This window comes from Vigna umbellata, chromosome 9 (genome assembly GCF_029865625.1).
Source record: "Vigna umbellata cultivar VRB3 chromosome 9, Vumbellata_1.0, whole genome shotgun sequence".
NCBI lineage: Eukaryota > Viridiplantae > Streptophyta > Magnoliopsida > Fabales > Fabaceae > Vigna > Vigna umbellata.
Window position 1 is genome coordinate 13,717,805 of NC_142173.1, and position 67,138 is coordinate 13,784,942.

General features: G+C 29.2%; 4 protein-coding genes, 1 non-coding gene and 2 pseudogenes across 7 annotated transcripts; 1 reads left to right on the plus strand and 6 right to left on the minus strand.

The window, feature by feature from the left end:
- Positions 1 to 11,002: 11,002 nt before the first annotated feature.
- LOC148192645 (BOI-related E3 ubiquitin-protein ligase 1-like) lies at positions 11,003 to 12,774 on the minus strand (annotated as a pseudogene). Its single transcript, XR_015782249.1, has 4 exons — positions 12,303 to 12,774; positions 12,108 to 12,189; positions 11,711 to 12,006; positions 11,003 to 11,630 (listed from the first exon to the last, which is right to left on the minus strand). The product of XR_015782249.1 is annotated as a BOI-related E3 ubiquitin-protein ligase 1-like (transcript).
- A 16,999-nt stretch (positions 12,775 to 29,773) lies between these two features.
- On the plus strand, positions 29,774 to 32,515 carry LOC124834797 (beta-amylase 3, chloroplastic-like; annotated as a pseudogene).
- A 1,561-nt stretch (positions 32,516 to 34,076) lies between these two features.
- LOC148192646 (putative serine/threonine-protein kinase PBL19) lies at positions 34,077 to 36,333 on the minus strand. The gene is made up of 4 exons (XM_088098896.1): positions 35,926 to 36,333; positions 35,170 to 35,430; positions 34,934 to 35,056; positions 34,077 to 34,712 (listed from the first exon to the last, which is right to left on the minus strand). Exons 1-4 carry the CDS (start codon positions 36,253 to 36,255, stop codon positions 34,290 to 34,292), a joined length of 1,137 nt encoding a protein of 378 aa, XP_087955022.1. The 5' UTR covers positions 36,256 to 36,333; the 3' UTR covers positions 34,077 to 34,289.
- Positions 36,334 to 41,420: 5,087 nt separating this feature from the next.
- Positions 41,421 to 41,493, minus strand: TRNAE-CUC (transfer RNA glutamic acid (anticodon CUC)). Its single transcript has one exon. It is a non-coding gene; the product is annotated as a tRNA-Glu (tRNA).
- Positions 41,494 to 43,706: 2,213 nt separating this feature from the next.
- LOC148192647 (casein kinase II subunit beta-1-like) lies at positions 43,707 to 46,959 on the minus strand. Its single transcript, XM_088098889.1, has 6 exons — positions 46,475 to 46,959; positions 45,928 to 46,146; positions 45,366 to 45,475; positions 45,113 to 45,278; positions 44,044 to 44,200; positions 43,707 to 43,939 (listed from the first exon to the last, which is right to left on the minus strand). Exons 1-5 carry the CDS (start codon positions 46,710 to 46,712, stop codon positions 44,070 to 44,072), a joined length of 864 nt encoding a protein of 287 aa, XP_087955015.1. The 5' UTR covers positions 46,713 to 46,959; the 3' UTR covers positions 43,707 to 43,939; positions 44,044 to 44,069.
- A 4,341-nt stretch (positions 46,960 to 51,300) lies between these two features.
- On the minus strand, positions 51,301 to 60,025 carry LOC124844733 (NAD-capped RNA hydrolase DXO1-like). 2 transcript variants are annotated; one of them, XM_088099794.1, is made up of 13 exons: positions 59,633 to 60,025; positions 58,782 to 59,029; positions 58,391 to 58,456; positions 58,200 to 58,278; positions 57,964 to 58,043; positions 57,845 to 57,868; positions 57,510 to 57,634; positions 52,444 to 52,660; positions 52,275 to 52,328; positions 52,124 to 52,170; positions 51,824 to 51,908; positions 51,489 to 51,552; positions 51,301 to 51,404 (listed from the first exon to the last, which is right to left on the minus strand). In XM_088099794.1, exons 1-13 carry the CDS (start codon positions 59,970 to 59,972, stop codon positions 51,301 to 51,303), a joined length of 1,533 nt encoding a protein of 510 aa, XP_087955920.1. In that variant the 5' UTR covers positions 59,973 to 60,025. The 2 variants fall into 2 exon arrangements, with proteins under 2 accessions (XP_087955920.1, XP_087955919.1); XM_088099793.1 differs by lacking the exons at positions 51,301 to 51,404; positions 51,489 to 51,552; positions 51,824 to 51,908; ... (1 more) ...; positions 52,275 to 52,328; positions 52,444 to 52,660 and adding exons at positions 55,574 to 55,905; positions 55,988 to 56,051; positions 56,347 to 56,431; ... (1 more) ...; positions 56,790 to 56,843; positions 56,959 to 57,175 and having other exon boundaries at positions 59,633 to 60,018.
- Positions 60,026 to 63,360: 3,335 nt separating this feature from the next.
- On the minus strand, positions 63,361 to 65,519 carry LOC148192648 (calcineurin B-like protein 1). Its single transcript, XM_088098435.1, has 8 exons — positions 65,447 to 65,519; positions 65,097 to 65,179; positions 64,577 to 64,636; positions 64,219 to 64,327; positions 64,070 to 64,122; positions 63,877 to 63,957; positions 63,636 to 63,748; positions 63,361 to 63,536 (listed from the first exon to the last, which is right to left on the minus strand). Exons 1-8 carry the CDS (start codon positions 65,517 to 65,519, stop codon positions 63,470 to 63,472), a joined length of 639 nt encoding a protein of 212 aa, XP_087954561.1. The 3' UTR covers positions 63,361 to 63,469.
- Positions 65,520 to 67,138: the final 1,619 nt, after the last annotated feature.

Consider the following 67,138-nt stretch of genomic DNA (forward strand, 5'->3'; position numbering starts at 1 on the left):
TGTTTACATCACGGATCAGGACAAAACATAAGGAGGATAAAAGATGAAGATTTAAATCGAGGATTCTTCTTCACGCTGCTAGAAGTAAAGGAAGACGGATAAAAAACTAGATGGGTTAATTTTAAGGTTATATGGTTTATAAATTGGGAAAAAAATTGTTATAGAAAGTAATGCTTAAATGTATTAGGAAATGCTTTAAAAATCTATTAATAACATTTTTCTCACAGGTTTTTTTAATGAAAAGTTTAAAAATGATTAATGTATGAAGAACGGTTTTAAATGTATGTATAGATTCTGCATTAATAAAACTTTCTTATATTAAAATATCTTGTTAGATTCTGCGATGATTAAAGAGCGGCACTGAATGAGTTAATGTAGAAGAATTATTTATTATAAAGTTAGTAGCACTAAAAGATCATTAACGGTTAAAGGCAAAACAATTAAAGCTAATGAGTATCCGCTTTCCGTCATGTCTTAGTACACTTTACATTGTATTTTATTGTGCTTTTTCACTGCATATATGGCTGACAGCTTCAACTATTACTATTCTATAGAATTGGATCCCAAAACCATTTTCAAATTGAGGAGAAAGCCATGGGCACAAAGTTGTTCCTAGGTCGCAAACATAATAATGAAATGTCGCAAAGCTAATGCATATAGAGAAAGAAAATCCAAAACTGGTCCTAGATATGAAAATATAAAAAAGTATTTGTGGTACTGAAAATATATAATATATATTTCTTAATGTATAATAACTTTAACTTTGTTGCATTAATTTGTGAGTTAAAATAAGTTGGAAATGAGTTAAATCTAACCTATCAAAAATAGTTCTTTCATTATTTAATTATCCATGTAGCGTGAGAGTTCTTCAAGACAACCCTGATCTTGTTCATCTCTGCACTCTTCAACTTCAATACATACATGTTCAGTGAATCCAATTTGCAAGATAATTTCTATAGAATTAAATTGTCATTGATGTCTTCAGTCCTCCTGACTGAGAATATGTAATTTCTTTGATGAAAGTAATAGTGTTAATATAAATAAAGTTTTTCTTATTGAATATAATGAAATATGAAAAAAACTTAAGATTCATTTTAAAGGGATGTTTGATAAAAGATTTATTTGAAAAACACATAACAACCTCAATTAAGTTGAGTATAAGTAAAAGATTTAACATAATTTTCAATTCAAAACTTTAAAATAATAAATTTATGATTTTTATTTTAATTTCATATTTAAATTCTGTTTATTCAATATGAGATATTTAGACTATTTAATATCTTTCTCGATCATTTATTAGTTGGGTTTGTGTTTAATGAATGTTCTGCTTTTAGGTCCTTCTTTGTTCCTTTTATATAATTTAACATCTTTCTCAAACATTTATTAGTTGGGTTTGTGTTTAATAAAGGTAAAACTTTTAGGTCATTCTTTTTTGTTCCTTTTGCATATGGTGTCGTAAAGGTGGTAGTGGAGTATGATAGCTAGCAACCTTGTTTTGATAGTGTTTGAGATTTTTTTTTTGTGGTTGTCTTGTGATATTGACGAAGCATGATTTGTTTATTTTGCCATTCTTCTTTTCTTGGTTTTCCTTGTACTTTTTCTTAACACTTTAAGAATGCTTGTCAAAAGTTTGAGTCGACGGTATGCTTTCATACATTGAAGAATGTCTTAGAGTGGTTGCGGTTATGTTCGGTATTGCCATGACGTATTGAGTTATAAGTAAAATTAACAGGTCTTTTATGAAGTTAGTCTTGTCTTGAAGGAATAGATTGAAGGAAGATTTTGTTAATATATGGTGACTAAATTGTTGGGTAGGTTGAATATACACATATCTATAGATCTCCATACTGGTAAGATATTGTCTGCTTTGAGTTAAGTGTTCACGAATTTATTTTTGTTACTACTTTAAAAAGTCTCTTATCAAGAGAGATATTTATATATATATATATAAACATATGTCTATTTCTTATTTTATCAGATGTGAAACTTTGTTTATATCTAACATAAATAAACAATCAAATTAATTTATTTTAGCTCTCTACTCTTTGTCCTTAATTACAAATAAGATTTATATAGTTATTTACTTGAGTAAAATGTTAGGTTGAATGATTATTTATGTGAATCATATACAAACTTTTTGTTGATAAATTTTCTCTTTTGTTTGTTCAGTGGAAGGAGTTATTTTCAATTTTTTATTTATAAATTCATAAGTTACTTACTCATCGGTGGACACATCCATTATTTCAAATTTTGTATGTAGAAGAATAATAATATATTAACATAAATTTTTGACAATATTTTATATAGCATATAACATATTTTTATTGAATTTAGAATATGTTAACAGAAAATATAAATAAATAATAAATTAAATATACTCTATCAAAGTGTTGTCAAAAAATTTAAGTCAAATATATTTTTTAAATAAAATGTGGTGAATATATATATATATATATATATATATATATATATAATATATATATATAGGGATGAAAAAAATAACTTTTTTTTCTTAAATATTAAAGTGTGGAATCAAGAATTTTACATTTATTAAAGATGGTATAATGATCAGCGTACAAGGAAAAAAAACCTATCATTGTCTTATTTTGGATCGAAGGTGAAGTGAAATATCTTATATACAAGTTAATTTATGACCAAAGATTTATCAGATTCAGATATCTGAAGTTATATACCCACTTTCTCCGAGACATTCACATGATTAATTCATCGTACGTAAAAAATTATTTTGGATGCAAAATATTGTGAGAGTTTTAATTTTTTTTCAATTTTTATTTTAAAATAACTTAATAAATACAAATTTTAAGAAAATGTTTGTTCTTTCTTTTTAAAGTTGTTTTTAAAAAAAAAAAAACTAAACTTTTCATACATTTAAATGTTCTTAAATGGTGTTCCACCAAACTTCAGTTTTCTTCATACACTTCATAAGTATTTTTTGATACACAAAAATAATATTTTTAAATTCTCGATACATTCTAAAAAATATTCAAAATGTATTCAGAAGCTTTTCATATAACAAATAAGAGAGTGAGGGAATTTATAAGATGCATAATCCAAAACAGTACTAAACTTATTCATGATTATGCATCCCACCATAAGATCAATTATCATGTTGATAATCCAAAATACTAGTTGAAGATATTCCGAAGTATATGTTTAGTAATTATATAAATTAAAGATCATTTACATAATTTCACACTAGACATTTGAAAAGAAAATATAATTTTTGACATGTTAAAAAAAAGGACAAAATTCCATATGACAAATAAAGTAACAAAAGATGTTCTACATCAAGCTTATATTGAATTATACATTTCATCTCCTGACTAAATGTCTCTGTGAGAAAAGACATTTTTAAATATACATTTCGAAATTATGCAAAAATAAGCATAATTTTTACAAATTTTAGTAAAGGATATTAGGGCAAAAAATCACAATAATGTATACTCTAGAAAATATGTTGACAATTTCATGTGTGTTAAAGAAAAGGCAAAATTTTAAAATAAAAGTATGAAGGTGTACGAGGAAAAGTGTAGAGTGCAGGAGAAAAAAAGCCTAAGCTCATAGTAAGTAATTACCAGACTTTTACATTGATTTCCATATGCACCTCCATACTTCAAAATATCATGTTTGTGTTGTCTCGTTTTTAGGTGAGAACCGTGTCACCTTCCATCTTCTTATCATTTGAAAAACTCTATGCTATGTGGTGGAACGGTGATGTACGTTACGTGAATGGCCATTTCTTCCCGTACCTCCATAATAATTTTTTGTATTCCTATAATTTGAAATATAACTTTTTATATTTCGGTTCTAAAATATAAAATAAAAATTCCACACATTCTAAAACATAAGATAAAAAATATAATCCAAAATATATTATACAATTTGAAATAGAAAATTATATTTTAAATTATATGTTTCAAAATATCAAATAAAAAACATATTTTAAAATATATTTCAAAATAAAAAATAAAAAATAGATTTTAAATTACATATTTCAAAATATTAAATTTACCTTTTTGAATTATATAATTTAAAATACACAAACACATGCAATTGTGGAGTTTTTAGTTGTTTAATTAATGTCTTTAATAGAATAATTAAAATTATTATTATATTTATATATTAAATTATTTTATTATAACTAATAATTAAATTTTGATTTGTAAGTATTAATGATTTAAGTTATAATATATATATATATATATATATATATATATATATATATTTAAAATAATGTAATATAAAGTAATAATTTAAATTTTAACCCTGTTCTTTTGAGTGGATTTGAGGGAGTAAATTTGAGGGGACTTGAAAGGATTTGAAGATAAACTTTTTTGTCGTTTATTTGAGTGAATTTGGAAATAAAATTTGTGAGAATTAGTATAGAATTGTATTGACGTGAAAAATTTAAAAATTTATTTCCAAATTCATTCTCATTTACCTCCAAATTTACTCAAATAAACGGCAAAAAAATTTATCTTCAAATCCTCTCAAATCCCCTCAAATCCAGTCAAAAGAACAGGGCCTTAAGTTTTCAATTAAAAAAAGATTAAGAAATGAGTGGGTTCCTTTCTACTTTTGGCCCACCAATTTAAGTGAGATAAAGCAAATTATTAGGTTAAAAATTTCAATCAAACTCTTTAATTTTGCGGGATTAAGAGACTAGTCCTTAGGTTTTAACCCCTTTGTCATCCATATTTCAAGGTGGTGAAAAAAATATTGTTAAATGCATTTTTTTTAGTGACTAACGCTTGCCAAAGTAATTTTCGAAACAATTTAAAACGTATTTCAAAATGTTTGATCTATGAATCTAAATTTTAGTTTTTAATCGAATATCAAAACATGTATCTTAAATTGTTCCAGAAAAACTTTATAATGTGATGATAACTTTAATTTAGAGTGTTCAAAATGTTAGGTTTGCGGTTTTATTTTGGTTTATTGTTCTATATGTTGCTGATATTCTTATTATTTAGGAAGAATAAGTTATAAGTTAATTACATGGATGATCTTTTGCAGTTATTTATTTTGATGTACCGACTTTAAATAGTGGTATATTTTTTATTTTTGAATAAAAGTGAATATTTAATTTTTTTTATATTTTAAAATTTTTAGAGATCTAGTTTTTAATAATTGGAGAGTTTCGCAATAAACTTGAAAACCTATCAAGAGAGAGGTGTGTTCTATGTATTATTGAGCACAATTTCACAATTAATCTAGTGCAAAAACATTTTTCATAGTAAATCAAAATGGTTGAGCAATTCATGCAACCATCTATTCCAAAGTTTGATGACTACTATGATTTTTGGTTAATGATAATGGAAAATTTCCTTTGGAGTAAGGAGTTGTGAAGTTTGGTAATATACCTACATTTGTGCTTAGCATCAGACTTAATAGTGAGGTGCAAAACAGACCTCTTTAAGAGGTCAAACTTAAAAACTTACAAGTTAAGAATTTTTTATTTCAATCTATTGATAGAGAAATTTTGGAGACTATGGTTGATAAAGGAACATTCAAGGCAATTTAGGTTTCTATGAAACAAAAAAGTACCAGGGTTTTACAAGGATAAAATAAGCACAAATCCAAACATTATGGAGAGAAGTTGAATTGCACGTCTTAAAAGATGGAGAAAAGGTAGATAGATTTCTTACACATATCGTGTAGTAAAATGAAAATAATGGGGAGATGATGGAGCAAAAATCAATTATGAGTAAAATCTTTTACTCTGATAGAGGTAAACTTGGGTTGAGATTTTATATCATAGGGTTGAGCCCCAAAATCTACAACATAAGATATCAAGTTTTAAAGGATTTATTCAATTTTATGACATAAAATACCAAATCAGTTATTAGTATAACCAAATTGAGGTTATGGTATCCATAGGGATTCAACAAGCATATTAAGGTTATTGTATGTGGAAAACATTGACAATAATATATATTATATTGAGTAAAGACTATTAGTGAATTTCATCCCACTATATCATTATTGTCTTGTTTATGTAGTTAAGCAAATCGTTCACTGTCCTATGTGTGCTCTTTAAATGTAACTTTAGGTATATTTCTGACATTTAGAACCTAAAATCATTGAATTTCAGTATGATTTCTTAGTGATTGCTTGAATGAATCACTTGAATTAAGATTAGGACTTTATAATCAGTTAGAACCTTAAATTCATTCCTAACCGCTAAAAGCATGAGGGAAATTCGTTGGATCATAACGTGGAATTAATTCCCACTCAATCTCAAGCCAGTGAAATAAGACGAGTGATTAGTTCATCTACCAATAAGTACAAACTAATTCACAAATAAATTGAATGAAATTATAAATAATTATTATTACTATCTTTTATTTTGCTGTATGAAGATTTTTTTTGTCCGTAGGTGATGAATAAAGTGGTTACTGGTGTGTAAGTTTGTATTATCAGTTTTGATTATGCAGTTCGTGATATTTCTAATACTATTTTGTAACTATGATGCCTGCGATACTTTTAAAAGTAAATTATTATGAGAAATGTTTATAAGCTTTTACACTTTAAACAAGTTTCATCATACTATAATGTTATTTTTAAGTACTTTTTGCAAATTTTATTTACTGATTAGATTACGTAAGACTCAAATGTTTCTAATTTTTTTTATTTTTTTAATACATTTTAAAACTTAAAAAAATTAATCTAATTTAATTATTACTATTAAAAACTATTTAAATATTATATTCTACTGATATTGTATTAATATTAATTTTTTACTTTTTAAATTTAGAATCTTATATAAAATTAAAATTTTAAGATCTTCCTTATTAATCAACTTATATTAGTGAATACTTTTAATAAAATCTATAAGACTTTTCTTAATAAGGTCGAAAATGATGTTGGGGTGACCATCTAGTACAGTAACATTGGGGACCAGAGATGATGACTCATGAGACAAAGCATAAAATGTCGGTGTGAGACCAAAAAATAAGTTGTTAAGTTGTTAGAAAATTACAGTCATAGAATTTAGTTTTAGTGTGAATGAGAGGATAATATAACGATATTTTGAAAATATTTTTTTAATAACATTTTAATATGATAAAAAAAATATTTTTATCTTGGATCCGACTATATCAAGTAGTATATATCTTAAGTTAGATCTATTAGATTATTAAGATTTAATTTAAATAACAAAGTAAATTTAATCTTTATTTAATTTAAAATTAAAAAAAAATAGTTAAAATAATTAATAGATCCAATCTATTTTATTAAACACATAAAGTTTAACTTTATTTTCAAACTTTAAATTATTAAAAATATTATTTAAGTAAATGTCACACTCTATATCTTAAAAAAAATATTATACCTAACAAAGTATAATATAAATCATTATTAATATCGGCTTTTAAAGACCAATTAAGACGTATTTTTAGTTTATAAAATAAATACCTAAACCCTAAAATAAAATAAAAAAAAGGATTAAGATAAGAAGTACATGGTAACCTAAATAGATTAGTCAACATTCAATTCAATCGAATTTCATAAACTCTCTCCTAGGAGTTTGGTCTGCAAATGTTTTTTTTTTCATATATGAAATTTTTACTTTTAGTCTTTTTCATTTCATTACCTGCTTCGCCCTTTATGAAATAAAAATGGAAAACATTTAATATTTCATATTTTTACTCAAAAGTAATTTATCTGTATTTTATGCAATGTAAATGAACACAAAACAGTGTTTTTTTTTACCTCTATAAGAAGTAAATATCTTTTTTTTTTATTTATATATTTAAGTTTGATTACTCCCAATGATATTTTTCTCATTAGAATGAACATGATATATGATGCATTTTTTCTTTCAACTTGTGATTTTGTATATAAAAGACTTTGTCACGAGTTAATGATAAACTTTTTATAGATTACTATAACATATACTGTTAAGTGAAATGATATTTTTAAATGTATAAAAACAAACATTTTCAATTAGAGGGTCATGAATCAACATCAATAATACTTTAATTTCTTTAATTAAGCATAGTCGTCCTCGTGAAGAGCTTACCTTATTGAAATAGTTTATTTTATGAATATCATATTTTTCTTGTTATCATCCATACCCCACTTTCTGAATCATACAAAACTGTGCCATTTATTTATTCACTCACAGGAAAAATCTGACAAGGCTTCAATAAGGTTCATTGGTTAAGATTAATTTGAATGCAATCATCAATATGGATGACACCAATTAAATTTTACAAAAGCAAATCATGATCTTCTTGAATGAAATGGTAAGAATATGACATTGCATCCATCCACGTATTCATGACACCGCAAACGTATTTGATATGTAAACCTTTCACTCACAACAAACAATTTTACATGTTACGTACTCTCGCCGAAACCACACCATCTTGATGTAATCTTTTTCCCTTCTTCCGTTTCAATGCAATTAAATTGCTTAGTTTCTTCTCCCGGGTTGCACACCACATGTTTGATAAAAAAATATCACTGGTGAATTGACACATTAAACATATCTAGGACAAGAAATTTTAACCTTTCTGTCAAAATTTGTCATCCTTTGAAGTTAGTATATTTAATTTTGTGTGAATGATACTGAAAAGATTTATAATAATATGATATCTGGGCAGCAATAATTGAGAAAAATGATAATTAATTTGAGGGAGGATCGTGGACAAAGTGGAGCGTGATCACATGTGGTGATAATCTGATAATGGTGTCTGTGTAGTATCCATACGAGTCAGTGCCATAACCACTCGGTATTATCATCATATAATAGCAAAACAAAATACTTGCTCCATGGATAGATACATAGACCTGAGAGCCAATCTGTTTTTGAACACGTATTGAATTTAGATTCTATTCTATTAAAAGCACCCATCCTCTTCTCTTCTCTGTTTGGCTAACAATTTCTTTTCAATTTGTTTTCCATATCTTTCCTAATTAATTACACAATACTTAATCAGCATCTTGAAGACTAAGATTTTTGAAATGAGAAGCTTTCAAACTTGTGTGTTTGTCCACCTTTATTTAAAATAATGATAACAGTAGTTTTTAATACACGACTTCACATCAAATGAGATGCCGAGGCTTGTCCAAATTCTCTTGTTTGGCCGAATAGTATTTTTTTTTTCTTTTACATTTAGCAATGATGCTAATTTGATTTTTAAGATTGTATTTTTTTTTTCAAATCTTGGAAGTTGAAACTGAGGATTGTTTTTGTCATTTTCCTATTGACTTTGAACTACATGAATGCTTGGATAATAGTAAATTTGAATAATCTATGCTAAAAAGAGGATCGAGGCATGAAAAAATGAAAGAGAAATTTCATGAAAATCACTTGAACTGCCACTGTTTGTAATAATGACTTACCAGTCTCCGTGCTAATGTGTGCACCACTTTAACCTACTTTAATTGAAAGGTTGGATTTAGGTAGAAGAAAAAAAAAAGAAGCAGGGATTAGTCATATTATATACTGCAAAAGACAATAAAGAGACTTAAAAGATATTTTAAATCAAGGGTTACCGAAATCAATTTGTGTGAGGAATCATGAACCATTATATTTACTGCATTTTTTAAGTGTTAAAAAAGATAACATATTTTTGAAAAGAGATTTGAGAAGAATTATGTTATGATGGGGTCAGTGTTTTCTGGACAAGTACTCCCAACTCACATGGGCCTTTTTATGTAGTGTTTTGGGCTTTTCTGCTGATGTTAATATCTCGATAAATGCCCAGTTTGTGCACTAAACGACAAGGGAATACTGGTGTTAGCTTTATGACCGTTAAATTAAACTGTTGGAAAGTAAGCTTGATTTTTTGAAATTACATACTTTTCTCTTCAAAGCAAACCATTTATTTTGTAAGAACCAAATCTTAAAATATCACGTCTCTTACTCTATCAGTTCTGCCATTTCCTTTTCATGTTCAACTTTTCCTCTCTTTTTTTTGGCTAATATGCAACGAAGAGATATTTCATACAATTATTGTACTGTTGACAAAAATGAAAAATCTAAATTTAAAAAAGAGGGATGTTATTTCATGATTAAATTTAAAAAAAAAACTTTGTACAGACTAATTAACTTTTGATCTTAACCAATTGCAGAGCTAGAAAGTACAATTTGCACTGTCAGGGTAAAACCTCTTTGACAATACCAAGTAACAATGTTATAAAAAAAGTTTGCATTTAAAGTTAAGAAAATGGTTGGCAGAGATCATGACAAGAAAGTGGTCGTATCTATCCCATGTGGCGATTCCAAATTTCAGAGTGGTTGTGCAGGAGAAGGTGGAAGAGTTGAAATAAAAATAGTTTTAGTAAAACAATGTGTATTTCAAGAAAAAAAAATGGATTTAGTCTTGAAAATGAAAAGATCTACAAATAAGAATTTAAACATAAACTATAAATTGAGAGATGAAAAATGAAAATTCATAGGTTTAAAGTGAAAAAAAATATATATATATATATATATATTTGTGTACTGTACTCTTTCCACCGGACAGTGGAGTCCATGAAATGTGGACAGCCATTTGAGACCGTTCAGAAATCAATTCGTTCCCTTCCCACAACCAAAAACCATATCCCATAATTCAATTAAATTTGTGTGCCCTTGTAATGTAGTGCTTGGAACTGAAAGTGTTCCTCACTCTTCAAACCAAACCAAATTTCAATTATCACACCTCAACGCTCCCCAAGAAAAAAAAATTAGTTAGCATCCTATTCGTGTCATGGTGTCAAATTAACGAAACTTTTTCTAATTGTGCAAGATTCTGACATTTAAATGGAGACAACAGCACATACACACTCTGAATTTGGAAAGACATCACCTAGGCAATTAAATTGACTGTGCTCTATTGAAGAAATATAAAATTCAAGGAGGGTTAATAATTTTAAAAAAGAAAACAAAAATGAGTCACCCAATTCTTAATTCTCTTTTCAATCATGTACAACAACAAAGAAAAAAACCCCCTTGGATTCGTTAAAAAGATAGTAACTAGAGAGAGAGTGGAAAAAAATAAATAAAATATTTGATTTTTTTTTCTTATAATTATTACTATTATTGTTTAAGGAGATATTGATTTGGGTGTGTTTAGTTGGGAGAGACATGTGAATTGGTCCTGAAATTAAGAAAATAGACTTGAACGGTTGAATTTTTAACGGTGAGGCAAACTGGACACGCCCGAAAATGCGTGTTGCACTGAGCGCAGATGCACAGGTGTCGACACGGCAAAACCACCACAGAAGCCACCCGTTTTGCGCAACCTCTGCATTTCGGACCAACTCGCTCCGGGTCAACACATGCTGATTCGGCATCCTCCGCCTCGCCCCCGGCACATGACAGCCCTCCTCTGCCGTCTTCGCCGCTCATCATGGCCTGCTGCAGCTGCGCCTGCAACGATGCTGCAGTTGCTTCCTGCGCCTTCGCCTTGGCCTGCCAAAGCTGCGTCTCCACGCCAAGCTGTGCCGCGCGTGCCTCCAGCTCCGCGTTGCGTTAGTAGCTTTCTCCACCTCTGCTTCCTTCTCCCTCAGCCGCCGCAACACCGATTCCTCCGTTACCCTTAACAGTGCCCGATAATGCCTCTTCCTCTTCTCCGTCAATGTCCGTCGCAATTGCTCGCCCTTTAAATTAACAATATCGATAAAATAACATTTTTTTTTAATCACGACCTCCATTGTTAACAGTACAAGCATGTAAAGGTACCTGACTTGAAGGAATCGGTCGATTCATCGTGCTGTTGTTTGATTTGCAAGGTCAAACCATCGGGTAATAGAGATAGAAAAGAAGAGGAGTGACACCATGATTTTGCTGTTGCTGCTGATGTAATTGTTGGTCACCAAAGGATAAGCCCAGTCCTGTGGAGACTACATTTTGATTATGAAGTTGAGTGAGGTCTACGAACTGTGGAGATTGTGATTGTGATTGTAAAGAGAAGGAATTGACAAGGTTTGGCGCAATGGCCTTAGCTGCTGCTGCTGCTGCTTCTCTTCCTCTCTTTCGAGAATTACTACCTGTTTCATGAATCATTCAAACAGGTGATTCTTCAATAGTTTAATAAGAACAACTACATGCATAAGTGTTGGACAGAACAGAGGAAAAATAAAAAAAGTACCTCCGTTATTGAATAACATAGGAGATTGATTATGATCAAGGAGTTCCCCTGCAAAGAATAGTCATGTGGTGGTTCTTTTCCGCTGTTCCAAATACATGAATGATAATAACAGTAATGAGAAAAGAATGATTGTCATGTGCAAAAGAAAAGAAGGTGGAAAGATGGAAAAATTGAAACGGGAAAGAAGATGCAAACCTGCAGTCTAGAAAGAGTACATTGGAGGGATATTGAGCTTGAACAGCCATGATGGTTTGAGAGAATGTGAATGGAAATGCAGAAGTAAGAGAGAGAGAGAGAAAGCAATAATAATGAGAAACACAGAAGAAAAATGAGAGAAATAAAGACGGGAAGGCCTATAAGGCGGAGTGTTCAATAAGAGGATGGACCAAAAGCAAAAATATATATAAAAAAAAAATGAAAGGAGATGAGAAGGAATCAAAAGAGAATGGAAGAAACGGTATCTCTTGAGAAAAGGGCCAGCAAAGGCAACAGCAGAAGCAGCACCATCTTCAGAGAGTGGTAGTAGAAAGAGGTGGGGAAGCGATAGATGCGTTTGAAGCGAATGAGTCCAACAAATAAACACCTTATTTCTTTGCTTCCCTTCCTCGCCTCCGGTTTATGTTTACTTGCCTTTTCTTCACACCTAGTCTCCCCTTTCCTATTATTACTTTCCCTAATTTAGTCCCTTTTTTTTTTCACCAAATCCTCATCAACAATAATTAACCTTTCATCACAATATTTACTAATAATAACACCACTCATACCATTCCACCATTCTGCCTCTGCAATTCTTTTCACCTTTCCTTTCTTCATACCCTTCCACTTTCTTCAAAAAATAACCATATGCTTAAGCTAAACTATTCGTTACTCCTTTCTCTTTATTATTTCATTTTCAGACGTGTCGGAACTTTTCAAAATATATGCCACACGCTCCTTCCAAACAACATATCTTTCAATTTTACTATTTATAGAACATGCTGTTACATTTTTATGGATATCTTTATTATTTTTTATGTATTAATCCACTGATTATCGTATCTTTTAAGACCATTATTTCTTATTTATCTGTAAGATTTCTTACTTTATATATACTCATTCTAAAATGGCATCTCCTTGCAATGTTTGGAGAGGATTTAGTATTTATTGTTATGTTAATATTTTTTTATAAAATATTTATTAACAAGTTTTAAATAATACTGGATGCATATATATATATACATAATTGGTTGAAAAATAGTAGTAAAACAATTGATTTTATGATTTTGATGTGCATGTATGTATGATGTTGTGTGAACAGCAGAGAAATAACTTTAGTCTTGTAATTTTCTCTCATCAAATCACATTCTTCTCTGTAACATTTTTTGCTACATTCCAATGAAAAAACTCCTCTTCCTTGTCTTTAATATATATCAAGATTCTCTTTGTTTCTTATTCAACTAAGTTAATTTTCGCTCATTAAATATATTTACTTTTTATATTTCTACGGTGTCTCGCTGTTAAATTAATATCACTCATTGGACTTGTTTAAATATAAATAATCAGTATGAAATTCATATTTACAAATAGAAGGATAAGTCTTCTAACAGCTAAATTTGTTTTAAGTATCCGAGTTGATCATCACTAAATATAAAAATAAGTAGATATAAATAAATAAAAAGCTAGTGCTGATCAAACATGCACATAAATTTATTTGATGATATATTTATTAAGTTTCATGTGAGGTCATATGTAATAGAAAATTGATTTAAAAGACCGGAGAAAAAAATTATAAAAATACTACAATTATTTAGTCTTTGATTAACTTTTTCAATGTTAATTTTATTAAGATTTCAGGTGTGACGATTTCAAACATTATTATTTGAAAGCTGTCCCATCCTTTAAAAAAAATCACAATGCAGTTAACCGTTCATCATTTTCATCTAATGTACTATTCAATTGATATTTATATTTGTTAACAGTTAAGTCTTCATACCATATAATTTTCCTGTTTTTAAAAAGATTACTTTAAGGAAATAAAAAACAGTTCAAGGAAGTAACTCTACTTTTCCACGTGTTAAAATAAATAATGAATATGTTTTGTGAATAACATTTTTTCTTCTAATGCTAAACTAATTAAGGTTAATTAATATTTATCTTACTGTCACCAAATCAATATCTGTTATTGATAAAAAAATATTAAGTATACATGTAAATTAATTAAAGGTTTAATACCTTTTTTGGTCCCTAGAAAGGGGGTCAATGTTCAATGTGGTCCCACCTTTTTTTAGAAGTTCAATGTGATCCCATCTTTTGTAAAAAGTGTGCAATCAAGTCTTTTTTGGAAACGGCGTTAAGTTTTTAACGGAGCAGCTGACAGGATGGACTGAAGTTAGTTACGTGGCTTTGTGTGGGTAATACGTGGCAGTGAGAGGGTGATACGTGGCTTTGTGAGAGGGTAAATCAGAAATTAGGGTTTGAGTTGCAGAGAAATTGGGAATTTGGGATTTCTTCTGAAGACTGTTCGTCGTGTTACTCTTAGACTCAAACGAAGGACGACTTCTTGTTAGGTCTTCAAATGGAATTTCATTACGGTTCTTAGCATTGACGGTGGTGGTATTCGAGGAATCATTCCCGGTGTTCTTCTTGCCTACCTTGAGGCTCAACTTCAGGTTAGCAAATTGCAGTGTTTTAAATTTTAAGTTAGATTCTAAGGCTTCTGAATGTCTGTCTATGCATACATATATAGGAGTTAGACGGTGAGAATGCAAGGATTGCAGATTACTTTGACGTGATTGCTGGGACAAGTACAGGGGGTCTCGTTGCTGCCATGTTAACAGCTCCTAATCCAATGGCCAACAAACGCCCTTTATTTGCTGCCAAAGAAATTGTTCCTTTTTTCCTCCAAAAGTCTCCACAAATTTTCCCTCGAAAGGACGGCTTCTTGATTTTAGGAAGTTTCCAAATGGTTATGTAACTGCAGTTCAGTTCTATATTTGCACAGTTCTGTATTTCCAAATGGACCACCGAGAAGATCCTTTATCCCAACTTTTCAAACACGACGAACACCCTTAAGAAGAAACACCCTTAAGAAGAAACACGACGATAAATCCCAAATTCCCAATTTCTCTGCAACTCAAACCCTAATTTCTGATTTACCCTCTCAAAGCCACGTATCACCCTCTCACTGCCACGTATTACCCACACAATGCCACGTAACTAACTTCAGTCCACCCTGTCAGCTGCTCCGTTAAAAACTTAACGCCGTTTCCAAAAAGGACTTGATTGCACACTTTTTACAAAAGATGGGATCACATTGAACTTCTAAAAAAAGGTGGGACCACATTGAACATTGGCCCCCTTTCTAGGGACCAAAAGAGGTATTAAACCTTAATTAAATATCAAAGGAAAAAATAAAAATAAGATCGCTGAAAAAGTAGTGTTATTTTTAAATTTAAAAAATATGAAAAAACAAGAAAAAAATTTCAAAATGCTGCGGTTAAAAAGGAAGAGATTACAAGCTAGAATATTTTTCAATAGATAAATTAAATTATAAGAAAAAAAATCATAATAAGTAAATTTATTTTATAAAAGTTTCATAATAAACTAATTATATTCATCATTGATATATCATTTAATATTAAAACTAAATTAAAAAATATGAAAAAAATATTTATATATTTAAATTGAAAGAAGATATGTTGAAAAAGAGAGGGTAAAATAGGTAGGGGGATATTAATGACGTTGTCAGCATAGAAAATGGAGAAGGTCGGTGATGTTATAATTTATGTGGCTACGTATGTGTTAGTAGGTACAGTGGTTTTCCCTCTGGATGATGATAATGTTATTGGCAGCCACAACAAGCTCTGTGACTTCCATTTTCGATCATGATAATGGCAATGCCTCAGAAGACGTGGTGCGGTGTCCACAGAGAAATTGACAAGGAAGAAGGAGAAGAAGGGAAATCAAAAAGCACTTCTGGGAACTGCTATAGAAAAACAATTTTTATTTTTTTATTTCTCTCTTGTTGCTAAGGTCTATTACTTTAGCTTTTCAAATTTCACTTAAATATAAACAATTCCCCCACAATGTTTGACGGCATATATATGTGGTTATGGTTTTATTGAGTGGCTGGTCAAAGGTTGGTGGTTAGAAAATGGTACATGAGTTTTGATGGCCTGTAATTTTGGTAAAATAATTGATGGCCTTTCTTTTTATATAGACTTTAGGTTAAGTTTTTGTCTACAAAATTTTTAAATTTTAAGTTGAGATTAAGATTTTGTTTTTAGTCTTATTTTTACCATTTGATTAAGTTAAAGTATTTTAGTAATATAAGCGTAGTAAAAGAGTACCTAACTATTTAGATATTAAATATATATTTTAGATTTTATGATGAATTTTTTTATTAGTACCTATCGATCCATTAATATTTTGTATAGAATTGAAAAAGTTATTAAGTGTTTGGTTCATAATTGATTAAGCTAAGTGATAATTATGTGTATGGTATAATCTTTATATTGAGCATTTATAAAAGGATTTTGTTGAAAACACAGAGTGAGGTGAGTAAGGGTATATAAATGCAAAGAGATAAGGATGTGGAGAAGGTGGAAAAAGATTGAAAATCTAAAATTGATTTTGTGGAGTTTTCAATGTCTCTTGGTGAACAAACAAATAATGTGATGCATAGAAAGTAGGAACATAATTTAGGGCGAAGACGCACAAGAGAAAACGACTTCTACTGCTATGAAAGGTTTACTATGATGCCAACCCAACCATTTATTTCACTATTAGGGAGCTCCATCTTCTCAATTCTGATGGGGTTGGTTTGCTTTGGTTGTAGCTAGCTAGCAAGCATATATGCATAAATTTATATACTTATTTATTTAGTAATGAGATTGATAATTATAATGAAAAAAAGGCATGGCATGGGCTGGCATTGTTTGGAATGACTGTGGTGATAATTGTCATTATTCTCACTTTGGATGCAAACAAGAGAAGCTGCTATTGCCTTTCAAAGTTCAACCATACCAAACCATATATCTTCTCTTTTCCACTTTCCAACTCACCTTATTTAACTTTTATTCTTCACTTTCAAAAACACTACAAACATCTCTGCCAAACTTTCCCATTCTTAATTTAACTAGGTGTTATTTTCAAGGTGCTCCAACATTTTCATCATCATATATCGATAAAACTAAACAGCCTATATTTTATATTTTTAACAAAAAAATTGTATTAAAAATATTAGACATATATTTTATATTACAATATAATTTGTTTTTTTACTATTGATAATTTGTTTAATATTTTCAATTAACAAATGAAAAAGTGATAGAATGAAAGAGATTAGAGACTGAAGAAACAAATTCTAGAAGCAGTTATATTAACGCGTTATTGTTGAAAGATAACACTTCAATATAACTGTATTAATTCGCTTAAATCTATCTATAGACTAGAAAGAGTTTCAAGACTTGGTCCAAAGTTTCATATTCTTTTAAATTTATATTTTTTTTTTCAAAAATCAGGATTTATAATGTGACTTATTACTTAGTTGCAATAAAATAAATAACATACATTTAAAGTTTTCTTTTCATATTTATTCAATCCTACGTATTAGACTTTTCTCTCCCAAACACAACTTCAAACATGTATGCCTTGTGTTTTTCTCTTGCTTTCGGGGGCAAATATCTTGAATTTTTTATGAACCAAAAACCCTAGAATTCACAACAAAATAAATTATTTCTACGTATTCAGAGTGTTTACACGGAGAATGTTATTTTTATATGATTGCAAGGTGTATTGTATGAAGTATACAAAGCACTAATAGGTCAGATTACTCTACGCTATATAAATATATTACATAATATATTACATTAATGATTAATTATTACACTAATGATTAATCAATGAACGTGACTGTCACAACTTTTATAAATAGACAACTGATGTCCAGGTACATCATCTTTTTCTATCCTAATAAAATATAGACCTCTTTATGAAACATATCTGACTTGAGCGTCGGAGTGTCTTCTGCAGGTCAACCACCAATCGGCAAGGATTACTTGAAGAGTTGGCCGATCGGAGCATAGCAAGGAAGGACGACCGACCCTCGGACAAATGTTACCGAAACATTTTGGCGCCCACCGTGGGGCCGAGCGGCATCCCCATGAAGCCACGAAGAACCACACGCGCGCTCGGTCTCGACATCGCTATTCGAATCAACACCAGATTTTGTAACAAGAGTAAAAAATTCCGTAATAATTCCTAAAGGCATGACTTTTGTTTTGAGAACTTTCAGGAAGGTTCAGCCCTACATCCAACCTTCACAGGTTACAGTTTTCATTATAATTTACAAATTATAATATATTTATTTAACTCATATTTTTGTGAGTAAAAATATCCTGCACAGAAAGGTACATGGTTGTGTTCAACCTTGTCAGGTTCTACCGATTCTTAATCTTAAATTATAAAATATTATGTACAGGATGGTTCAGAGCTGCGTTCAACCTTACGCACATGATGGTTAAGAGTTGCGTTCAACCTTGTCATGTTCTACCAATTCTTAATTTTAAATTATAAGATGGTTCAGAGCTGTATTCAACCCAACTCTTAAATTATAAATATTATGCACATGATGGTACAGAGGTGCGTTCAACCTTGTCAGGTTCTGTCAACTCTTAAATTATAAATACTATGCACATTATGGTACAGAGCTGCGTTCAACCTTGTCAAGTTCTACCAACTCTTAAATTATAAATATTATGCACATGATGCTTCAGAGATGCGATCAACCTTGTCAGGTTCTAACGATTCTTAATTTTAAATTATAAAATATTATGTGCAGGAAGGTTCAGACCTCAACTTGGTCAGCTATAATGGCCGCTCGGGGGAAGTCAGAAAAATGGCTTCAGAAATCCCCGCTCAACGTAGGAAGTTAGAAAAATGATTTGTGCCTCAAGACCGCTCGAGGAGAAGTCAGAAAAATGGCTTCAGAAATCCCCGTTCAACGCAGGCAGTCAGAAAAATGACTCCTGCCTCAGGACCGCTCAGGGGGAAGTCAAAAAAATGGCTTCAGAAATCCCCGCTCAACGCAGGCAGTCAGAAAAATGACTCCTACCTTAGGACCGCTCGGGAGAGTCAGAAAAATGGCTTTAGAAATCCCCGCTCAACGCACGAAGTCAAAAAAATGACTCCTATCTCAAGCCGCTCGGGGGAAAGTCAGAAAAATGGCTTCAGAAATCCCCGCTCAACGCATGAAGTCAGAAAAATGACTCCTGCCTCAAGTCGTTTAGAGGGAAGTTAGAAAAATGGCTTCAGAAATCCCTGTTCAGCGTAGGAAGTTCGAAAAAGAACTCTTATCGGTCAACTACTCAACAAGTTCAGCTTTGTCAGGTTCAAATGTCTTTTCATTATAAAAATAAATATTTACTTTATTTAAAAGCATATTTTTTGGAGTAAAAATCTCTTAGAGTTTGCCTCGGTACATAGAACAATGAAGACTTAAAGCATCAAAATAGACTTCCTAAAGACCTCCTTTAAAGCTCATAATAATCCCTACGCAGCTCTTTTATACCGATCAGAATTGATTGTCATTAAGTAGCTACTAATAGGTCAGATTGGCTTACGCTCTACAAATATATTGCATTAATGATTAATTATTGGGTTTGATGTCCAGGTACAATCATCTTCTTTTATGAAACATATCTTACTTGAGCGTGGGAGTGTCTTCTGCAGGTCAACCACCAATTGAAAAGGATTACTTGAAGAGTTGGCCGAAGAAGGACCGAAACACAAGGTAAATGATATATATATATATATATATATATATATATATATATATATATATTGAAATGAACATAAAATATGTTATTCATATTCTAACGTACATATTATTCTTTGTATATTTAGTCCTTGTATTTTCACTGTCTATCTTTGTGCTTTTTTATTTTTTTACTATTCTTATACGTGCTGGCTACTGCTGTAAAAAAATGCTCTTCATTCCAAAAATAAAGAGTTTGGATGATAATAATAATAGGTTACGGAAAAAAAAAGCATATAATAATAAGTCTTATTAAAAAAAATTTATCATTAAAATCATGAATCGATTTAGCAACAAGGTGAATAATTCTGACCTATCAATAAGCTTTTAAAAACTTTTACACAGATAAATGCAAGACTTACTAAGCTCTTATTAATATAAACTCAATACTATATGTTTAGAAAAATGTGATTAAACTATATGTTGGTTTTAGTCCATAATTCCTTAATTTTATAACGTGTTTATGATGTTAAAAATTATATTTTGTATTCACAAACCAATTAACTCAACTTTATTTTATATTTTTATGGGGCAAATATGAATTCAAACAATTCACATGTACAACTTTTGAGAAATCAAATCCGATCTGTATTGAAATATTTCTTTCTCAATGATAAAAGTATTTACGATTACGAATTTCAGAAAATTATCATTGAGTAGAAAAAAGAAATGATCCGTGAATCACAAATCCTTGGTGTTGTTTAATGCGCAGTTATTAATGAGATAAAATCTTTAGAAGGAGTTGTAGATAATAAGAAAAATGAATTCAACAATAGCAGTCAAAAATTTATTTTCTAATTTAGCTCCACCTTTTAAAATTATATGTTTTCAGTTTAGTAAAAATTTAGATAGACATATGCTAGTATTGATTTTATCGGATATGATGGAATAATATATATATAAAAACATATTTCTTATTATTTTATACTCTGGTGAAATTTTACATAAAAAGAATCTTGTATAAGATAAAGTATAGAATAGAAAAAAAAAAACGTACGTAATGAAAACATGGCAACGAACGAAAGAAAGAGAGCATCTGCCTTACGATTTTCACAACTTTTGGTGTTGGAATAATTCCATAACTTATTGGGTAGCTGGCTCCTTCCAGCCTCCAACACGTAACATGAAAGCGTATAAATATTAGCGTCATTTTGTTTTGTTTCAAGTACTCTTTTTCCAACCTTAGGAAACTACATATCATATGAAAATCCCATGACAATTTTCTTGTCGGTGTTTTGCTTCTAATTTTCTTTTCTTTCATGCATTTTCTCTTGCTTCTTCTGTCTTATCTATGCTAAACTTCCATTCCAATTTCAACTACTATTACTCAAATCACACACGCCATTCCTTGTTATTCCTTTTAATCTGGGAATTAAAGGATCAGAAAACTAAAACTTTGTGGAAAATTTTAGTTTTTCCATGTTTGAAATCACTTAAAAAAATTAATAAATAATAAAGTGTCTTGAAGTTGAATAATATAATAATGATAATTAAAAAAAAGGTCAATTTCAAATATATTTGTTCACTCCCAAGACAGTAAGTCACAAAAGACAATTCATAACATGTGACTTGGGATTCCATGACTGAGTATCAAATTCACTTTATACATAGCAACAAAAACAAAATCATTCTTTCAAAAATAATCATTCCACTCATAATATTCGACGACTAATCTCTATTCTCATAGAATCGCAATTGCTTTAGATTGTTAATAGTGTAAATATGACACAAAAGATCATTTCAATACATAAATTTATGTAAATCTTATTTAATTTCTTGAATTTCAAATATTCTTGATAAAATAGTTCAAGCTTTGAAAGTACTCCATTAACTATAATTGTGAATCGAAGCTTGTGCATGTACATTCACTTTTCCTTCCCTTCTTGCAACGCTATACTCTGTACTTAAGAGGTTCAATGATATTGTTTTTAAGCAAAGTTGTCTCCTTTTCGTGTTTGGTTTGTCTTTCTTTAATTATGATCCATGCTTTAGATAAGAGAAACCGATAGTTCAATATCAAAGTTTTTTAAAATTGTAATTTGTTGAAATTATGATTACAATTTCATCAGCAGTGACGGAAATGTTGATAATTATATTCTATTTGTTGATAATTATGATTAGAATATGATTGTCGTTGAACAAAATAAGCTCGGTTAGTATGGTTGAGACAGCAACTAAATTTAAAATTATGAGTAGTAATATTTGAATCTCAACGGTTTGAATGCAAACCTGATTTGGAAGGAAAGGATGGTCCTAAAAAAATACGTAACATCTCATCCCAAAAAATTAAAAAAATATATATGTAAAGTTAATTATGTAATGTAAGTGCAAGGGAAGGAGGATGTGCATTAAAATCGATATTCCTTTATTAACAACTTTATTATTAATGTATCGTTTTCTTTTCATTACATTAATCGATTTCATAATATAGTGGTCAACTTATGCCAGCACAGAGCTTGGTATAACCCAACTTATGTTTGGGTTATGTACTTAAGACTTTTCTAAACATTGTTTGTAGTTATTTATTCATTATTTTTTTTATTATGATTTCATGTCACTAACTAGTGAAGCAAAACTAGTTAATTTGAAAAATTAGAAGATATAAATGAATCACAATTATAGATTGAAGGTTGTAAATAGAAAGAAAACATCATGAAGTCGATATATGAGAACAAAAAATATATTGGTAGGTGGGGGAAGGTAGATAAAGCTAGCATGGGATGAAGCCTTCACCAAACCCACAACAAAAATCCGCCATTGAACGTGTGCACAACTATTTAAGCAATTTTTGTTTGGTAAATTTCCATCATAAGTATAATATGTTCAAAAATCAGTGTATGCGTGATGTATTAATTCATCTTTGCATTTACAAGAATTTATGTTTTCTGACTTTTTTTTTTCAAAGTATACTGATTTATTCTTTGATGTTTTGAAATATATTAAAAATAATTATAACATATTTAATGTTAGAATATTTTTAATGTTTAACAGAAAAAAAAAATATGTGGAAAATATGAACTCAATTACAATTTTACTACTAAAAAAAGCAAGGAGTTATTTTCATCTACTCTAGACTTGGTGGAGAAAATAATAATAGAAAAGGTATTGCTTAATTTGTTTTTCTATCAAAACATAGTTGAAAGATATTCTCAACTTTAGAATTTTGTCAGTATTGTATTTTTAAAACTTTTAAATAATGTGAGATTATTGAAATATTAATAGAATTTTTATAATAAAAAATTTCTAATTTTTTTTCTTGGCACCTTTTAAAAACAAAGAAGATTCTATTAATTGTGGCGAGTCTTGTAAAATAGAAAAGTGTTGGCATATAGTATTTGTGATTTGAATCCCTTTTGGAATGGGTTAACGTGTGTTAATTAAATGTTTTCAAAACTTGTACTGTCCAAAATGAAGTCTCCTGGTAATGATTATTGATATTTGGTTATAAGATTGTGTTGGCAGTGGACCAGTGAATTTGGTCCTCTAATATTCTTTGATATGGTTTGTCCTTGATCTACATAGTTTAGTGTCAGAAAAGTTCACATAAGACTAAAAAGTTCCTCATAAAAAAAATTCATAGATCAAAATATCTATAAAAGTCCTATGGGTTAGACCAATCCATGGACTTTTTTTTAAATTTTTCTTTTATTTTAAATACAAAAAAAATTGTAATTAATTTTAATTTGTTGCAAGTCTAAGTGTTATAATTTCTAAAAATGATCCAATTATATTTGATAAACCAAAATTACCTAACTATCTTTTTATTATATAAAATAAATATTTATTTTTCGTACTTAAAATTTTATAAATAATCTTGTTTGAATATATAAACTATATATTGAATTTAAATTATAATATAATATTTCATTTTTTTTAAAAGTTCTAATCTTCGACAACAATTTCATTTTTCCACATACACCCCTATAATAATCCAGATTTCTTCTACCAAAAATTAAACAAATAATTAATTTTTCCCAAAATACATGCAATAAAAAGATAACGTAAAAAAAACAAAAATTCAAAGAAAACTCATGGAAGGCAAAGGAATAGAAAACTCCAATAATTTAAGTGACTACTAATTAAATTCTTTCAATTTATTTTATACTTTGAAAAAAAAAAATTGTCATAAGTATTATCTTATATCATTAGCAAAGCAAATAAAAAAAACATTTGTACATGATTTATTAAGATTACAAATCATCAAATACATATTAGAGATCTTTAATTGAATTACAACTTATCATTTACTATAAATAATGTATTTATAAAAATAATTATATCTATTATCCACGAAACTCATTGCAATGAATATAAATAATTTTTATTAATTTTATAAATAATTTTTTGTTATAAATAATTATTTTAGTTTATCAAAATAGTAAGTTTTAGAAATAATTAAATAAATATTAACATTTAATTTACAAAATATTACCAACATAATGAAATTAATAAGATAATTATTTTAATTAAAATATATATTTAATAAAATAATAATGTTTAAGCTAATTATATATATATATATATATATATATATATATATATATATATATATATATATATAAAAGTATTCATATTAGTTAAAGAACATACCACCAATATATTGGTCCTATGACTAGTTTAGAAATAAGTAAAAATTTAAGAATAAACTGAAAATTATTAATGAAAAACTGATAGATATTAAATAAATTGTTTATAATTAATTAACATATTTTTAGACTTGACTGACTGTTTATAAGATTAAAATGTAAATTTTCAATATTAATTTTTTATATCAGCAAGTTTAATTTACATAAAACCTCATTTTCTATCTTTCTAATGCGATTATTTGACCAATTTGATTTATAAATATTTAATATATATAATATAATATATGAGAGAGAATAAAAGCACAATAAATTATATTGTTTCTAAAATTTAATTAAAGTTTTACAGTGGGCTAAACTCACTTTAACCCTAACTCACTTAAGAGGGAGTTTAGGGGGTTGGAGCTTTTTTCTGACTCCTTACTTGAGAGGCTTCTTAAAATAGGGCTTTTTCAATAATGGGTTGGGACTGGCCCTGAGACCATGAGTTAAATTGACACCTCTAGTTGGTAGTAACTTTTTGGTTTAATAGCCAATTTAGTCCCCACTTTGGTTGAAAAATCTCAATTTAGTCCCTCGTTATAAAAGTGTTTTAAATTAGTCCTAACTTTTAAAATAGTGGGTCAGATTGGTCCCTTTCGTTAAATATAAGTTAACGAAATTAATGGATGATGATGTGACACAGCTTAAAGTTGATGTGTTAGATTGGTCCATCGTTAGCTTTAAGTTGTGTCACATCATCATCCATTAATTTTGTTAACTTATATTTAACAGAAAGGACCAATCTGACCCACTATTTTAAAAGTTAGGACTAATTCAAAACACTTTTATAACGAGGGACTAAATTGAGATTTTTCAAGCAAAGTGAGGACTAAATTGGCTATTAAACCTAACTTTTTAAGGATTTAAAATATTTAGAGGAGATATGCTTAAATTTACCAATGCGTGAGTTTTAAACTTATTTGGATTGCAATCTACAATAAATAGTTGGCTTAGGTAAAAAAAGATTAACATATCCCTTCTAACATTCTAAAAGTTTGGCATCTAAATAACGAAGTTGGTCCAAAATTACATACAAGTGCTTAATTAGGTAAGCTTGTTCATAGTAGTATTATGATTTTATTTACTATAAATATTTTTAATTTTTTTTTAGAAAAGTTAATATAGTTTTTTTTTATTATATTAATGAAAATAACAAGTGAAATAAATAATTGATAAAATATTTAAGAGAACTAACGAGGGATGAGTTAATTTCATATAAGAAATATTTAATCTATGAGATAATTTAGATTATAGCGAAGTTTTAATATTTTAACCATAAGCCTAAATCTTTAATCATAAAAATATTAATGTTTTAATAATTTGTATTATAAGTTTATATTAAGTTCAACCTTCAAATGTTATATAATTGTTTCACATTTGTGTCTAGTATGTAAAATTTATTAGGTGTTTTATCCTAATCAGATTTTCTAAATTATTTTTCAATTAGCAGGTACATGTAAACAATAATTATACAGTTAAAAACAAGAATAAAACATAAGAATGATGGAAAAAATTACATTGAATAATAGAAATTACAAAGAGTTAACTTACATTATCTTCAATTCAGTACCGAGAGTTAGTTACTTTTATACTTTTGGAACATTAAAAGAGAATAATAAACCATATTTCCTGCCTTTAAAACAAGTCTATTTTATATCTATATTAGAGTTGATTTCCTAATGATGTGTCTTTCTAACTTTTGTCCCTATTTATAAGATATAGGCAAATTTGTTCGAATTGAACTGAGCTTAAAATTTGTTAACAAACGAATTTTGTTAAGATACTTTTCAATTGTAAATAATTTTTCCTTATTTACACATTACTTTTATAATTAAAAATCAAATATTTCTATTTCTCAATTTATTAAATATACACCTGGATCATCTAAAAAATAATAATAAAAATATCAATAAAAGATTAAAAATAAATTATAATAATATCAATTATTAAAAAATAAAAACCCTATCTTAATCTAGTTTCATCATTAAATTTATTTTTATATTTTTCTACACTTTTTACACTAAAAAATAAAATAGACTCGTTACTAATTTTCAATTTATTAAACAAAATATTTTTCATTAGTGGGTTAAAAAACAGACAAATATCTCCCGAAATCCTTCAAAACATTTTACCTAACCTAATTCACCACCCACTGTTTGATGAGATTTGCATGCAAACTCTCGTTATCCGACATTTGACACGCACATATGACTATTGAATATTGATTAGTATTATGCTTAGCTTTGTTAAGAACCATAATTTATGAAAAAAATTGATCAAATGAATAATTATCAAAACCATAATTTTAACTGCCTATTTATTTATGATGACGTAGATTTAATGAACTATACGACATAAGAAGACGCAACAGAATCTGTGTACAAAAAATATTTCAAAAAGAAAAAACAAAACTTCTTATTAGAATGATAAGATCAATGGATTACGTAATTGATGCCATTCATTTATTATTTTCCTTTTTCATGTCCCCTTTTATATATGTATAAATGATATAGTGAATATATAAAAGATAGAATGAATATATTGAAATTTGTGAGGGATTTGGAAATCAAATTGCGGGGTGTAGGGAGCAAAGACCTACGTGTTGCAGAAAAATCAAGGCCCAGCCCATTGTATATGATTCCATTTGGTATGGTGTATCTTGAGCATTCCTTCCTATATCCCATAATTTCAACTTGATCCCAATGTGTAATATTGAAACATTACGGATTAGAATATTGGACATTAATACTTTTTTATTTCAATCTAGAATATTTTACATTAATACTTTTGTATTTTAAAATGTACAAATTCAAATATAAATTGGTTTTATGAATTATACCTTATAAATTATAAAATATATTTTAAATTTCATGATTTATATAATAAAATTTTGTATTTTGAATTGTATATCTCGTGATGCAAAATAAAAAAATATAATGTATTTTTTAATTAGATGATCTCTAATAAAGAAAATACTGGATTGGAGGAATTTCATAGATAAGGATTTATAGGCTTTAACCAAGCCCGTTAAAAGAATTACGAGTTAAAATTAGGGTAGAAAATGAATATCTCTTCACAAACTTATAAATAGGGTACACGATTATTGTAGAAAAAATAAGAAAAAAATATGGAAAATATAATGCAAATTGGTTATTTGACCACTCCATGTAAGTGGAAGTTGAAATTGGTGTGAAAAGTTGAACAGTGTTATTTTTGGAATTGAATTGATCAAAATCTGGCAGACGGAAGACTAATGAAAACAAAGACTTTCGCCAAACCACACATTTATCTTTCCAGAATAGACTTTCAGCCTTTCTTATCTTGTTCAAATAAAATAAGAACCAAGTGAATATTCAAATTATTATATAAAAAATAATGTTTGAATTATTGTATAAAAGAGATATTTTCATCACTAATTTACACGACAAGCCATAAAATCTTAAATATATCCAAAACCCCTAATTTATTAAAATTAATATGCTCTCTCTCTTTAAGTACCATATGGTTAAATAGTTCATTTTTTAAAGTTTGATAGAAATGAGTAAATTAAAATATATTTATTAAAATATATAAGTTATACATAAAGTCATTAGTTCACTCTGAGAAAATAAAGTAGTTTTTAGTTACGCAGCTTTACATTCAAAGTTTTTTTTGTCCTAATTATTAAAAAGTCGTATCTAAATATTGCTGTTGTTCTATATTGAACTCGAAAGTTAACCTTGGTTTTTTTTTTTCAGATTTAATAAAATGATCGATGTGGTATTGATTGTTTTATTAAATCTTGAATAATTTGGCTGGGTAGTTTAAAAAGATTGTTCACTTATCTATATGAATATATCAAGTTTTATTATTAATTTTCATGATTTTTTATATACATTTTTTATATTGTTTACATGAAAATCAAATCAAAGTAAGATGCTTTTGAAATTTTGCGAAGATGGGAAACTAAACTCTTTGGATGTGTTAAAAGGCATTTTTAGTTTATATATTTAAATTTTAAATTAAAATTTTTTTATGTTTCAAATTTTAATATATTTGTATCTTTAAATTTAAAAAATAAATAGATATAATTATTTTAACTAATGACATTAATTTTTTTTAAACTTGTTAAAAAATATTTTAGACCAATATTTAAACTGAAATTTATTAAAATAATGCAAATAATTTAAACATCTTAAACATGTTTAATACATTAAAATAATTTAACATAGTTATATTCATTTTTAATGTATGTGAATTAAACTATATTAAACCCTAAACATAAACAATCTTTAATTTTACATCGAAATTTGAAAATTATAACCATATTTAATCCTAAAATTATGTATTTTCCAAATGAGATAAAATAACACCTATCAAACAAAGCAATTGTGATGTATATTTATGATAGCAAATAATTTTTCTTATTGGATCAATTAATTTATGTGTTTGAAAAGTATAAGAATGGAAATAACAGTATTATTGCTATCTCTAATTAAATATTTGCTATTCATATGTTATTTAAATTTTGATATTTAAGTATATTTAAAATAAATAAATAAAAACATTGTTTCAGGTATATATATATATATATATATATATATATATATATATATATATATATATATATATATATATATATATATATATATATCAATCTATGGCGATTGCAAATAAGGTAGTATTCGATTTTAATACTTCATTAACATATTTCAAACAACTTATTAAGTTATATAATCTAACTTTTACTGTCAATTTAACAACTTGTATAATTCCAAACAATTAAGTTCTTAGAAGTTAGAAAGAACAAGCTTAATTATTATTATTATTTTATTTTATATAGTTTGAAGTTGGTCTATGTACTTTGAATAATGCAATGTGTTATATTGTATATTTGTTTGCATGAGACTCATTTTTGTTTTAAAAGTGAGGTGAAGATTTTCCTCATTTATATACACAAGAGATATGGTTATTACTTTCCTTATATAATTATTTTTATTTTTCTTTCATAACATTGATTTTGTTTTACTTCTACCACGCAAATCTACTACAGATTGATGCACGTTTAAATCTTTCCCAATTTGGTTGGATAAGAATGGTAGAGGTGGGAACACGTAAGCACGTGCCATACACAGCCAAGTAAGTGTTGATTTTTTGCACTTTTCCACTTTTCGATATGGGACCTACCAATGCTGTCAATTTCGATTCACCAGAGGGTCGCTTTCTTTGATACATAAATAAACCACCTTAACACTGCAACCAATCCTATATTGTTTTCTCCCTTTCTAACAACTCACAGACACCCAAAAATGGCTCTAACACTTCGTTCTTCGGTTTCCCTCGTCAACCAGAAAGAAACCAGACTCCCAAAACCCAAAGAAGACGTTTCCACAAAAGTTTCTTACCTCGGAAAAACAAAAGTAAACCAATCTTTCCGTCTCCGAACCAAGAGTTCCATGCAACAAACACATGTCACAGGAGACAACAACAGCAACAACTTCAACGCCCAAGTGACGATGAAAAACGAGAAAAGAGAGAAGCTTCATGCGCCGTTGGTTGGTCATAGTCATAATGATGCGATGAGAGTGCCGGTGTTTGTGATGCTGCCATTGGACACTGTAACAATGGGGGGGACTTTGAATAAGCCGAGAGCGATGAATGCTAGTTTGATGGCTTTGAAGAGTGCAGGAGTTGAAGGAGTGATGGTGGATGCTTGGTGGGGTTTGGTGGAAAGAGAAGAACCCTTGAAGTATAACTGGGAAGGATATGCTGAACTTGTGCAAATGGTTCAAAGGCATGGCTTGAAGCTTCAGGTTGTCATGTCTTTCCATCAATGTGGTGGAAATGTCGGAGACTCCTGCAGGTATATCACACACTACTCATTTTAACCTATTTCAATGTGTTTGTACTGCTCCTGTGTTTAGATTTGTTGATAACAGAGATTTGGGTAATAAATTGTTGTGAGATTGATTTTTGTTCATCGTGAAATTTGTTGTATACAACAAAAGTTATTAACATTGTTTTGTACTTCTTATAATGAAAGGGCAAATAAAAAAAGGATTGATTTTGATTTTGATTCTAATTTTGTAGCATTCCTCTGCCTCCGTGGGTGCTGGAAGAAATCAGCAAGAACCCTGAACTGGTTTACACAGACAGATCAGGGAGGAGGAATCCTGAATACATATCCTTGGGCTGTGATTCAATGCCTGTTCTTCGGGGAAGGACACCCATTCAAGTATACTCTGATTACATGAGAAGCTTCCGTGACAGATTCAGAGACTATTTGGGCAGTGTTATCATTGTAAGCACCACACCCATTTTTTCTTCAATTTGGGGGTTAATTTGTGGTCAGAGTATGAAAGAAAAATGGCTAAAACTTTGGGATAACAGTAAGCTTTTTAACTGCATTGAATACATTAACAACCACACATAGACGATGAGTGAGTAGTAATATTAAATCATGTAACTAGAATTAGTTCTTTATTCACCCTTAAATTTTCAACCATGTTCATAAATTTAGAAGACTAGTTTGAAGGGGAATGGAGGGAAAGCACTTATAAATTGATGATAAACTAGGAACTGAGGAATTTGTTTCTGATATGAAGTACTGAGACTAAATTCATTTGCAGGAAATTCAAGTGGGGATGGGTCCTTGTGGGGAGCTAAGATATCCATCTTATCCCTGAAAGCAATGGAACTTGGAGGTTTCCTGGCATTGGAGAATTCCAGTGCTACGACAAGGTATGGATAAATGAAATGCATAAGATTTTGCTTCAATGAAGCTGAAGAAGCATGCCAATGTTACATAACAATTAGACTCCTAAATCTCTGGCTTTGTGATAATAATGACATCTCAAAGGTGACAAATTACAAAATATCCTCCTTTTCTCGTTGGCTTTACTAAAATGACTTGTTTGTCATGCAGTATATGAGAGCTTCATTGGAAGCATCAGCTGAGGCCATTGGGAAGAAAGATTGGGGAAGAAGTGGACCCCATGACTCGGGCCAGTACAACAATTTTCCTGAGGAAACTGGATTTTTCCGCAGGGAAGGAACATGGAACTCAGAATACGGACAATTCTTCCTTGATTGGTACTCCACCAAACTTGTTGAACACGGTGAGAGAATCCTTGCATCAGCCAAAGGCATATTCAACTCGCGTGGGGTGAAATTATCTGCCAAAGTTGCTGGAATTCATTGGCACTACAAGTCAAGGTCACATGCAGCAGAACTAACAGCAGGCTACTACAACACTCGGTTTCATGATGGGTACCTACCAATAGCAGAAATGCTGGCAAAGCATGGTGCAGTGTTTCAACTTCACCTGCATGGAAATGAGGGACAAAGAGCAACCTGAGCATGCTAGTAGCTCCCCAGAGGGCTTGGTTCATCAAGTGAAGATGGCAACCAGAAGAGCAGGAGCAGAACTTGCTGGGGAGAATGCTCTTGAGAGATACGATGCAGCTGCATTTTCTCAAGTTTTGGCAACAAGTGACTCTGGTTCTGGATTGTCTGCATTTACTTTTCTCAGAATGAATAAGAAGTTGTTCGAGGGAGACAATTGGAGGCAATTTGTGGAGTTTGTGAAAAGCATGTCAGAGGGTGGTAGGAGACAAAGCCTTCCACTTTCTGATACCTGCGGCACTCATCTTTACGTTGGACACATCACAGGATTTAAGAAGCAGCAAGAGCAGGCTCAGGATGTTGCTCTCGTGTGAACACATGTATACTATGTAGTTAAATTCAAAGCATCATAGTTTTTTATACAAGTGAAAAGGATGTAGAATTATGATTGCTATACGCAAGGAAAATGGCATATATTATAGCCAAATTCCTTAGATTGTTAGTGAAATATTGTTTCATTTCACTTCAAAATCCAGTGAATGTTGTGCTGATAATTCCAACAAACCCATCTTATGTAGTTCGCTTGAAGTCGTTTGTTCCACTCTTGTAATATGTTCAAACTTTTCAATAAGAGAAAGGAAAGATTTTTCCTTCTCGTTTGATTATTCCGGTGGCATTTCAGCATTCAGTTCCTAGCGTCTAATCTTTAAGCAAGAACAGAAGAATAATATACTTGCTGGGTAAAGGAAAAAACGAACAATAAATATTAGCAGAAAAAATAATAAGTTTAAAAGAGAAACACTACTTAGTTGGGCAAATGTTTTTGCATCAAGATAAATCTCTTCTACACTTTCTTATTACAGTGAACTAATCATGATGAAACTAAAATAGTTCTTTTAATAAGATTTTGTTCTGAATAGTATTTATGTTCAATTAGGAAAAATAAATGTTATAATATTTATTATACATTAATATGGGTTGATAATTTTTTTTTACAAAGTATCGGATTGTAGAAGACTAACCTTTTCAAACAAAAGCAACCATATCTCAAATCATTAATAGAAAATAACATATATAGGGTTATAACCCTCATGCAAGGAGAGATTAAGATCATTGCAAAATATATAATAATAATAATATTAATGTTTCTTTTCTTCCTTATGAAATAAATATTAAAAAATAAATAAAAATTATAGGGAAATATAAAACTATATTAAAATTAATTATCTTTTAATATATGTGTTTTTATAATCTTTGTATTTTTATGTAATGCTATCAACAATAAATAAATAAATATTATTTTTAATTTTATAAATTAATTATTTTATAATTAATCTTTTCAAATTTTAGTTTATACTTATATGTATTTTTGTGATTTTTATTTAACTATATGAATATTTATTTTTAAATGTACAATTAAAAAAATCAAGATTAACTTCCAAATTACTATTTTGAACCGTGTATTGCAGTATGTTTTTTTAAGTTCAAATTATACAACCTATAAAGAACTTTAAACAGAAGAAAATGATGCTTTTAATGTTGACAATAAGTTTGAGTTGGACAAAGAAACTCCCCCATTTATTAAGGCTTTGAACTTTATATCAAATCCTCCAAATTTCTCTGTCACTCGTACTTTTGTAAAGAAAAATGGTAGATACCGTGTCAGGAGTATTCTGACAATTATTATTCTTTAATTACAATTAGATATTTATTTTGACAAAATCATTGAGTAGAATGAAATTGTGACTTTAACTAAATTAAAAGTCAACTCATTAAATAAGTAAGCAACGCACATTATATCATCATTTATATTATATTTATTAATTTGGGCTCAATGGTTATGTTCTTTTAATTGTTGTAAATGTATGCTATTTAAGAATGAAGGAAAACAAATTTAAAAACAAAATATTTAGTAACTAATATCATTTTAAACTTAAAAAGTAGATAAATACAATTTTTCTCTGTTAGATTAAATAAATCATGGGTTATATTGAATAATCGCGTAATGATTGAGTTATTTTTGTTTTTTCTTCTATGAAATGAAACCTTATTTGTATACTATATTGGATTAAATCGCACTAACTAGACATTTGAGAATTTTGGAAATTGTTTCAAACTTTTCCGACAATAATTTCATTGACAAGACACATTACCGATCAATCTGTTGGATTCCTAATATGGGACTTGGGACTTAGACTGACATTTACGGGAGAAGAAACACAGACGTAAGAAACTCGAAAATATACAATCTAAATGAGGAGGATGGAAATATACAATTAGTGACAGACATTTTCAATGGTACATTTCAGGCGAAACAAAATGACTTTAGAGACTTTAACCTGTTGAATCTCTTGTATCTCGAAGAGATTTTAAGGACAGATTCGCTGACACAAAAGATCCTACTGCAGTTTTATAGAAACTAAAAAAAAAATCATTTATTTAGGCAGTTGAGACCAATCTGGATGGTGTGGATATAGGAGTGTTATTAGGTGAAGTGTTTTGGGTTTGTGAATCCTGCAATGCTTGGTTCAAGGTTTCCACTATCTGACTCATGGAGGGTCTGTCTTCAGGATTCTTCTTCAAGCAGCAATCTGCCAAGTTGGCTACTTTCCGAGCAGCAGCAAGAGAGTATTGGTTATTGAGACGTCGGTCGATGATGGTGCTGAACCTGCTACTGTTGGCAGGGTAATGTTTAACCCATTCTACAAGCTTTTGTTCTCCTATTGGACGGTTTCTATTCAATGCACGTCTCCCTGTGAGGATCTCATAAAGCACCACACCAAAACTCCAAATATCACTCTGAACTTTCAGATGACCCGTCTGAACGTACTCTGGGGCAGCATATCCCTGTGTCCCCACTACCTGATAAGTTTTCAGAATCATCAGTCTGGTTTCTATTCAGTGCTGCTTAATTGCCAACTCCAGAATCTGTTATAGTTACTGATATTTGCATATATGATAAGTAATTATGATTACATTTTCATTGCAAACGATGGATGGGTTTGGAAGTCTCATAGTTCAGATTTATTTTTGGAAGTAATCATGATTGAATACCGATGAAAAACTATAGGAGTTCAACTTACCGCAGTAGATACATGAGTCTTGTCACCTGTCGGACCCTCTCTTGCAAGACCAAAATCTGAAAGTTTGGGATGAAATTGCTTGTCCAGCAACACGTTTGAAGATTTGAAATCGCGGTAGATCACCTTCCAATACAAAACATTAAAACAAGACAAGATTATTATAATCAATTAGAACACCTACGATGTTCAATTCAGACAAGGTTACAAATGTGAAACATGTCTCAACTACAATGTACCTGAATCTCCAATCCGTTGTGGAGATAATACAATCCTTGAGCAGCACCGAGCATGATCTGCAATCTTGTTGGCCAAGGCAAAGGAGGTAAAGAAACACTGAAAAGATGATCTTCCAGACTCCTGTTAGACATGAACTCATATACCAACAACCGTTGGATTCCTCTTTTACTGTCTATTGAGCAGTATCCCAGAAGCTTAACCAAATTAGGGTGGTTAGCAACGCTCAGAAATTGAACTTCTGCAAGCCATTCTTTGTGTCCCTTTACAGAATACAATATAAAAAATAACACAAACATGAGAAACCAAACCAAGTATATCTTTAAGTAGTACTCAAGTGTTGACTACAATTCAGAGACAGCATAACACATTTGACTGACACTCTGCAAACTCGTTTTCCATTGAAAGCAGTTCCTAACAGCCATGAAAAGAAGTTTTTCCTCACATCAAAATCAACTCATCCATGATTAATAGAAGTTTTTCTCAGTTTAGGTTTTTCAGAATCTGAATTTGCCTTTCACATAAATGATTTTCGTAAAAGAACCACCTACACCGATTAAAATCGTTGTATCTTGTATACATTGTATCACGCTTGCTATAGTCCATTATCTTTCAATAATTCTAATATAAACAAAAAGAAGGGACATAGAGTCACCGGAGCAGATATTAGTCATAAAAACCACAGATTTTTTAGATTGAGAATTGAAAAACAAAGGTACTGAAGAAGGGTGTGTTTGTGTATATATATATATATATACCTGTAAGCCATGCGCGTTAAGTTTTTTTATTGCGACTACAATTGGAGAAGGTCCATCTTTAGGACTGATGGTTCCTCTATATACTTTTCCAAAACCACCTTCTCCAATCTTCAGCATGCTATTGAAACCATTTGTTGCATCTATAAGCTCTTTTAAACTGAAAATTCTGTAACTCTGTTCCTTCTCTCTGTACAATTCTTTTATGCTCCTTGGCGATGGTACCGAGCTTGGGGACTTCGGTGCTCCATTCACAACCTGGCTTTTCTTCTTCCGTCCCTTTGGGAGTTCTGGGTGGGATTTTGATTTCTTTTTGAAGAACAAACAGTTCATTTTCTAATCATCCAAGTTACTAAAATTCTCAGCAGAACAGAGTATAGAAAGACAGAGGGTTCGTTCAAGAGAAAATGAAAACAGGATGAAGCAAATTATGTTTGAAAAATGCGAAAACGAATGAAACGGAGAAAGAGAAAAAATTGAAACGGGTTTGTTCCGTGTAGCAGAGGAAATTGAACAATAAGAAGAAGGGAATTGAGAGGAAAACCGCGTGAAAATCCGCGTCTGATACACAGAAACATAACATTAACAGTTAAAAGGTTATGTTTGATTTGATGGTTATGTTATGGGACATCTATAGTCCGATTCAGGGTCAAAGTAAAACAAAGTTGATTGCAATTTTATTCGGAGTATATTTTCAGTCAAAGATTGTTTAAAATTTACGTTTTGAAGAGTGATGAAAAGATAAAAAGAAAAAAAAAACTTCTGTTAAAGATGAATTATTAAATTTGTAGTAAAGATAAACAAATTATACACCAACAAAGTTAAACCTCTTAAAACACAAAAAACAAAATAAACTTTTAGATTTGGTGATGATAAGGATGTGTGAATGAATGAATGAAACATTAGAGATTTTATTAGCCAAAAGGTAGTTGTTCCTTTATTTTAAGGAATCTGTGTAGAAAACCAACAATATAAAACAAAAAGCATGGTAAAACTAAAGCTACATCGGTGAACTTTGAGTGAAAGATAGGAAAAGAGAAAATGAGTTTCATTAGTCTGAATTTAGAAAGAAGTGAAAAAAGTAATGATAATGATAAAGATAGGAGTGGAGACTTAGAAGGTGAAGTGGGTACACGTTTATATAATAATAATAATTATTATTATTATTATTTTATGAGAAGAGTTGAATTGACTGTACTAAGACTTTCAAAGTTGGAAGAGACTGTGGCGTCTTCAACAACCAGCGAACTAATAAACAATAAAAATTAGTATATCATTATGAACAACGTTGGAGCTTCCAAGTTCAAACATGGGGTTCCACATTCTTCATTCTTACTTATTTCTTCCTCTCTTCCTTTCTTTCAAATTTTACTATTTTTTACTTTATTTGCTAACACTTTTCTTGCTTTTTCATTCATTTTATTTTCAACCTTCCATTAACTATCTGAACTTCATAATTAAATACTTTTATCTTTTTATCAAGTAGATGTTAAATCGTTAACAGGGTTCTCTCATAATAATGTTATTTTAGTAAGGTTTAATGTTTTGTTTTTGTTTTCATCAATTTTATTTAAAGTGATTTTTAATTTTTTTATATTTAAATTAATTCTAATTTTTATAATTTTTATAATTTTTATTTAATTTGATTTTTTTACGGCAATGTCTATTAATCATTCACATAAAAAAATCACAAAAAATGTCTATTAATCATTCACATAAAAAGTTAACAAAAAAATAATAGGTCATCATTCATAACTCATGTAAATATGATATTATTAAGGGTTAAATATTCTTTTAATCGTTCAACTATTAAGCTATTTTATTTTTCGTCCCTCTTTTAAACTTTGGTACACTTTGATCCTCATTAGTAAGGAAACTATAAATTTTCGTCTTCCAAAATCAGCGGTGTTAAAATTAGGCTGAGTTGGCTAACGGTGTGCCACATCATTTTTTTCTTTTTTAACGCTAAGTCAATATTTCCTTGCTTCTCTCCCTCCATCTCCTTCCTTGCATCTGACGCCGAACTTCTTCCACTCTTCTTGTTCACTAAACCTCCTGTCGACGTCGCAGCCGCACAACTCCCTCCTTGTCCACCACCACAAATTATGATATAACCATAGCCAAAAAGAAAGGAGACGGAAGGAGAGAAGTAGGAAAGATTGGCTTAATGTAAAAAAAAAAAAAATAATGTGGCATACCGTTAGTTAATTCAGCCTAATTTTAACTGCATTTGTTTTGGAGAACGAAAAATTATAGTTTCTTTAAAGACAAAGATCAAAGTTTAAAATGGGAAGAAAATAAAATTGGTTAATAGTTGAGGGACTAAAAGCATATTTAACTTTATTGTTAAAGATTTAGATATTATTAAAAAGAAAATAAATTAAAGAAAAATTATAAAAATTGAAACTAGGAAAAAGTCGAGGATAAAGGGACATTTTATTAAAGATATAAAATCCCATAACATTTTAACTACAAATTCTTTTAAGTGATAACTTTTAGACTTTGACTATTTTGTGTGGTAATAGTTTTTGTACCAGTGTACTTTATGGGCCAAAATAATTTTATATTATTTATTATATTTTTTAAATGATAGAATAATTTTCAAATAATTAAATACGAGAAATTCAAATTAAATATTTGTATTACTTTTGGATAAAACTAATGTTGCAAAATAATATACATTTTAATGAACTTCTAAAAATATTTTCATAATTTATACTTTTATAGTAATTCATTTTCACATGATAACTGACTAATCATTCATTAAATGCAATTTTTATGACATAAATAAAATCTTTAAAAAATTTTAATTTGTATATTTAAAGTACTACATTATAATATTTTATTCACAGACTTTTAACACGTCTTTTAATCTAATATGTTTACTTAACTATTTGAAATATGTTGACTGTATGACAAAAAACTTTCTTGATAAAATATAATTCCTTTTAAGTTATCATAATCAACATTAATGATTATTATTTTATTTATTATTTAAAATATTTTAATTATTTATATATTTATCATTTTGCCTTATTATATAGGATTTTATAAATATACTAGTATTTTGGTGTGAAATGAATGTCAACCAAATAAATATGAAAACATAGGTTAGGTAGAACTTTTAATATGAATATAATTAAGCAAATCAAGGTCTTAAAATACTAAACTCATTTGTGATAATAAATATCAATAATTTAAACAAATTGTTTTATATTGAATAGAGGTATTACATTAACTTTTTAATCAAGTGTGAAATATTTTTATCAAGTATGTGTATTGACATCACGTTGTTAATAAATAGACATCCAATTTATATAAACGTAAAACTTATATGATTTTGAATTTTAGATGATAAAATTTATGAAAAAAAAAAACTTAAAGCTTAACAGTAAAAATTAAAAAAATGCAAAAAATAAAACAATTATAAAATAAATAATTTATAATTCTGTATATTTTAGACTAAAAATCACCTCATATTAACCACTGCCCCGTAATAATATTAATTATGTGTATGGAATTAAAAGAAAGATCAAATATTTATACTTTAAAATTCATATAATAAAGTTGAAGTAATTGAAAGTTGAAAATAAAATTCACACAAATGTAAAAAGTTAGAGTGAAGTATTAAAATTAAGTTTAGATATTATTGAAATAATTACTGTAAAATTATATTTATTGTCCCGCAACTAATATTGTTTAAAGATGTGCAATATTCTTGACTGTACCGTGACTTAGTCTTGGAGTTGACATGTTTGAAAATTAAGAACATGTTCAAACTATAACATTCACCATTTTTTTATAATAAATTATTTCCTATTCAAATAGTCTATTTATATAAGAAAATTTGATATTAATAAGCATGAAAGTTCATTCATAATAAAAAAAATTATCAGGAAAACAAAATTATTAATAATTTATTAATTCTTAAAATTTTACTGGTAAATAATCGTTAATCAAATTTAATGATAGATAAATATTTCAATAATTATCGACAATAAAAAATTTATTAATAATTTCGATAAAATTTTCTTTTTTATTAAATATTGTGATTTAGTAATTTTAGTTTTCTTTATCCGCCACTATCGATATTTATTGTTCTTTTTTTTTCTTTCATCTCATCTTTTTCTTTTTCTTACTTTTTCTAAGCCTTATTTTTTTCCTCAATGTCCACTGTTGTACGTGTCATTACTGTTATTGTCGTTTCTTTTTTCTTCTTTTCCTTCGATTTTTTCTTCTTCTTCTCTTTTATATCAATTTAATTTATAATAAATATTTAATTAAATTTAGCGAGAAATTAACCCTGATTATATCAACAGATTTAACAATGAGATTATTAACAAATTTATAATTATAGATTTATTGACTAATTTTCAAAAGATAATTATTAATAGATCTAGTAATGAATTTCAAAAAATTTAAGTATCGACAAATAAAAAAAAATAATTACCAATATATTATCAACGAATTTTCTCATGACCAGGTTGAAAATAAAATGAAAACTCTGAAATTTGTCTTATTGACAAAAGATTATAAACAAAAATTTCTATCACTAATAAAAATTATAAATTACAGACAAATTAATATTTCCGTTAGTAATTAGAATCTTAAAATTTATTAATAAATTTTATTTCATTAACCATTTTTTTTAATTAAATTTTGATACTAATATGATATTTTGTAACAGTGATTATTAACTAATATGGAAAGTTCTATTAACTAGTGACAAATACATATCTCGATTAATAAGAATGATAAAATTATCTTTAACAATAAGAATCACATGCTAGTATTTTGTTTATTTTTTTTAAACTTTAATCCAGATTAAATAAGAAAAACGTATAATATTGTATTTCATTACATCCCCATATATATATATATATATATATATATATATATATATATATATATATATATATATATATATAATATAAATCATATAAAAAAATCAATGTAATAATCATTTAAATTGAAAAAAAAATATGATGATTTGGTAGTACAAAGAGTATAAGTTTCCTGAAGCAAATCAAAGGCAAATATAGCCTCTTCAAGCATTTTCATTGGAAGAAAACAACTCAGCAAGAGACAAGAGCTACTCACTAGACACCATAGCTTTTCAGACTTCTATAGGGTGTCTTACAAATCACATGTTTTTTTTTTCTTTTTTTCGGATGCTTATAGGTAGAAGATGGCATACATTGTGCCCTTTTTTCAAAAGAGGAATAACAAATTATGAAATAACAACTTAAAAATAGGAAATTAGTTCAAGGTACTGACGAAGATAGTCATTTCTCGGTACTCTCATAATATTTAGTGGTTTGATGATCCTTCTTAATACTAATATTTATTTAGAAATAAAAAATAAATATCATATTGTAGTTAATTTTATCAAATGATAAATAACATAAACTTCTAAATTTATAAATCTGACCTATTTTAATTTTACTAAGAAACAAAAGTGATTTTGAATTAAATCCTCAAAAGAGGAAAACAAATTATTCCGTTGCCGGGACTTGAACCCGGGTCTCTCGGGTGAGAGCCGAGTATCCTAACCAACTAGACTACAACGGATTTTTGATTTTATGTATGGATTTTATTTGATAAAATTAATTTTGTTTCGGAAAAAATTAAAAAAAAGATATAAATTAGGGATTGTGTGAGATCACCATCACAAATTTTTCAGGAAAAAAATTATCAGGAAAAAAATTATCAGGAAAAAAATTATTTTATTGAGTAAAGTTATATAAAACCTTTTAATTTCAATTTTTTTTTTCACAAATAGAATTAGAAATGAGAGAGAGAGTTACGTAAGTTAAAAACAAGTAAATTAGACTAACTTTTTCTTTTTTGTGAGACAACTGTTTTGTATTTATCATAAGTGTTAACCTATATAATTAAATAAAAAAACAAATTAAATATTCAAATAATATACTAGTCTTAAAAAAATCAAAGTATCAACTATATATTAAATAATATGACAAAATAAATTATAAAATTTTTTGTTGAGGGATTACAAACTAATTACATAAACTCATCTAACTCAGAGTTAAGTAAGCTTAGGTTCAATTTGTCTATATTAAAAAAAATCAATTCAACTTCGGTCAAATTTATACTAAATCTGATTAACTCATAAGCTTAAATCTATTTAGTCACCTTTAAATGAAATACTAAATTATTATTAATATTACTAATAACAAAAATAATGTATTTGTTAACATGAAATTTTGAAATAAAATACTACTTTTTAGACTAATGTACGGTTCATGTGATGAAAATAATACGAAATAAAAGCCTTTTTCGTTAAAAACTGTTTCAAAAGTTACAGCTAAAAGTAAAACAAGAATGACAGCCATCCAAGACTTATGAAATTCCTCGGATATGCAAAAACTCTGCTTTCACGGACTCTATACTATTTTACTTGTTTTTTTTCTTCTTCTCTCTAATCTCCTTTTCTCTCACGCAAGTTTTTGTGCCTTTTTTTTATAACTATTAAAAAATATAAATTAATGACTAAACAAACTTGAAGATTTGGTAAAAAAGTTGTTAATTATCCAAGTCCATTGTTATTGTTACAACAAACTACGAAAATAAGAATCTGTCCATGAAGCGCACGGATGGGGTTCCTGCATCTAAAACCATCCATCGTTATGGTCAACAAAATTCTGTAAATATGAAACAAAATTGCTCCACTTAAAGCTACAGTTGAATTCCATGTGATAGTCGTTAATCACAACAACAAAAATATAAATAATTAATAAACTTGAAGATTTGGTCAGACTTGACCTGCGTTTTTCATTTTTGAAATTCTTGGTTGTGATCATAAAAAATTTTAAATAAAAAAATTGAGTGATTTCTAACTGACAGCCGTTAACCATGTAAACAAGAGTAGTAACTAAGTTAAAGTATTTTCACTAGGTCACGTACCTCTTAAACTACTAAAAATGTTACTAGTTGAAACTAAATTTGGTGAATTTTCTAAGCCGAAAAAAGCTTAACCCTTTTTCACTCACATACCATGCCCCAATTATCCCAAATCCATGATCCAGCCAAGGTCTTCCAGATTCATGCTATGCTTGATACTAGCTATAAATGCTTTTAGAAGTTATCTTCAAAAAATAAAACCTTTTCCATACAGTACCTTAATAAAAGTTGTTCAAACTTTTCACCTAAACATTCTCATAATCTAAATTTTACAACTAATCCTTGAACTTGAGACTAATTGAAGTAAAAATTGACAGTAATAAACCATGGTTGTGCATGTTGGACTGGAAGCTAAGGGGTAGCATGAAGCATCGTTGACAGAGTGGGTGGGGATGGTGAGTACCCAGGTTTTGGATGGATTCAGTAAAATAAAGTAAAAAAATAAGTTAAAATGTGCTGTCTGTTCAGCTAATATCCTTTGGTTTGGTCCAACTAACTCACATGTCAGTCTTTTATTTCACCTATACATAGAGTTTTGAATGATGCATGCTCAAATTATCCATATACAGTATTTCATATTTTATGTAGGTACAAAGCACGTTCGAAATAATGATGGAAGAATTCAAGAGTGTTTTTTACTCCAGAAACCAATTTTCCGTATTTAATTTTGCTTATGAAATAAAACAATTTGGTTGAAATTTCCAAAAATACTTTTCCAACATCTACCAAAACATAGCCATGATCATTATGACGTCTTAGGCGGACCCACTAAACATTATAGCAATTAAATTAAATAAAAGACTTATACGTGTGAACCCATTGAGGTCCAATCCACAAATTTTGAAAGCTTCGTAAACGTGGGAGAGAGCAAATGGAATAAAATAATATAAAATAGTTGGGTATCTGTAATCTGACACAATCATAAACAACTTTAAGTGAAACTAACCGCAAGAATACAATTTGCAATAAGCACTTAAGAGTGCATTGAAGTACCTAAGCACTTGTTCATGGAACTTGAAGCTCACTGAATTCCAAGCTGAAATTGAAACCAGCATTTGCATGACAGGTCGTCTGCAATTCTCTTTACAACATGCTCCTAAAGCAAAAACAGAAGCTCTAGATTTTACTGATTCTGAAAGCTTATGATAAGCAGCATGGCCAAAAACTACTATGAAAGACTTTAAGAAGGTAAACTCTTACTTTAATGGAAGCTTAAAATTTCAGCTTCAAGGCTTGTGAAGTTTGAAGCCAAAAACTCTTGGAACATAGCTCTGTGATGGTTTCTGTGGTTTTAGTTGTCCATAAGTCATGAGGAACAGGTGAGGAAATGTAGTTCCAAAATAAGCTCCGTCAATGTCTAAAATAGAATTAAGGATTTGAGAACAGGATAGTGTACCACCATTTAAATAAGCCACAATTATAAGTTGCAAAATATATAGAGAATAAAAGACAAGCAATCTTAGTTAAATTCACATATTTCAGGATTTAATTATCTTGTTCTGCAGATTTTATCCTGGAAACTTCTAGGATTTCAATGATTATGATAAATAACATTTTTTCAAAAGGTCCAATGGTCCCTAAACTGTCCTTACGCCTAGAGATATACTGCCACTAGACAGCTGGAAGTAAAATTGCAGAATATAACACACACACACACACACATAGAGAGAGAGATGGATATATAGAGAGACAGGGGAGGGAACAATTTACTCCCAAGAAAGTTACTCCCCATTTTCACTGCTTATTTTTGGAAATCTAACGGTGAATATTAATTATTCATTAGAATCACTAGATCTAAAGAAAATGACTGGTTACAATAAGGAGTTATTCTCATGAAGTTACTCAAGGATGAACCTGGTCCCTCCCTATATAGAGACATATATTCTCAAAAAAAGAAAACAACACAGTGTTTCCAGACGTTCACCAAACACTTTCAAGATATCTAGTATCACTTGTCATCTTTTAAAGTTAAAACTCAATTCCATTATAGACCAGCTTAGTATTGCGTAGATTAGCAATGTATTCAATTGAGAGTCATCTTTTCAGAATAAGTAACAAGAATCCCAAACCTTGCTCTTATAGGTATTTGACCTTAATTAGAATGTAGTTTATGATCTACATGCAAAAACTAGACCCTAGAAAGATCAATATATGTATTTCCAGTGAAAACCAAGAGAAAAGATGCATGAGCGTTACTTCCAGAGAGATGTGGATGCATAATAAACTAAAAACCCACACAAGTTCAATAATATAATAGGGCCAAGGATACTGCCTTGATACTTGGAGCGAGGATAGTAAATGTCTTCACACCTAGGGCAGTATATTTTCACAGTACTGGATCTAGGGATGTCTGACTGACCAACTGGAATGCAAGGTTGTCCAGAGCAGTAAACTCTCGGGCATCTGCCAAAATCATAGTTCTTGTACTTGTCCAGCTGTGCAAATTCCAATATCATCAACACTACAAACCTTAACTAAAGAAGATTACATTAAGAGAGAAATTAGTGACAGAGAGGTCTAACCATTGCAGCCATTCCTTTGCTTGTCAGTATATACCGGGCATGAATCAGACCATATAGCATCTCGGCTGCTGATTCAATTAACTCATTTTGTTCCTCGGTAAACATGTCACCTACACAATCCCACCAACCCAATTTAGATTTCAAACATTCGGTCCTGTTTGCATAAACTTCTTAATAAGCACTTATAAGAGAAGGAGATTGAAACATAAAATGAATCAAGCTTTTCTCATAAGTTAAAATTAACTTATGCATAAATTAAAATCAGCTTCTGGAGAAGCTAAATAAGAAAATATTTATAAATTAAGTTATGCATAAGCTAATTTTAACACATGAAAGAAGCTTATTCATTTTACCTTCTTATTTCTTCTCAAGTGTTCATTGAGAAATTTATCCAAAACAGGGCCGAAGTACAAAAATGATCAAATACATAATCCACACTGCAGACATGCAAGTGCACAATTTAAATCACAAGGAGTTAGCATGCATTGCATAGTTTCACAAGCAAACAGAAAGAGTGATATTTTGCACTTGAAAAGTTTAAAGCATATAACCATAAGCTTACCATGGGAGGACTCAACATCCAAAATCAAATCCAGAGCATAATCGTAGTAAGGCACTTGACTGCTTAATCCGCACAGGTTGAAGTCGTCCTGGATGTAATCGTCATCAACCTCGCAAAAGAACTCGTTTCCTCTCAAATTGCAGAACCACGAGATCCAAGACGTGTCATCTCCATCGGAACCGCTAACATCAGACTCCTCGCTGTCTGTTTCAGACTCTTCTGCATCCAATAAAGCATGTAAAACAAAGTCAGCTCAATATTCACTCTACGTCAACTTTACCTCTCTAAACTTTTCCTCCAATTAATATCACCGTGTTTTACCCCCTTCCACGTCTCAAAAACCCTACCGGAATCTAATTCAGCGTCTCTACACTATTCGAGCAATAAAAAACAGTAAAAACAAAGTCAGGAGTTCTACAAAACGCTTATTAACATAACCCTAAGTCCGTGTAAAGATACGGCCAGCTCCGAAAAGGATTAGGATTCGGTTGGCGAGATTGGCATCGAAAAGAGATCAGATCGTAAGAGAAAAGGAGAAATCTCGAACCGTCAGAAGCATTGGAATTCTTGGAGATAGGGGCGGTGACGGAGGCGGAGCGGGAGTCCTTGGCGGCGGCGGCGGCTAAGAGAGAAGAGGAGGACGAGCGGTCCTTGCCGTTGATGCCGGCGGCTCTGGATGTGGACGGCGAGGATCGTTCGAGCTGTTTATCGAGGACGTCGTTGATTCGCTTCCGATCAGCGGAAGTTACCTCCGATTTGGATCCCACTCCTCGCTCTCTGTACATAACGAACGCCGGTGCTGTCTTCCTCTCCGCGATTCGATTTGATTCGGTTCGGTACGATTGTCACCCAATCATAACAACGTTACTGAAACGACGCCGTAGTGGCTCGTGTTGCAGGAAGCTAGGGTTTTGAGGTTGAGTTTCAGGGAGAGGGATGCAATTTTCAATTTACAGACGCAAACAATGATTCCCCGTTTCGGTTCGTTTCTATTCCTTCCAAATATTTTTCTTTTTTTCTTTTCTACATTTAGTGCTTTTCTTTCGGGCAAGATATTTTTCATTCTTCAAGCTATTTTCTTTTTATCATAATAATCCTAAAAAATCAATAAATAAAAAGTTCAAAAATAAAATTATTTCCTCTCAAAATAAAATTAGATAAGTTAAAAACACAGTCTGATGATTAAATTATTTCGCTAAAAAAAGTTTTGATAAGAAAAAAAAAGTTCACATTATATCTCACACTGATGTTAAAACTGAATTAGGGTAAAATGTTGTTTTTTTTTTCATTAGATTCGACAATTAGTTTCTACCAAATAAGAATATTTAAGCAAATTTCAAATCGTAACTTATTTTGTTATTTACTTCATAATTTAAGACTGTATTATTATTTTATGCAAATGCATTTTTTGCATTTTCTGTTTTTTTCTTTATGTATTTTATTTAGTGTAAAAAAGTAATTTCATTTAAACGAGACCTTTGCCCTCTGCCGCATAGTCGCATTCGATTATTTTAAGTCAAACAGATTCATCAAAGATAATATCTTATATTCTAAAAGGGTAATAAGTCTTTAGTTTTAATTCTCTATTTTATTATTTAATTAAAAAACAAAATAATAATTCATTTAAATAATATATGAAATATGTGGATGTATTTTGAATATAATAAAGTTGCAAATGGGATATTAGTGACATAGCGCCAGCTTTAGCAAGAAGGAAAATTTTAACTTTGATGAACACTGATTTAGCTGTTCCATTGTTGTTTTTTCATCCAAACTACTCTTCTTATTGGTTTCATCAAACTTTCATTCCATGTCTCCTAAGGTCTCAACAAGACACCACCCAGTTGTCTTTATATATTTTTTATTTATTTATTTTTCTCTCTTGTTCAGGATATTTTGTTTTTTTCTAAACACACACAGAAGCCAAAATATAAGAAAAAAACAAAATACCTCTTTTAAGAGTTAAGGTAGACAGTGATGAATTTTTGTAATCAATTTTCGCTTACCTTAGCACCTTCCTAAGAAAATTAAAAAAATAAGATATAATTTTTTTTATTTTATATGAATATCTATGGATTTTTATTAGTTTTTGTCATTGTAATCTTTTAAAAGAAATTAGTAAGCCTTGCTATTAACCAATGGCTTACGGTATATGAGAAAATGATTTTGCTTGTAATCGTTGCTGGAGTACATTAATGAAAAGATTCTGAATTTTTCATATTCACATTATTGGACTGAAGTATCCCACTTCAGGGGACTATTAAAATGATATTTGATATTACATAATTAAATAAATGAATTATAAAATCATTTACAAAACCTTCTGACGTTCTGCAGAAATTAACAATACATAGATAGATAGATATAATCTTCAACAATTAAAAAAAACATTATGTTTTTAACATGATTTGAGGCTAATAAAAGTTATTACGAAGGAATAAATTTGATTTATTCTTAATTTCCAACTAAGAAACAAAAACAATGGAAACCCAGGAAGCAATGGTACATTATTAGTAAACTTAATTTTATTCCTTCAAAAGGGTTATATTAGTGAACAAAATTTCGAAATATATAAAGAAGCTTGTAATGTTTTTGGATTATTGACAAATAATAAGAAATTTATTGATGAAATCAAATAAGCAAGTGAATTTGCTTCTGAAAATGAACTTAGAAGATTAATTGTTGCTTTGTTGAGTATGAACCCAACGTCCAAACTAGAATGATATAATTAATTTTAAATTAATCATATCATTCTAAATTATTTTATTTAACACCATTATTTGTGTAGATCTTCAAATTGAGGATCTGAACTTAAAAACTTTTGTCTTATGCAAATTCAAGAATTGTTGATGTCAAATGATAAAGCTTTGAAAAATACTTGTTTATCTTAACCTAAACTTTTAAATGTGCTTGTAATCCAAAATTTAGTGTTTTTTTAATTTTGGATTGCATTTTAAATTTTAAAAAAAGAAACAATTCTCGATATCATTTTGTTTTGCAAAGATAATTCATAAGGACTTTACCTCTCAAGTTCAATATATTGTTGTTTGCAGAATAAAAACAAAAAAATAATTGAAAATTCTAATTTTAAAGATAGATAAAAATGTATGTACAACAACTAAAAATATTATCTATTTGAAACTCTTTAAAAATATCAAACTCACAACATTTACAATACAAAAAGATATACACATTCTTCATAATCTAAGTTTTGTTTCTATTATAAGATTGTTTATCAAAATTACTACTTTGTAGGTTAATTGTAGATGAAAACTTTTGATATAAGCATTTATAATGAACAAAATCCTTCTTATATAAATATAAAATTTTAAAATAATGCAAAAATTACGAACTAATTTAATTCTTATAAACATTGATATTTGACACTTTTATCTATATTATAATTTTGACATACATGAATGATAATTATATAATTTTATTATTAAAATATAATATTGTTTTTTGGTTTATCTGTATTCGTGCAGGGATCTAAAAACAAACTAGTTGATATTACATAGTTAAATAAATGTATATTAAAATCACTTTCAAAACTTTCAGATTTGTGAGGATTAAAAATCTTGAAGAGAAATTAACAATATAAATATACAGAGAGAGATTAAAGTCCTGAATATGGAAGAACAACATAACTTATCACTTTGAGAAAGAAATTCTAATGAAATTCTGTAACCTGGCATTTCAAAACTTTTATAGCAATTCAGCTGTCATTTCATTAATATGTTTACATCTTTTAAAAAATTCAAACATATTAAATTTTATACCTGTTTTTCTTAATTGATAACAACTAGATTTTTTTTTTTAATTTACTCTCATCATAATTATTTTTTACTAATATTAATTAGAATTTACACTTTTAATAGGACTTTCGAAATTTGGTAAAGTTAAAAAAAAAAATCATACTCAAGATTGATAAAACACTGGCCAATTAACAACAAAATAATAACAACTAACTTTAGAGAAAAAGATAACGGTAGTAATGTTGAATAAAAATATCCGTGCAATCCTCAAATAAATATAACAAAATCAAATATCGTCTATTTTTTTTTTAAAAAACATTTATCAAAACAATAGTTAGTTCATATTTGTTTCTTGGTCAATATTGACCACTAAATAACCCTAATTTACATGGTTTTAAAATAATCCAAACAATTTCAATTATATTAATAAAAGTCTTACAAATATCAGCAAAGAATGGAATTATAAGCATGGCTTGATTAAAAAAGCTCTGGCTGATATTGTTGGGAAATATAAAACCAATTTAGATAGATTAGAAAAATAAATTTAATCGACATTTTGGAAAACAAAATTGTCAGTATCTCAGTTAAAATAAACTACAACTAAAACCATGAGCATAGTAAAAAACTAATAATCAATAAGAGAAATAAATGAGTATAAACTAGTTTTCAAATTTGATTTAAAAAAAATAAAATTATCTAATTGAACTAAAGGTACTGCTTATAAAATTTTAAAGGGTTAAATATGTTTTTAGTCCCTAAACTATTGGTCGTTTCTGGTTTTCGTCCCTCTTTCAAAATAAGGTACAAATTTGGTCCTCATTTTTTCGAAACTCTAGTTTTAGCCCTCGAAACTTTGGTTTTAGTTCTCGAAAAGAATGATGACCAAATTGTACCTTATTTTGAAAGAGGGACGAAAACCAGAAATGGCCAATAGTTTAGGGATTAAAAACATATTTAATCCAATTTTAAAATTTGAAGTTCTTTTAGGAATTACTTAGCTAAACGCTATATTTTGTCGTCATAAAACACTAAATTTTCTATAAATATTCCTCAATCAAACTCTAAATGGTGCATAAATCTGTCTTCTTGATGGAAACCTACGTCGCCTCTATGTCCATTCCGTAAAAGTAGATCTGGAAGAATATTAGATTCAGCTGAGTGGCAATAATGGCCATTTCTTCTTAGATTTTCAAAATTTCAACATGTATTTTCACAAAATTTTATATTCCAAAATATATAATGTAAAATACAATTTTTTTATATTTCAGATAGTATATTTCTAAATACAAAATAAAAATATATTTTAAGTTATATAATTCAGATTATATTTGTATGCTGAATTATACAAATGTACGTTGTCTATGCAGTTCGCGTTCTCCAATATCTAGCTCTTAAAAGTAAACTTCAAGCGAACGTTTTTTGCTATAAGTTTAGAAAATGGAAGAGTACAAAGCTGGGAACAATAAAATGAAAAACTATAATCCAACTAAGCAAGGTCAAACACAATATTTCAGCAAAATTCTATAAAGTTGTGAATGCAATTGTCAGCACTCAGAGGGTAACCCTATATACTAAGAAGGTTCGTGAAATGATCAAAGTTGCTAAGCTCTTAAAATTTTCACAACAGCTCCAAATGACTAGTAATTACATCTGGGCAGGACTGGGCCCGCAGAAGCTCCAGACGGTTGAAAGGTCGAGCAAACTTCAAAATGTAATCTTCACCTGAAAACCAAAAATACACATGAAATAAAAGCAGTTGGCCATTACTTCAACAAAACAAAAACAGAGAGCACGTATACTATTCACCTTCTTTTACTGTTCCATAGAGCCAGCCTAATACCTCATCTGCAAAAGCCAAGCAGACTCCTCCCTGCCAACAGATTTTATTAATTATGATGAAAAGGAAAGTGAATACACTTCAGAACTTACAGATATAAATGATTTAATCCTCCTTAATTAGCTATGCAACGATTAATTGCACGTATAAGAATGTACTTTCACCATTGATGTGAGAGAAGGAAAAAACAACTGGAGCGCTCTCCATGACCGACAGGGTGTTCTTACTGCAGTTTTAATTAACTAACGATGCAGTATCAAGCCACATAAAATATTAGCCCCCTTGCATCCTATAGCAGTTATACCTGCCAGTAGTTCTTCATTTCTACTCTCTGAGTTATATCTTTGGTTCCAATTCTTTCTGTCCGAACAAGACGACCTGCATCGTCCCTGTACCACATTTAAAATAAACAATATAAACACACTAATGTAGAAAACACTAGCAGTATGAGTTTTCAGTTGTCATGCATGCAAGATGTAAGAACAAAACGTTAAAATAAGCAGAAATCAATCTCTCCAAACCTAGTTGAATTGAGTAACTTTCCCACACAATGTTGGAGAAAATCAAAGATTTTATAATGGTATGAAGCAGAAACAACAGTTACCTAAATCCTATGACAATATATGGAACACCTGCCAGAAATGACTGAATCTGCAAGCACAAACAGAGTCTTGTGGAATATATCATAAAAATTGAAAATGGAACACGTGGAGATGAAAAACTAATGAATTGGTTTCAAAATATAGGAAATGTACCCAAAACTTCAACAGTTTTTTTCTCTCGAATCTTTCCTCAGTATGATAATTCAACTGGATCATAAAAATGACATTCCCATATTATTAAGCAAAGAGAAATGTTTTATTAGAAAAGAAAAATAAGAGCTAAAATTGAAATATAACACAAGACAGCCAGAACTCTATGAACCTCACAACTAGTCTTTAACTCCACATAGAATCTCTTTCCGTCATTAGTCGAATCACAGCAATCAATCTCAGCACCCATTAAGATGCGATGAGCTCCTAATTTTGTCTTAATCACAGAACAGAATTCAACATTGGCATCAACATGATGTATCCCTTCTCCGTCTGCTCTTGTAGGATCTTCAGTGGCGAGGCTTTCAAAACAATATCCTACATAACATCTAATTGCCAAACGCATTAAGTCTAAGGCTTATCCCAATAAATCAAAGCGAAAGTGGGGGAGAAAATTTTTTAATTTGTATACTAGTTAAAGCTAGAGCAGTAGAAAGCAACAAATCATATTTTTACAATATAAGGCATTATTAACAAAATTCTTTTCGTTTTCCCTAACATCTACTCTTTTTTAAGCACCTGTTAAGAAAAATGTGAACCACATAAATAATAACACTTTTCAATTCATTGAGGTTACTTTTCGTTGAACTTTGACAACCTTTAAATAGGTGTAAACAGGGTCTTGGAACAAGTACATAACGAACGCCTGTGCTGTCTTCCAGAATTCGTCCTCCTCAAGCAAGGTTTTGAGCCAAAAGAAGACGAAGTTAGGGAGCTAATAAGGATGATTAGAGGGAGCTCATGAGACGTTGCTGTCTTGGAATAAGACACGACTGTTCAAATATTTTGACAGTATAACCTTTTAAATTCTCAAATTGATTTTACACAAAGTAGACCAAAACCCTTCAAATTCTTTACTTTTAGACTCCCATGCAATTCAGTTTCTTTATTTTCAGAGTGTCATGCAATTCATTTTAGTAAAAGTTTATTCACTTAGAAAATTATACATTATCATTACCTTTCTAAGAAAACTTTTTTAGCAAGAGTTTGTCATGTGGTCATTCATTCATTGTGTCCTGTAATGGGACACCTTCTATCAAATTTATAAATCATACATTACTTAATTCTTAATATAAAATCTAAAAAAGAATATCATACTAGGTTTAGATTTATTTTATGATGGTCCTAGAGAAAGTATTTTGTTTCATTTTTCAAAACAACTCTAACTCTTCTGGAATGTGTTTAGGTCATGGATAGGATGTATGTTATCACTTTCTCTGTGATTTAATTTGATTCAATTCAATGCAATTGTCACTTAATTATAACAACATTACGACACCGTGGCTAGTGTTGCAGGAAGCTAGAGTTTTGAGGTTAAGTTTTAAGGAGAGGGATGCAATTTTAAATTTTGAGACTCAAACAATGATTTCCTGTTTCGATTCATTTCTATTCCTTCCAAATAATTTTCTTTTCTAGATTTAATGATTTTCTTTTGGGCAAGATATTTTTCATTCTTGAAGGTATTTTCTTTTTATCATAATAATCATAAAACATAAATAAATAAAAAATTTAAAATTATATTATTTTGCTAAATTGAAGTAGATCATGCCTTTCCTCTTTAAATAAAATTAGATAATAAAAACACCAAGTCTAATGATAAACAATTTTCGCTAAAAGAAGTTTTGAAAAAGAAAAAAAAGTCACATTATATCTCACACGGATATTAAGACTGAATTAGGGTAAAATGGTGTTTTTATTCATTAGATTCGATAATAAGGGTGGCCTAGTTTCTACCTAATAGGAATATTTAAGCAAAGTATGAAAACATTTTTGAAACAATGTTTCACAAAAAGGAAGATTCTTTTTTGGGTATTATATGGTGAAAAAGGTAAAACTTTCATGTGGTGAATACTCAACTCTTGTGAGATACAAGAGAATGATTGATTTAAATGTAGCTTTGAGTGAGACTGCATACTTATTACTTCCTAATGGGAAAACAACACATTATAGATTTTGCATTCCAATCTTGATAAATTAGGAATCAACTTGGAACAGCACTCAAGGTAGTCTTCGTGCTAAACTCCTGATAGAAACAAAATTGATTGTATGGGATTAGACATCCATAATGAATAAACTATGCTTTAGAGAATTTGATAGAACATTGAGGGACATTATGAAAAATATCGATGATTCAAACAAAGATAAACATTTTTGAGGTAAAGTGATTGTTTTAGAAGATTTTAATAAATTTTACCGTGGTAAAAAAATGAGCTAAATATGATGTCATCAAATCAATAATAAACTATTATGAGTTATAGAAATATTGCAAAGTCGTCAAACTTTCTAAGAACATGAAATTAAATGCTGTCACAGACCAAACTACAACAGATATCAAAGAATTTACTAATTGGATATTAAAAATTGGAGATGGAAATATGAATTTAAATGAAAGTAATGAAGGCATTCTTGAAATACAAACAAATCTTCTAATTCAAATTAGTGAATCATCTTTACTATCACTAGTCCAATTTTTCTATCCTGAATTTGTGAAATACAAACAAATCTTCCAATTCAAATCAGTGAATCAACTTTACTATCATTAGTCCAATTTTTCTATCTGAATTTGTGATGAATATGGTGTCTCTAAATTTTTTTATTAATGGAACAATTCTATGTCTAATGATTTAATCTGTAGAGTAGGTTAATGATTCAATGTTGTCTTTGATAAATGACAAGAAAATTACTTATTTAAGTTCAGACACACATTGCCAATAAGTTGAGGACCAACAAATTCAAGCTGGGTGGTTTACATTAGAATTCTTGAATGATATCAAATGTTTAGGATATCAAATCATCGATCGATGTTGCAAGAATGTGTTCCAATTATGTTTCTAAGAAACATTAATAAAGCAAAAGGTCTTTCTAATTACACAAGGTTGCAAGTTAATCACTTAGTCAAAATGTGATTTCTGCTACCGTGATTCAAAACTTAGTGTTTTCCAATAAAAGGAGATTTGGAAGAATTTAAATTCAGCTGAGTGGCAATAATGACCATTTCTTCTTAGATTTTCATAATTTCAACCTGTTTTTTCAAAAAAAATTATATTCCAAAATACAAAATAAAAATAAATATTTTAAGTTATATAATTCAGAATATATTTGTATGCTGAATTATATATTTGTATGCTGAATTATATAAACGTGTTGTCTATGTAGTTAGTGTTTTCTAATGTTAGCTCTTAAAAGAAAACTTAAGCGGACGTTTTTTTCCGACAAGTTTAGAAAACGGAAGAGCACAAAGCTGAGAACAGTAAAATGAAAAACTATATTCTAACTAAGCAAGGCCATACACAATATTTCAGCAAAATTCTATAAAATTGTGAATGCAATTGTCAGCACTCACAGAGGGTAACCCTATATACTAAAAAGGTTCGTGAAATGATCAAAGTTGCCGGGAAAACACCAGAGTTGATTCCCCTTACTTCGCGTACCGGATTGTTTAAAAGATAACAGCTAAGGTCTCAAAATTTTCACAACAGCTCCAAATGACTTGCAATTACATCTGGGCAGGACTGGGCTTGCAGAAGCTCCAGACGGTTGAAAGGTGGAGCAAATTGCAAAATGTAATCTTCATCTGAAACAAAAATACACACGAAATAAAAGCAATCGGTCACTACTTCAACAAAATAAAAACAGAGAGCGCGTATACTACTCACCTTCTTTTACTGTTCCATAGAGCCAGCATAATACCTCATCTGCAAAAGCCAAGCAGACTCCTCCCTGCCAACAGATTTTGTTAATTATCATGAAAAGCAAAGTGATCACACTTCAGAACTTACAGACATAAATGTGATTTTATCCTCCTAAGATGATATTGAACGATCCTTAATTAGCTATGCAACGATTAATTGCACTTATAAGTATGTACTTTTTATCATTGATGTGAGAGAAGGAAATAACATCTGGAGCGTTCTCCATGACCCACAGGGTGTGCTTACTGCAGTTTTAATTAACTAATGATGCAGTATCAAGCCACATAAAAGATTAGCCACCTTTCACCCTACAGCAGTTATACCTGCCAGTAGTTCTTCATTTTTACTCTCTGAGTTATATCTTTGGTTCTAAGTCTTTCTGTCCGAACAAGACGACCTGCATCGTCCCTGTAACACAGTGAAAATAAACAATATAAACACACTAAAGTAGAAACCAGTAGCAGTATGAGTTTTCAGTTGTCATGCATGCCAGATGTAAGAACAGAACGTTAAAATGAGCAGAAATCAATGTCTCCAAACCTAGTTGAATTGAGTAACTTTCCCACACCATGTTGAAGAAAATCAAAGATTTTGTAATGATATGAAGCAGAAACAACAGTTACCTAAATCCTATGACAATATATGGAACACCCGCCAGAAATGACTGGATCTGCAAGCACAAACAGACATAAAAATTGAAAAGGGAACACATGGAGATGAAAAACAAATGATAATTCAACTGGATCATAAAATATAGGAAATTTACCCAAAACTTCAACAGTTTTTCTCTCTCAAATCTTTCCTCAGTATGATAATTCAACTGGATCATAAAAATGACAGTCTCATATTATTAAGCCAACATAAATGTGTTATTAGAAAAGAAAAATAAGAGCCAAAATTGAAATATAACACAAGACAGCCAGAACTATATGAACCTCACAACTAGTCTTCAACTCCACATAGAATCTCTTTCCGTCATTAGTTGAATCACAGCAATCCATCTCAGCACCCATTAAGATGCGGTGAGCTCCTAATTTTGTCTTAATCACAGAACAGAATTCAACATTGGCATCAACATGATGTATCCCTTCTCCATCTGCTCTTCTAGGATCTTCAGTGGCGAGGCTCTCAAAACAATATCCTACATAACATCTAATTTCCAAACTCATTAAGTTTAAGGCTTATCTCAATAAAATCAAAAAAAAAAATGGGGGATAAAATTTTTAATTTGAATATTAGTTAAAGCTTGAGCAGTAGAAAGCAACACATCATATTTTTTTACAATATATGGCATTATTTACAATATAAGGCATTATTAGCAAAATTCTTTTCATTTTCCCTAACATCTACTCTTTTTTGTTATATTGATTACTGCTCTTTAGCACAGTCAACATACCCAAATAATCTGCCTTGATTGCCGCTCTGTTGATTATATCAAATATTTACAGATCCAAGAATCAAGAAATTCAAAGGTAGGTGAGCCTACCTCCTACGATCTAAATCACTTTGCGGTCTTTCTGGTAGCTTATGCACATCAAGATAGACAACCCCATTCCTTTTGTGCACTCCCATTTCCCAAGGCTCATGACGGATATAAGCTGTTGCCAGTATCTGCTGGGACAAAAGTAATTGGTTAATATGCGGCAATCACAGTACCACAACCAGAATTTGTGTCTGACTTCGTGAGCTTGAGAAAACCCAAGGCGATACCAAAAAAATGTTCAACTAAGGTTATCACGAATTGGGTTAGAGTTTTCTAAAAATCAAAGATCAGAGAAGATTCTGACCAAACAGCAAACAAATTCAAAATGTATAAATTACCTTGTTAAGATTGTTACGGAATGTCTGCAAAGATAAAACAAGAGTGATGCCCAATGATCAGAAATTAGTTTAGTAATACAAAAATGTTTTCAAAATATAGGTCATAATACATATCTTACCACAAAATGAATGTTTTGAAGAGGAATATTTTTGTCTCTAATGCAAGCAAGAAGATCACCAAAGCCCTCCGAGCCTATGTCTGCTTTACAAATTAACAGAACAAAAGTATTGGTAACATAAATAGTGGTGTACAACTGGACATTGTTTCTCGTGCACAAATCGTCCAAGTAGTAGCATTCCATAATCCAACTAAATTCACAAACCAGAAGATTAGATTAATAGACAGATCACGTGCCTTTTTTGGGAATGAATGTATCATAACCTTCATTCAAATCAGCTCCAACATCCTCAGTAATATGGCGCTTAAAAAGTCTCTAAATAAACAGGAAAAAGAAATCACTTAAATGAGCATAATACCATGACAAAGTATTGTAAAGAGAACGAAACAAAAAGCAATAAATTAATTGAAGATATCAAACAGCTCACCAAACTACGGTCATCGAAGTGTACTTCTCCGCCTTCTACACGACTATAGCAGGCAACTTCACAAGGCTACCAGAATAATCAAGAAATCATAATGCCGTAATCAGAACAATAAATCAAAAAAGGCAATTTATAACATAACACTAAACCGATGAGTCAAGAAACCACCACAGGTAAAAAAACAGTAGCTTCAATGTTTAAATCAGAGTAATTTGTTTCTAAAATACAACCAATAATTTATTTTCCTTGACTCACCAGTTTAAACATAATAAGTAAAGTTTAATATTGACACATAAAATTCTATCTTCGTGGTAATTTCTCAAATTCTCAAAGCAAATTGAACAATCAATTGCATGTAGCAGCAGTTAAATATAGGAAAATAGGATTCCCCTACCTCCTGAAAAGCAATGCACTTTCTTGACAGAGTTTCTTCACTTTTTGAAAGCTTCAACTCAGAGACAAAGCGCTCATCATGGCGACCATTCTGAAACCTATTTCCGTATCCAAAATTCTGCCTCTGAGGATAAGGTCCAGGTCGAGGAAGAAGGCCAGCCCCTCTATCATTTTGATACCCTTGCTGCCAACGACCACGGCCAAACCCCCCTCTACCCTGGTTATTTGCATTGCGGGTGGCAGGCAATACTGCCAGAGAAAATCACATCTTGCCATAAAACGAATTAAGAAATAAAATCAACAATGATATTTTTTTTTCTTTAATTCTTCAACATTTTTAACTTCTGCAGAAAAACAGAAGCACCATTATGGAACGAATACCTAAAATTCCTGGCAACAAGCAATCAAACCTTTTTATATTAAGTAGGGCTGACTAGAAAGTCAAACCACAAACAATGATTTATAGTGAATCATTTCAGATTTACACACAAACATTAACCTCTAAATCATCCCTAATGATTTCGCTCATAATTTTTCTCGGTCTCCCTCAACCTCTAGTAATAGGATTGTCCTACGCCTCATTCACTCTATGTTTTTCTACTCCTTTTCTCTATACGTGCCCGAACCACATAAGCTACCCAAATTTTCACTATAATAGATTCTTTTACAAGTAATACATGCTATGTTTTTTCCTATCAGGTATAGTAATTCATGATCGCATATCATGATTCGTTCACACGGAGCAACAAGACTAGCACTCACTAATTAATTATCCAATCCATAAATCACGAAAAAGTAGCAAAACAATTGTTCAGCGCATGCTTCAACCGAAAAGAGAGAAAGAGAATTTACCAGGAATAGGATAAGGACTTTTGGCGAGGGTTTTACAGTAATCTTCGTTATCGGAGTCGAACAGATCTTTGTCTTCATAGTCGTGAGGGTGATCGTCTCCGTCCTTAGTGCTGTCTACGACGTCTCCATTCTCCTCGTCATCTTCGGCTCCGCTGCTGCCGCTGCCGCTGGCGGAGGAGGAGTCCGCGGCGCCCTCGCTGGATTTCGAGGAAGAGGCCGAAGACGACGAGGCTGAGGAAGAGGAAGCGGCGGTGGAGGAGGAAGTGGAAGCGGGGGAGGAGTGGGACCCATTGTCATTGTCGGAATCTTCGCCGAATAGGTCCTTCTCCGTGAAATCCATTGAGCACGCTTTTCGCGTTTCAGTGGGATGCAATGCTCATCAAGCATTCTTCATTTCTAGTTTTTCTCTCTTTTATTTGGGCCACAGCTTACAACTCCGTCGCAGTAATTGCTTTTTGCACCCATCATCTTAAAATTACAAATTGCCCCTTTGGTTTTTTTAATTATAAAATTTGAAAACATATTCCAGAATGTATTTTCTTATCCATAAATATATTACATCTCTGAGTTACATTCCTAAAATGTATCTTCTAAATTCTAAAAGTTTATTTTAAACTATATAATCTAAATTATATTTTTAAATCTATAAATATTCTGAATTATACAACTAAAAATATGCATATAAAATTTAGAATATGATTGTTAATTTTAGGATTAAATATGTTTTTTTTAATTTAAGTAAAAATTGTAAGTAATTATTTTTTAAAATTTTTGATTAATTTAATCTTTAAGACTTAGTTATTTAATTTTTTAATTAAATTATTAAATTATTAAATTTATTTGATGTTTCAAATATATTTTTGAATTTATATTAAAAAAATTATATTTCAAACATCAAATAAACTTATTAAAATTTGGTTACATATTTATAAAATTAAAAAACTAAATTGGATAACTTTTTTAAAAATGAACTAGTTTTAATTTTACTTAAAATTAAAAAAAAATATTTAATCCTTAATTTTATATAATTTAGAATAAAATTTTTAATTTGAAATTTGAAATTCTTAAAAAATAATTTGCGTTATTAAAATATGCATAAAAGTAATTATGAAAGTGAAAAAAGCAATTTCCTATCCAATATTTACACAGGGACAATTGAGAATTATCAATAAAATAAAACCAGTAATAATTGGTTATGAAATTATTCAATCAGAATTTGTGGTGCATGTAATTTTATAAGAGTTGGGATGAATGACATATTTGGTAGTTTTCTTCTCTACTGTAGATTTTTGTTTTTGAGTAATTAAGTTTGTTTGAGTTCAAACACTTGTTCAACAAATTAAACAGCATTCCATCAATAGTGAATTATAATATCCACATAATCTAAGAGGATTTTAATGAAACTAATAGTTTTAAATTTTTAACTGATGTATGGTTACTTAAATTGATCACTTTTATAACTTTGAAATGTTTATTTATCTATTTAATTATTATTTTCGAAATTTAACATTAATTAAAAATTTATAACTCATGATCTTAATCTTAGAGTAATTTTATATTATATGTATTTAATTGATTATGATGTAAAAACAGAAAAAAGGTGTAATATAAAAAGTATGTACGGGAAGAATCGTCTCATTTCTTTTACAAAACATAGAAAGTCTATTAATTATGTCACTGAAAACCAGTTCAACAAAAACGTTGGCTTTCAAACTTTACAAACTAAGAAGAAGGTAAAGATATACACTTAAATTCAATTGACCTGAAATAAAAAAACAGAGTGCTTATTAATAATGTGAAATTAAAAAAAAAACGACATTGAGAAATTCCATAATTATTTCAAAAGGTTGAGATAATAAAATTTATTTCATATTTTTATATCATAAATACTTTAATAGATACTAAATAGTTTCTTATTAAAAAAAACTACATTATATAATGGATGATAGAAACGGACAGAGTATAACTTATTTTAAATAAAATAATTTAAAAAAATCATAAGATACCTTTATTATAAACTATATAAAAACATTAGAAAACTACAATGTAATGTTTAAGTCAGTATTTTGGTTATTATTATCGTTATCTGTTCATGTTTATAATAAGACATAATTACCATACAAATCAGAACATACATAACAAGTGTACTATAACTTATATAACATTTAAAGCAAGTGAAACACAAAATATATAATTTTATCATTACCTCATTAAAGTATAATATTAGAATTTTTTTCTTATTAAAAGTTCATAAACTCCATATATAAATTTAATAAACGAATTATATAATTGTATATTAAAATTATATTTGTTCAAATAAAATACACATGTTAAAAGTTTCTTCTTACTTGATCGAAATCTTTTAGATAAGTAAGATCATCACGTGTATAGAAACACTTTTACAAGTTAGATATGTATTAAATAATAAATGCAATAATAATTAATAAATATGATATCTTTAAAAATGTTCTTTTTATAGTATTTCAAATGAATTCTTTTTCTGAATAAATACAAACTGCGGTCAAACCTGATACAGGTGACTCTAAGATATTTTTATCATTTACTACACCCTTATTTATATTTAATGTATCTTATTATCATAAATGAAATTAGAATAACTTTTACAGATATTCAAGAAAAAATCGTGTACAAATATGTCATTTTTTCACTGTGTTTTCGTGATATAATTAAAGTTATAAGTACAAATTTAAATATAAAATTATATATTACAACTATTTCAATAATTACCACTCACATTTATTAGTTTACAATGCTTAATCGACCTTCAATAGTAAAAACAAGGTATACCATATAAAATACAATTATATATGAATTATAATTGAAAATACCATTAAAATCATATCATATTGTTTAATGGAAATATGTTTGCCTAATCAATACAACTAAAAAAAATATAGAATGCATTTTACTGTTATTTGAATAACAAATTGTAAACAATGAAACATATGTTTTTTGAGTAATAATAATATCACTTAGTATTATGTTCTCTTAATTTGTAGAACAAATTGTTACTTGGGTATTTTAGTTCGCCACTCGAACAATAAATACATTTCTTATTTACATAAGACAAAAACTTAAAAGGGAAGAAAGAGTGAAATATAGATTATTCCAAAATATATTTAAAGCACGAAGAAAAAGAAAATAAAAGGAAATCAATTCCTAAAAATAATTATAAAAAGTAAGAAAAAAAGTTACCTGGTGAAATGAATAAAACAACGTAATAATATTATTAATTTTTTTTATATAATTTTAAAACTACAGTCAACATAATATCACCTTTTGATTTTAAATCATCAGGTTGAGAATTATACTATCATTGAATAAGATATTTGGTGAAATCGGTCTTGTGTCCAATACATTAAAACAACAAAAAGCAAAATCTGAACAATTAGATAAAACTAGCCAAAAATTGTTTCAAAATGGGTAGTGATTTTCCTTAAAAATATATTTTTCAAAATGTATTTTGCTTTTATCATAAAAGTAAAGTGTTTATTGTAAAAATCAATAAATTTACCAGTTTTCGACAGCCAGTGAATTTTATCTTTTTGTCAGCATTTTTTTATATTTTCCTGTCTTAACTTCATTTTTCCACTTTTTTTTGGCATGCAACCAGTTTAAATAAAATAAAATTTGGTGTTAATTAGAAATATTTTCTATATATATATTTTATTATTGATTGCAATTTATTGAAAATAATATAAAAAATTAGAGTAGTCTAAATTCATTATTTTGAGAGAGACAAAAAGAAAACAACAACCAAAATAAGTAAGTTAAAGTCAACGCACTACTAAGTAATTATTGAACCACAATAAGCCCTCATTCTGCAATTTCATCCTCCACCTTTGAATGAAACACAAAACTTGGAAAAGCAGTTGTCACGTCCCTGCATTATTTTCATAATTCACGAATTAAAAAATAATAATTACAATTTTTAAACAAAAGTGATTGAATTTTTTTTAATAAAAAAGTTATTTCAACATACCTCAAGTAGGGTAACGTCATAACTTTCAACAATGAAGGGTTTTCATAAACGAAGTTTTTCCACTCATATTTGTCTATTTTCCCATCTTGATTAGGATCAGCATCCATGAAAGTCTGCTCATAAAAATAAAATGTCAGAACATTTTAATTTTTTTAATTTTGACATAGGTAATGAAAGATTAAGAGGGTATTAATAAAAGTAATACGAAAGCTTAAGCGTTTTTAACAAACGTTAAACTCACCTTGTTAATAATTGTTTCTATCGTTTCCTCTGACAACTTAATTTCCGCTTCACATAGAAGTGCATTTATCATTTGCTTGACCTGCCAAAAATCATAGCATAGATAAATTATGTATATAATTAAGAACATTTAGATTGAAATTAATTTCATTTATATAAAGAATGCATGGCAGAAAATGATTAGCATCTTATACCTCATGACGCTCTATGAATCCTGTGTTATCTAAATCGTACAGCTTAAACGAAACTGCAAGAAAACTCACAGGAAAAATTATATCAGTTGCTTTAAGGATAAACCAAAAGATTAAGATTAATTAAACAGGTTTTGATTCAACTTATTTACAGTCTATTTTGACTTCCATTGGTGCAGATGGGTGAAAAACATTGAGTGCTCTGACGAAATCACCAAAGTCAATCGCTCCTTTCTTTTTGACATCAAACAAATCAAAGATCTGCATGTTGAAAAAATTGTTAAGAGAAGTAATTATAAGTTATCCATTTAATTAAATGAATCTAATAGTAATTAGAAGGATTAGCTATTATGAGTTCTGAATTATAGTACAAAAGATTTTCCAAAAATAAAATAAAATTACACTACTTGTATTACAAAACATTTATTTAAAGATATGTGGTGAATTTGCAAACAATATTAACTATAATGGAACAAATATTTAAAAAAGAAAACAAATATTGTAAAGTACCCGACTCGTAAAGAGGTTTTCCTTCTTCTTATTATTAAAAATTGCCAGTTGAAATTCCTCCTGCAAAAGAATACTTATTCTCATTGTCAGACCAACTATAATGTAACAAATATATATATATATATATATATATATATATATATATATATATATATATATGTATGTATATATATATATATATGTAATATATATATGTATGTATATATTGAGTTATTAATTAAGATGTAAAGTATGTTTTGTATATTGAATTTCTTTTAAAGTGTGTCAGTTAAGAAAGATAGAATCAAATAATTCCCTTTAATAGGTTATTTTGGAAAATAGTGTCATTATTAAAGAAAATATTCAAACATAGTAACACACAGTTATTGGGTTAATATTAAACTTTAAGTTTAACTCAATCACACAAAACCAACTTATAGAATGAGGTTTGCATCCACTTATAAATTATGAATTGACCTTATCTTTAGTTAATGTAAGACTTCTAACATGTTATAAAAAAAATAGAAATTTTATGTGTTACCTTGCTTATCAGCCCATCATCGGTGACTGACCTGCTAATGTTCTTAAACAGCTCATATAGTGCTTCAACATCACTTACACTAACTGAGAAACCAAAAATTAACAAATAAGTTAAATCTATAAGAGTGTCTATATATATGTGTGTGAAATATAGGTTAAACAATTGAAAAAAAAATGCATCTCACGGTCACTTTATTTTGTTTTGATCTACATGACATGTGCAGTAACAACATCAATTTATTTTCCCATAAATAAGGTTTGGTTTTGTCTTGATAACAATCAAATAACAATGTTACAATTGTGGAAGAATCATAATTTTGTAATATTGATCATTAGAAAAAAAAAACTTACAAGCTGTCTCTGACGCAAGAGCAAACGGATCTTCCATGGGAATCTCCCTAACTTTGGAGTGAAAACAACCCATTTATGAAGGGAATATTATAAGCAACTGAACACGTACTAGAGTATGTGTTCGAGCATTAGTTGAATATGTTGCTAAAACATCTTGAAATTTCCAATTGCAAACCCAGATTCAAACATCACAAGAAGAAAATAGTCAATAATAAATCAACATTATTACGTCAATTAACATTGTATGGAGCAGATCAAAATAGATTAAGCATCACATGATATTTGATCACACAAAAACATGGCTGAGTGTACGTTATAAACGACAATTTCTGAATTGTTTGTTAAAAAAAGAAAAACATTGCAGGAAAAAAAGATGATTTTGAGCATTGACTTATCAAGACAACATGGACATTTACGAGAAAGTATGAACGATCAATCACTAACATGTTATAGGTTTCTCGTTCTGGAAAAAAAAACGCGCAGATGTAACAAACTCATAAAAACAACAATTTCACAGATTTGATCAATAATATTGTATAAATTAAGCATTCCATAACCAGAATCGTATCGCTAACTCATACATCAAACAAGGAAACACATGCTAATTTATATAAAACCCAGTAAACAGATGATGCAATTGTCAAACGGAAACAAAATAAGATCCGTTAAATTTTGAGACATTCTCGTCATGCACGCACAAAAACCTAATACCAATGAACGTGAAACCCTAAGCAAAACATAATAATCTCGATAAAACATTTCATGTGTCATGAAAGAACACGAATTTTGGGACATAGTGTCGTGCAAGAATGACATGGGAGAAAAGACTCACCAGCTTGAAAACTTGGCCACCAAAATTGGCGTTTGATGTTTTAACTAAATATGTGGCCATTGGTACAATATTACTAATAGAATATAAAGAGAAGAAAGTGAAATCTAAGAGTAGATTTATAGAAGGGGTGTTGGTGCCATTATTGTCCTCAACCTAAGTAAGGTTGGCAATGGCCAACCAAAACCATTTAAGACAAATCATAACCAATTACATAATCTTAAAAACAAACTAGACAACTATACAATAACTTACCACATTAATTGTAAAATCCAACAACAAAATTCATATTTCATTATTTAAAAGCAGTGTAAGAAATGTGTCTGTATTCAGTTCTATTATTATATATGATAATAAAAAAATATTTTTTATCATAATTTTTGAATGAATAAGATAATTTTTATAATTTTATTATAAATAATTTTGTTTATTGAAAGTAGTTAATTAAATTTAAAAAATAATTATAAATTTAAAACTTAAGATAATGAAAAAGAATTATATTAAAACAAGTAAAATGAGTAAGAAAATGTGTCCACGTAAAAAAACAGTTATGAAATGGTTATATATAAATCAATCATCTTTATTAATAGGCAAGTTGTTAGACTTACTTCTTAAATTAAGATTTTTTTTAAATCATAAATTTAATTTTTAACTATCCTATTTAGGAATAAAGTTGGGTCTATTAAGAAGGAAGTTCACTAGAGAGACACAATATCAATGAGATCTATTTCTAATCATATAAAAGATTGACATAACTTTTTACTCAAAAGTTTAAAGTAATGTATTAATCGGCATAATAGTGTTTTATTTTTTAATTTTTATCGAACGTGAGACTTAGACTTATACTTGAATTTTCAAACAAT

Bases quoted from the DNA above. Each gene is read 5' to 3' on its own strand.
- LOC148192647 (XM_088098889.1), bottom strand. From the start codon at position 46,712: ATGTACAGAGAGCGAGGAGTGGGATCCAAATCGGAGGTAACTTCCGCT. The intron at 45,476-45,927 runs GTAAGCTTATGG...GGGATTGTGTAG, and splicing joins GGATGTTGAGTCCTCCCATG to GTGACATGTTTACCGAGGAA. The intron at 44,201-45,112 runs GTATCCTTGGCC...ATTCTATTTTAG, and splicing joins TCGCTCCAAGTATCAAGGCA to ACATTGACGGAGCTTATTTT.
- LOC148192646 (XM_088098896.1), bottom strand. From the start codon at position 36,255: ATGAACTGTTTGTTCTTCAAAAAGAAATCAAAATCCCACCCAGAACTC. The intron at 35,431-35,925 runs GTATATATATAT...TATTCTGTAAAG, and splicing joins TTAACGCGCATGGCTTACAG to GGACACAAAGAATGGCTTGC. The intron at 35,057-35,169 runs GTACATTGTAGT...TTGTATTGGAAG, and splicing joins ACAACGGATTGGAGATTCAG to GTGATCTACCGCGATTTCAA.
- LOC124844733 (XM_088099794.1), bottom strand. From the start codon at position 59,972: ATGGATTTCACGGAGAAGGACCTATTCGGCGAAGATTCCGACAATGAC. The intron at 57,869-57,963 runs GTAAGATATGTA...TTATCTTTGCAG, and splicing joins TTCAAAACATTCATTTTGTG to ACATTCCGTAACAATCTTAA. The intron at 52,171-52,274 runs GTACATTTCCTA...TTGTGCTTGCAG, and splicing joins AAAAACTGTTGAAGTTTTGG to ATTCAGTCATTTCTGGCAGG.
- LOC148192648 (XM_088098435.1), bottom strand. From the start codon at position 65,519: ATGGGTTGTTTTCACTCCAAAGTTAGGGAGATTCCCATGGAAGATCCG. The intron at 65,180-65,446 runs GTAAGTTTTTTT...TTGGTTTCTCAG, and splicing joins TCTTGCGTCAGAGACAGCTT to TTAGTGTAAGTGATGTTGAA. The intron at 64,637-65,096 runs GTAACACATAAA...ATTCTTTTGCAG, and splicing joins ATGATGGGCTGATAAGCAAG to GAGGAATTTCAACTGGCAAT.